The sequence below is a fragment of the Mytilus trossulus genome, chromosome 9 (genome assembly GCF_036588685.1).
Source record: "Mytilus trossulus isolate FHL-02 chromosome 9, PNRI_Mtr1.1.1.hap1, whole genome shotgun sequence".
Lineage (NCBI taxonomy): Eukaryota > Metazoa > Mollusca > Bivalvia > Mytilida > Mytilidae > Mytilus > Mytilus trossulus.
The window spans coordinates 52,593,073-52,665,161 of NC_086381.1; the positions used below are offsets into that span (position 1 = coordinate 52,593,073).

The window sequence follows — 72,089 nt, forward strand, 5'->3', positions numbered from 1 at the left end:
TGGATGTGAAATACCTGAACGTATAAAAGGTCTGCATGTTGAGCTATATTTACGAATGATGTCTTTATACCGATTATAAAATTTAGTAAAAGTTTTGACTAGTTTGTGATATCGAAAACCCTGGTGTAATAATTTTTCAGTAATACATAAATTTCTCTCGTTAAAATTTAAAACATTGTTACAAACACGAGCGAATCGTACAAGTTGAGATATATAAACACCGTAAGATGGTGACAAGGGAACGTCACCATCTAAAAACGAATAATTAACGATAGGAAATGAAAAATCATCCCTTTTATCATAAATTTTAGTATTCAGCTTTCCGTTAGTGATATAGATATCAAGATCGAGGAAAGGGCAGTGGTCATTATTAGTATTAGCTTTATTTAAAGTAAGTTCAGCAGGATAAATTTCATTAATATACATAATGAAGTCGTCATTATTGAGAGCCAAAATATCATCCAAATATCTAAAAGTATTATTAAATTTGTTTATCAGATGTTGTTTTGATGGGTCTTTGCTTATTTTTGTCATAAATTGTAACTCATAACAATACAAAAAGAGGTCCGTAATAAGTGGTGCACAGTTAGTCCCCATTGGAATTCCATTTTAAACATATATTGTTCCCATGTCTGTTTCATTCAATGTGTTCCTATAATTCCCTTTTTTTTTAAATGTGTACTATTGTTTACCTGGGTATGAATTATTCGGGTTGTAATAGAACGTTATGTAACTGTTTGGATTGGTGTCACTATTTTCAAACGTGTAGTCTACTCCAGCAGTACGGTATCCTTGTGTATTATTGTTTGTGGCTAAACTTATCGGTAAGAATCCAAGAAAAATGTATGGTGACATAATTTTTCTATTTTTACTAACTGGTCCCTGGTAATTCGCATGATTGTTATATCCAAAGTAAAGGGTAGATGAGTTTTGATATGATAACAAGTTTTCTACGGTACTCTCTTTCTGTATACCACTACTCCATCGGATACGAGTTTTGGCAAACTGTCTAGTCGAGTACAACTTTGACATGTTAACTGTGGGTCCATATGACGCCTTTGAAATATACGTATACCCCCAGCTTTCCTCAAACGAACAGTAAACTAAGATTGATTTATTACTATGATAAACAGTGTATTCTCCACTGGGATTCCGATTGTTCGCCTTGTATATGTCCTGGCATGAACCTAGAATATTTAAATATTTGAAGATTAGATACATTATCTACATAATACAGTTTACTTTGTTCCTATTAAATCATAATATCATTGCAGTAAAAATCATTTAAAGATAAGCATTTGATGTTTGATACCATCGAGACAAAATTGTATAAAAAAGGACTTGGTATAACTACGGATGTTAAAGAAAGGATATAACTGAAACATTTAGTAAGCTATCAAACGGATGGGATAACAAAGTTTGAAACAATTTTAAGAAAGCCATCGAACTGAGTTTTACGATTGAAGAGCTGATTTCGGCTTCCATTTCATAAAGTTGTAATTTCTTTAGGTAGCATCATGTGAGCAGCACCTGCATCGAAAGCATATTTTCTAAGTTGATATGATATACCAGAGTTTTCATTTCCTATCCAGATTTCTATTCAATTGAAAAATGTGAAAGTTAAGTACTTTAACAGTTAAAGGGAGCTAACAAACTAAGAGTTCCTTTTTTGTGATGATGACATCACATCTGAAAATTTAACTGTTTTTTTGTGTCGACGGATCTGTTCCAAAAAGAGAGGCGAACGATACCAACGGGACAACAAAACCATAATTTGAAAAAAATGACACCTAACTAAGATACGTAAAACAGATGGACAACAATACACAACATTATCGTAACCACATGCCTGTTCATGTTACCCGATCAAATGTGACCTACCGAAAAAGAATTATTAACAGGTTTGTATTAACAGGAGCTACCCGAAGAGTTCCACAGGTGAGGCAGGAATCTGCTCACCTTTTCTAAGAACCCGAGACCATCTTGATTTTGCGTGTGGTTCGTTTTGCTCAGTGCTAAGTTTTTCTACATTGATTTTTGTAGACTGTTGTTTATTGTTTGATCGTTTTTCGCTTCTGTCATGACATGGTCAGCTAGACTTCTGATATATTATGGTGTAATTTTAATGTTGTAAGATTACACTAATATTTCAGGTTAGGTTGAAGGTTGGCGCCTCTTAAAACGTTTGAACCTGCTGCGTTTGTGTGCACCTGTCCAGTGTCGGGGACCTGATGTTCGGTGATTGTCTTTTGTTAATGTGGTTCATAATTGATTCTCGTTTCTCGCTTCTATACTTCTAAATATAAAGATAGTTTTTTTATCATCCAATAAACTTATAATCGAAGAAAACTAAAAGTCATTTTTATATTAGGGTATATATACTTGATATGGTATATATTGAGAATTTTACCCTTTCTTTTACATTGATTACTGTTTCAAACATTAAGCAATTAGACAAATTAATAAGTTCCGGAACTATCCGATGCGATTTCCTTTAAGTCATGTCATTATATGTCGCATATTACCTATTACTTTATCTGTACGTTCTTCATCTGTCAGGCGCACCAATTTGTTAGCCGACATTACGTATAAAGGACGAACCGAAGAATGCAACTTTATGTATAACTAATATAGGGCAGTGCTGGCAGTGCTGTTGATTAAAATTTACTCCATTCCAAATAATTAATATTACCAATAATTGATAAGTTTGACGGGTTCAAACAGAATGATTTAAAAAGCAGAGACAACTGTGCTTCTTATAAGAGGAGGGAGGTGGCAAGAGGAGTCTCTTAACATGTTCACAACACCTCATCAATTTGGGAAATACAGTTAACAACAAATTCAAAACAGTAATACCACAGTTGGTTGAAAATAGTGAACAGTTAAAAACTATCTCAGATAACAGTTAAAAACGTTAACACCTTAAAAAAGTCTAAAAGAGGTTAACATACCCTCTCTTAATCAACATGATTTTTTTCAGATGACAGGCACACATTATTAGATACTTTAATTTAGTCACGGACCCGCGATATCGCGGGTGTGTGATTAAAAATTACTCCATTCCAAATACTTAATATTGCCAATCATTGATAGGTTCCTGGTCACCGGGTTCAAATAGAAAGATTTTGAAAGCAGATGAAACTGTGCATGGCAATACCAATACTGAAAATCCAGACTAAAATAAGGCTAACACATAATTAGATACTTTCATTCAGTCACGAACCCACGATATCGCGGGTATGTTCTAGTTTTATATAAATCAGACCGTTTGTTTTCTTGTTTGAATTGTTTTATTCCAGTCATAGGTTACTGTTCGGTGTGACCCAAGGTTCCGCGTTGAAGGCCCCGTATTGAAGGTCGTTCTTTGACCTACAATTGTTTACTTTTTATATATCGTGACTGGTATTGACAGTTGTTAAAATGCATAAAGATCCCCCTTTTTTTGAAATTCCAGAAGTTTAAAAAAAATAATACTCACTATATCCATCTGAATACTGAAGTAGAATAGTTGGTATCATGCATGCAATTAACAACACTTGCGGGGGAAACATTCTGGAGGCTTAATAGCTATACCTGAAAAGCAGGAGTGTCGGAAAGAAAATGATTTAAGAATCAGGGAAAACATAAGTTTAAATCAATAAATCTATAGCATAAAACATTATTAAATGAGTGCTGCTTGCATTATCTTACGTGACAAACACACAATACACGCCCATGACGACTTAAATTGTAAATGACGAAATACAATTTAAATAAACATTAGGCATGTTATGACAACAACACACATTACTTAATCTAACTGTACAGACTTTTATCTTTAAATATAAAAAAGGAGATTAACAAAAAATAAATGACAAAACACATAAGTAAAAACCTGTTTAACTATTATGATATAAAAATGATTTTCAAATAAACACACACATATTATCATGGTACACGCAAGTAGACAAATATGATGAGCTTTGCTATTTTCCTCGAAGCAACATCACACTTATCAAAGCTACAAGGCGTTTGATTTCGTGCGTCAGACGCACGTTTTATTTACAAAAGACTCATCAGTGAGGTAAGAATAGAAAAAAGTAAAACAGTCAAATACAGTACGAATTAAATAGAAAAGCATTATAGACCCGAAATTCCGAAAGGTTTTGCCAAAAACAAATTCAGTTCGTCTTTACCTAGGGTAGAAAATCTTAAGTTTTGTTGATATAATGTAAAATGCAGTTGAAAGTAACTTTGAACGAGGCAGGCCAAAAACGAAATTGATCATCTTTTCAGTTGTTATCCATTCGTTTAATGTGTTTAAGCTTTTGATTTTGCCGTTTGATTAAGGACTTTCCGTTTTAAATTTTCTTTGCAGTTCGGTAGTTTTTTTCTTTTTCTTTTTTTTTTCTGGTAGCCACACAAGTCTTAGCATTCGTCTTTCCTTTCGAAATAATGTTATTTATATCTAGAAGAAAAACATAAAAAAAAACGTATGGATAATTATGAGGGAGACTAATATTATATGGATTTCAGCAACATTTTTGGTGTAATATTTGTCCCTTTTTTAACACGTTCTAGACCTTACTATGAATTGGACTTCTTAGTTGACTTTAGTGTTACTTAAATCATTAAAATATATTTAAATCACCACAATGGACCAGAAACAGGTATAGTGTTTTAATGTTGTCTTCACAGTATTATTACAATAGCAAATATCATACTTATGATATACTTTGTCAATGCTTTATATAACTCAAAGCTACAAACTTGCATAAAAAGATGAACAGAACACAATCTAAGATAAAAAGAGTAGGAGAAACAGTTGTTTTAAATGAGAAAAAAATATTGGGTGGCATGTATGTGTGCTTTAAAGTGAAAAACCTTAATTTAAAAAAAAATTACAAACATAAATTTACAAAAAAAGAATAAATAATAAAATTGTTTTTAATGGTGATATATGCGTCATCTTAGGAGAAAAGAAAACACACACTATGTAAGAAATGAATCGTGCCATTCTACATGTGTTCAAAAGAACTTCAGATTATAGCAAAAGACATATAACAAGATATTAGACGATGTCAAAAAAATACTTTCAACAACAAAAAAACACAAATAAAATGAAACCAGAACCTACATAACTTTCGGTGTTATTTATCGTATGCTCAATTCTTTAGATGTGTTTGAATTTGATTTTGCCATTTTAGAAAGGAATTTCCATTTTGAATTTCTCTTGGAGTTCAGTATTTTAGTTATTTAACTTATATCTCGATACTGCTGATGGTGGAATGCATGTCCCAGAGATGTGAACAGCACAGACGTGATGTATAACATATCCTACGTTACAACTCCCTCAGAACATAATTACTTAAATTGAACTTTGCTGCTCGTTTTTTGTTTCATTTTCATAAAGTTTGTACGTACATTTGTATTTATATACTTATCAATGTTTTTGGGGGTTTACATCGTTTCCGAAGGAAAGCAGCTCTCTGTACGCAAACAATAATAAATAAAAAATCGTTGAAAACGTCAATTGCTTACCTTTTGTAAGAGTATATCATTTTTGTAAATAAACAATAATTGGTAAGAGCAAAACTAAAATGTTACAAATTCATTTGTACAACAAGATACATTAGTAAGGATGATTAGTTATTTGCTTAAAACCAACTTGAAAAAGTGTTCAAAGATTTAAAGCTTGTCGTTTTGCTCAGATAGGTACACATTGAAAATGATCAATGGAGCTTTATAACACATGCATTTTTAATTCGGAGAATGTAATTTTATTGAATATGGACAGGAAACAATAAAATCTGATAATTCATGCTGAGTTTAATTTAGCGGAAAAGGGGAATCATATATTTAGATATATATATATATATATAAGTTACTGTAACAGTAATGCAGTAAAAGAAATAAGAAAAATATATCTCAAACCAAAACCTCAATGAAAATGGTAAATGTCTTGATTGGTGTCACAAGAAGTTATCCTAGAACAAAAAAAAGTCGTGTTTGAAGCAGAAAGGATATTTTTTTGAATTAACACAAAATAAATTACGCAATGTTTTGAATTCTAGCATATTACAAATTAATTAATGAAACAACAGACAAACAGATTATTCGTTTAAAATATTCACAGTAAAACACAGTTTGAGTTAAAAATCATCAATGTATGTTTGCTTTTGTATCTTATCAAGGATACACTACATGTTTTTCTATCAATGACAGGAAGCTGCAATTGCTGTTAGATTAATATATCGGAAGGGACAATCCACACACGACCAGGCGATTTAGTATCAGCATACTCTAAATTGTACGTTTTGTGTCCAGTTCACTACATAATGTATTTGTAGAACTTGTTTGTTTAAACTATATGATGCAACTTCAAACTGAGCCGGCTTTGAATGTTTTATTTTGTCTTCTATGTGTCTTTTATATTGAGAAACGTGTATCATTTTTACTTGACGCTTAGTCACTTCGGGATGATTCTGCACTTTCTAAAGAACTCATACATTTTTGTAGTTCTGTTTTTGACTTAACATTTTTTTTCTTGTTTCCCTGCTATAGATTAATTATTTAAATATTTCAGACAACAGAGAGTTTTATACTTTTCATTTAGTACATCATTCTTCCGCATATAAACTCGAGAATAAAAGCAATCAGTATACTTTGAACTGCAATGGAGTAAGACTAGTCAGCATAAAATACCGAATCAATACATACATCAATCGTTATATATTGATGAGGTATTACCAATGTTATTTAAACTGATCGGGCGGAGCTTACGTTTTAATTTGCATAAGGACAGTCTATTTGAAGATGTGTTTGGCAAGGATGATTACCGTTATAATCATTACTGATTTCTAATCACCTATCAGTGTTATCAAAGTAATTTACAAATGAATAACTGGACACTTTATTAATGAGTTTATCCTAAAACACCTATTCATAGATGGAATGGTTTGTTATGAGCGAACTGGTGAAACTCCGCCCAGTCAAGTGAAATAAATCGAGTAATATATACCGATAATAGGCGTCAATCCTAAGGATTGAAATAATTGTTCATAGTGTTAAATGAGACTATAATGAACGCGTGTGATCAGTGAAAAAATTATCAAAAAAATTATGGAAAATCACTTTGCTTTTAAACTCCCACAAAAGTTCTTTGATCCTTTGAAAGGAAAATACATTATGCTTCAGGAACCCTTGGTTCACTGATAGGTTGATGTCATCAACTGCATGTGAAGTTTTGTGTTTGTTAGCAATTTGAAACTATCTATGCATAAGACCAAATCAAAGCCCTTACTGAGATATTTTGCCAGATATTCTATATGATTATTTTGCGCTGATCTATGTTGTTGAGTGTTCAATGAAGTGTTATTTCAATTTACCTTAGTATGCAGAACTGCAATACTGACATTATTTATTGCAAAAGAGAGACAAAGGATACAAAAGGGAATTTCAAACAAATTAGTCGAAAATAAACTGACAACAACAAAATGACTCAGAGAAGAAAACACTAAAGCAGTTTACCCAAACGTAGTCATGGGAAAAAATATAACAATAGGCTCAATGTAAAATTCTAGACAGCCCTCTGGGAGCTTTAATGACCTTCTTTCACATCCTCATTATCCGCTAGTGTTAAATTACATTAGAACTAATTTTTTGTCACTGCCTGTTTATTTTCTAAAATGTTTGAGAGATTATGCAATAGACAAGGGCTACATTTTTTCCAATATACAGACTGGTAAGTAGTATTTATAATTTAGCTCTTTTCTGTCTTTTTTAAACCATTTTTAGATAGGAACCATTACATGATATATAAAAAAGGAAACTCCTTCCAGCTCAGTTTTCATATATAGGAATCGCTGCTATCAACATCAGCAAGGTTTCTCATCACAAAAAGGTAACATCTAATTTTTTCAGTTTTTTTTTCAAAATCAGTCTGTACCTCTATGGCCATGCTAAAACCGGGATTCTTAAAATAATTCAACATAAACATATCCAAAAAACAATATATCATGGCCTTAAATTCAGATAACCCAAAACTATCAATTGGAACTACATATAACTTCAATTTAGTTTTGATTACACCGAGGACTACGCTAGAGCATGATTGAAACGCGAAGAAGTTTAATTTGAAACTCTCTCAGAATTCAACAAAACAATCAGGTCTCTGATAAAACGTGCGTATCAACTTCACATATAAAACATGATGGGTTTGCAGTATGTTTGACGTTGTTTGTTATCTTAAAAAGTTCTTTATTGGTTTTTTTTTATTTATCTTTGTTTATTTTTCATATTTACTATTGAGCCGCTTTTTGGTAATATAATTGTTTTATTCATAATCTCGCCACTGTTTTATTATCTAATGGTCGTATTATTGACTCTCATTTTTGCTAATAAATGTACATTGTCTAAATAGTTGAAAGCATTTTTTATCCTATCATGTTGTAAATTTTCATATTTTATGAACCATTGTTAAAGCATCTAGAAATCCATTTATCGTGTATTTGTGTAAGAGTAAAATGTACAACATCTGAAAAGAGTGTCTTTTAAAGTAAGCCAAATGAACTGGAAACCTTCTACACGCTGTATGTTATCGAACACGATTTTGTATCAAGAGTTGCTCAGTTTTTAGTGTTTTATGTTGTGTTGTGTATACTGTTGTCTGTAGTTTTGTTGTTTTAAGAATGAGTTTTTTTTTTGCAATGAATTTGTTAGTGTGTGTTCATTTAACGAGTTTGAAGGTTCCATTGGTATTTATCGATAATCTAATAAAGTTTTAAAATGTGATCAGTATTTAAGAACAGATCGATATTGAACTAATGTAATTTACACCTCATGTAACCGAAGAACCCTGTTCCAACAAAACTTACAGTTAAAACAATTAAAAATGGGAAATCACTTTGCTGTATTAATTTTAAATGAAACAGTTATATGATCTGGTTTAGTATATAACATTCGATATGTGACAAATTTTTAGAAAAAAAATATCCGTGCATCTGAGCGGCTAGCTCCAGCAAAAAAAACAAATGATTAACGACAGGACGAATAACAAATGAAAATGGTTTTCTTCGTTGAAACTCAAATCTACGAGGGACACTATAAGCAAGTGTCTTTTTGTTTTTGTCAAGGTTGTGATATTATTCTGCTGTGAGTGTGTCATTGTATTGATGACTCTATAATATAAAAAAGAGAAGATGTGGTATGATTTCCAATGAGACAAATCTCCACATGAGACCAAAATGACACAGAAAATAACAAATATAGGTCAACATACGGCCTTCAACAATAAGCAAACCCCATACTGCAAAGTCAGCTATATAATACCCTGAAATGACAATGTAAAACAATTCACACGAGAAAACTAACGGCCTTATTTTTATAAAAATTGAACGATAAACAAATATGTAACACATAAACAAACGTCAACCACGTAATTACAGGATCCTGACTTGGGACAGGCACATACATACATAAAGTGGCGGGGTAAAACATTGTAGCGGGATCCCAACCCTCCCTAAACCTGTAACGGTGGTATAACAGTACAACATAAGAACGAACTATAAAAATTGTTGAAAAAGGCTTAACTGATCAGATATACAAACATACAAGTGGACATGACCGCGTACTTGTACATCCCAACAACAAAGAGACACTAGAAACAGATCTGAAAGTACTCACAGTTAACTGATAGCTATTTCAAAGCCACTAACAACTAATAAATCAAAGCGCTGTAAGCACTGTATGCAGTTAACCAATTGCAAAAACCAAGGCAAACATAATTATGAAAATTGTGGCAATGTTACTTCAACATTTTTTTAAAGATTTAAAAGAACAAACATTAAACATTCATATATAATTGTACATTTATGTTCATTTAATGAATTAAACATTAAGGCAAATAATTCATATTTTATCAAGGTTTTCAATAGCAACGCACATGACCACGAATGGTCATGAGTCAGCAGTAGTACACATTTCCAATGATTGCCGTTTTTCTAGTTGATCGTAATTGTTCGTATTAGTTGACTGTTAGTAGTTCAAGTTGACTTTAGTACGAGCTTGTCAAAGTATGAATGGACTTGCTTCCCTGGAAAGAAAACTGAGTTTGTGTTGTACAGTACAAAAGTTATGAGACACAAATCAGACAGATGTTTACTTCTACAGGGATCAATGGTGAGGTCTGACTGAAAAATGTAAATGACTCCCACCTTCACCCCAAGTCCATGATGTCTACGTTTGTAATAAAATGACAGGTGTTAGGGTCTAGCAAAGTGATATGCAAATGTGTCGCCTATGAGATTGACCTTGTATGTCATTCAATTTTTTTGGAAATGACAAACAGGAATGAATATGGTTTAGGCGTTGGTATCCCAATCTTTTACAAGTTCTCAAAACACACACAAGAGGGTTTGGGGTGACCCTAGGGACTACCCCTATTTTTCATTTGATTTTTTATATTGTCCCATACATGAATATATATGGTTTATGGGTGGGGATCTCGACCGTTATCAAGTTTTCAAGCAGGAGGGGTGGGGGACCCAGGTGAATTCCCCTTTATTTCATTTGATTTGTTATATTGTCCAATACATGAAGATATATATGGTTTAGGGGTGGGGATCTCATCTGTTTCTAAGTTATCAAACAGGAGTGGGTAGGGTGACCCTAAGGACTCGCCCTATATTTCATTTGATTAGTTCTCATACATGAATATATATGGTTTAATTTAAAGGCGGGGATCTCGACTGTTTCCAATTTCTCAATCAGGTGACTGCAGGGACTCCCCCTATATTTTATTTAATTTAGAGTTGGGGATCCCAACTGTTTCAAAGTTCTTAAACATGAAGGTTAGGGTGACCACTGGGACTTCCCCTATATTTCATTTGATTTGTTATAAAGTCTTATCCGTGAGTATATATGGTTAAGAGGTGATGTTCTCAAATTTTCCAAGTTCTCAAACAGGAGGGTGTACAGTGACCATAGGGACCCCCTTATAATTCATTTGATTTGTAATAGTGTCCCATACATAAATATATATTGTATAAATTGTGGATCTCGATCGTTATAAATTCTCAAACAGAAAGGGGTAGAGTGGCCCCACGAACTCCACCTATATTTCATATGATTTGTTATATTGTCCCATACATGAATATATATGGTTAAGGGGTGGGGATCTTGACTGTTACCAAGTTTTGGTCATTTTGGTCTCTTGTTGATAGTTGTCTCATTTTTTTTATATAAGAAACTTCCAGCTATTTTAACTGACCTATCAAATTAAAATTCAGAAGAAAAAAATACCCCTTGAAATTACATTAATATGTTTAACTTGAAAAGCATTTAACATGCATTACCAACATTTATCACTGATTTAAACTGTTAGATAAACTGTTCCCAGCTGTCACACTGTATTGGATTTTGACATTAAAATTGGTGTACAAAATATTTTCTGCTTTTTCTTTCTTTTACATATATCTGAGACTACTATGTTATAGTAGTCTCAGCATATATCTTTTTGGTTTTCAATTCTAGTTTATATTTATTCACCATGCATAGATGTATTTTGTCACCTGTCTGGATTTTTTCAGTTAAAAGCCAACAACCGGGATTACCCTTATCCGCGTCTGGAATCGAATCCGATATTGTAATCTCGTGGCAGCCATATTATTTTCAATGTTGTTTTTGACAGATAGTGAGATACGATTTTACTCGGATTTACACATTATTTATCGGCGATTTTCTGTATAAAGCTAGCGGTTGAACAAATTGAACATCGCTGTCATGAATAGTAATGATAAAAATAAGTTTGAAATCGTTTATTGGTCTTTATAAGGAAACTTTGGTAAAAATGTTAACAAAGTTATTTTTTAATATTCTTTCAAGGTCCGTCGGGCATGTCGGGTGTAGCTAGTAACCACGTAGAAAGTCCGACTGCAAAATTGGAAGGTCGCAGACCTCGGACCACCATGTCGGGGGTAGCTAGTAACCACGTAGAAAGTCCGACTGCAAAATTGGAAGGTCGCAGACCTCGGACCACCGCTAATTTGAACCCCTGCGTCCAAATTGAAAGGATACGAAAATTTCGTCTTCTAATTCAAAATTGCCGCCAACAGCGTGATCAGTTGAACTTACTGACGTATAAATACGTAGTTGACTACGTATTGACGACAAACAATATTCCTACGACTTTTGCAATTTGGTAAATCTTAACTACTTGTCTTAGAGATTTTCGGCGATTAAATATTTCATACACTTGTTCTTTGACATCTTAGCCAAAAGATCAGGGAATGATAAACTACATAAGGATTCCTAGTGTGCTCTACTTCCTATGTGCAACTTCAAAACTTTTGGGAAAATCGACGATCATTTAAGGTTTTTCTGGTCATATTTTTTGTAATCCAGAATGAAAAGTATGAACAAACTGTCCAATAAGTTATACATAATATAGTAGCCAGCTAGATGATAACAATGGCACGTATTTCAGCATTTATTGGGTAGCACACAAATCCAGGGCGCTCGCATAAGGCAGCTTAACTGCCTAAAAATCATGCATCTAAGACTAAATCTATAAGTGAACATTACGCCGATACACTAACAGCAGAAATCGCAGGCAGGGCACATTGTTTTGCGGATTTATTTACGTAATACTCATCATAAGTTAATTCCAAAAAAGAGAATAATACAGAAAAACGAGAAAAACTGATAATAAACAACACCTCCTTATAAAACACCCCTTTTATTATATTCACTCTTACAATATGTATTCATCAATAGAATCTACCAAAACATCCGGTTTCTTAGGAAAGTATATATTATGAGCACTTTAAATTTGTTTGCTCTTGACCCATATAGTTACTTTTGATTTTTGTGTCTTATGTTTGATGGTTTTATTTCATATGATTTTTTTATATTTTGTTTTAAAACAAGGAGAAAACATGAACTACGATAAAAGATTTTTTTGGCTTTTAATCATGATGTGGATTATGTTTATGTATGGTGCTACAAATTTATCGTGCAATTACAGCTTAAACTTAAAGAATCAACTTGTGGCCCATTGTGATAACAGAGGTTTTATATCTGTACCAAGGAATCTGATCAAAAATATCCAAGTGCTGGATCTCTCATATAATTTGATCACTGTTATCGAAAACAACACATTTATAAACTATGCGAAAATGGACATTTTGATTTTAAACAGTAACAATATATCTAAAGTCCATGAACATGGTTTTGAAGGCTTACGTTATTTACGGATTTTGAGAATGGAAAATAATGCTATTAATATTTCTAAGCTTCCGCCAAGAGTGTTTCGTCCTCTTGAAAATTTGATGGTTCTTGAAATAGGTAGGAATGAAGAGCAATGGATGGAACATGAATCGTTTGTTTACCCAGACAAAGTATTCTCTAACTTGAAAAGTTTACAAAATTTATCTATTGACTTGTTTGATCGACCTGAGTTCGGTAATGGATTTAAATCACTCCACAATCTAGTCGTTTTAAATTTTAGGAGGTGTTACATGAGATTCGGCAAATTATCAAATGAAACTTTCAGAAATATTTCTCCGAAACTAAGGGAGTTATATATTACTCGTTGTCATCATTTTTTTCACATAGACAAAGGAATCCTTCAGTATTTTCCTGAATTGAACATTTTGGACTTGTCTCATTCATATATTCATTTGTATCAGGCACTGAGTATACTTTATCCTTATCAAAACAAAAACATGTCTGTAATAAACTTTCACCATATAAGCGACAAGAGTATTAATAACGACAAGTTTCCGTATTCTGTAATAATTACAAAAGAACTAATGAGATATCTGAGATCTATCTGCATAGAGGCTTTAGATTTGTCAGTGACAGGCATAGTAGATGATGAGTTTTATTCATTGTTTTCATTCCAACACCCTGAGTGCTTCAAAACATTTATCATATCTGCAAACAGATTACCGTCAACGACTTTAGAACACTATATGCAAACAGTTGTTTTCTTAACAAGAGCTACGAATCTTAAAACGTATGATATGTCTTATCTGCCTGCAAAATTTCTTAATCCGTTATATCTTGATGTGTATCATCCCGAAAAGTTCATTGGAAGTCATAATCAGGAAAAACAACCTATTTTTCATAAATCTTTTCATATAACTATTAACCTACCGCCCTTACTAGAATGTGTCCGCTTTACTCATATGACAGTAGTGTCTGCGTCTGTGTCATTCACATGCAATAAAGGATCTCTAAGATATTTTGATGTTTCATATAGTATTTTTGAACAATATCCAAATGTGTCAAATGAATGTGGAAAAGAACTTATATATATAGATGTTTCTGGGTTATCTTCAACAATAATGTTTCAGTCCATTTCCTTGCCGAAACTAACTACATTGAAAATGAACCATGCCAACATAGACAGGAGCATAATTGAAGGAAGACAATGGATGCTCGGGCACGCACCTAAACTCAAAAATGTAGATCTGTCTTTCAATAACCTATGGACTTTGTTAGATACGACATTGTTTAATGATAAGAATATAACCCATTTTAATTTGTCCAATAACTTTTTCAGGAGAGTTCATAGTATTGTGTCTAAACTCCGTCATTTAGAATCGTTAGATCTGTCAAATAATTTGATAACATCTATTGATTATACTATACGAAAATGGTTAGATGAGATTATCGTGTCATATCAGAACTTGAGTTTGAATTTGAATAACAATGCTTTAGTTTGTTCGTGCGATACTGTTGAGTTTCTGTTATGGTTTTCAAAAACAAAAGTATCATTTGTAAACGGAAACAAATACACTTGTACAATGTCAAACAATTCGCAAGTCAATCTTATTGAAGTAACCAAAGATATCAATAAATATTTTGCTGACTGCCAAGCTACTTTATGGCTTAGGATTGGAATTATATTAATATCGTGTACTTTTGGTGTTTCGGTACCATTTTCGATTTTATATTATTACAGATGGAAACTTATTCTGTTTTTGTTTAGAACATTTAGACGAGCCGTCGAGAGAGGTTTATATGTAAATTATGAATATGACGTATATATTTCCTACGAAGAAAAAAGCATAACATGGATAAAAGACCATCTGCTTCCAAAAGCTGAAAAAGAATGGGGATTGAAAACATTCGTACATGATCGTGACCTTATACCCGGAGAACTCACATCAGATTCTAAAGCACTTTCAATTCACCAAAGTAGACATGTTATTTTTATTATTACGGAACGATTTTGTGAATACGAATGGGGGTCCTTTGAAATCGAAAGAGCCAAATATGAGAAATACACACAAAATCTTATGAAAATTATAGTAATTTTACAAAATGTGCATGTCAATGATATTCCAGAACAACTCGTGAACATATCAAATGATGTTATCTTCATTAAATGGGATGAACCCGAAACTGAAATTCCAGAAAATCAATCTAGGTGGGTCAAACTAAAGACATTGCTTTTTCTTAATTAAAAAAATTATGCACAGCTTTTTAGAAAATCGGATGAATTATGTCAAATATATTTCATTTACCATTTAGATATATTTTTCTTTCTTTTGTACAGTCGGTTAAAGATATACACTGAAATAAGCGATGTATGTTTATATATTTTTTGGAACAGATTTTAAATAAATGGGTACCATCACAATTCAATGTGGTAACTATAAGTCGTACTTAATATCGGAGAAAATATGAATAATTGAATAATTAATAATTGAATGGGTTTTTTTTGTACGTTTTTGTGGCAAAAATAAAGAATGAAACATTGATATATTTTTAATACAAAAAATTGTGCGTAAAACCCTGTTAAGATGATATGGGTGTCTTCCTCCATCTTGGATTTTAAAAAACAGAGAACCAAAGGTCCATATTTTCTATAAAGTTAGCAAAATATGATGCAGGAATGCAGATATTTAATGTGAATTTTCATTTAAAAGAACAAATTTATAAGAATACAACTTACAAATTTTGATATTTTTGTTAATGTTAATTAGTTTTTGGTTTTTTTTTGTTTTTTTTTTAATTGGTATTTCAAGGGGAGGTAACTCTAAAACGTGCATTTTCCGAAGAATTCTACATGAAATTTTCCTATTTTGTATTTTAGCCGGAAAAAACATACGGTGACCCTATCTTTTCTTTTGATATTCTCAAAGCATTGTCTGAAAGCTATCTTTTCCTTAAGTAGTTAACAATTTTGTTGTAACATATCGCAGTAAGCACGTGTTGTCAGGAATGTTTTATTAGGTTATACAATCTAATTTTTAGAAATGGCTATGTATTGTTGTCTGCAATTAATTAGTACGGATTATTATGAAACATGCATGTAATGTAATGAATACTATTTATGCATTGATACAAAAAAATGAATGAAACGAAAAAATAGCACCAGGAGATTTATCTATCATAACTTAAGTGGACGTCTCGGTCAGTTTCTAATATTTATTTTTTTAAAGACATTTGTCCTTTTTCCCTTTTTTTTTTTTTGCTTTTAAGAAAAACATTAAACATCTCGTTAAGCTGCAGTCTTTACTTAATGTTGATATCTTAATGTGATTAAATTAAATGTATTCAAACTACTTTATTAGTGCTTAATACTATATTCGTTAATTTAGAAATGTATCTGTAATTCTGAAGTTTTTCTATTGTGTATTTTTATAAATAAGAAGACATATTGTAAGATATTAAATGTTTAAGATCTTGTATATAATTATTTTAGTTTTGTTAATATCGAATTCAATTACATTGTACATATATTGCAAACAAAAACAATGATCAAAATAATTTAGATGTTGGCGTCCACAGTTGCTTATATTTAAAAAAAAAAAAAAAAAAAGGTGATAAAGTAAATGAAAGTATGATTGCCAGTGAGACACTATCCATCAAAGTTAAAAGAAAAAAAAAGAAAAGAAATGGATGTAAGCACTAAAAGACAACTGTGCGATCTTCCAAAGTGAGAACATACCGTTGTGTTGGCTTATTAATTAACAACTATCTATCTCAAGTGCAAAATAATGCACTTTTACCTTTTAAAACAAAAGAATGGAACAGTGGCATATGTTCACCTTTTCTTTTGATGATCACGATCTTATATTATGATGCGTTTACAAAAAATGTCATGCTTTCTACACATACAAACATATTTAAATAGCAACATGAAGAAAACAAGTTTTACTACTGACTTGAAGGTAACAGAAAAAAAAATGAAAACTATAGAAAAATGAAAACAACTCTTTCTGAATTATATGCGTCCGTAATGTTTTTTTTTTAAATTTACTTTCAACAGGAATGTTTTTCGGAATATTTAAAAGCCATGGATGTTTAAAACCCGAAATGTTTGAAACAAAACCTTTGACCAATCATTGCATAAACTTAAAAGCCAAATATATAAGCGGTCAACTTTGCCAGAGAGAAAGTTGAGACCTTAGTTGTTGTTTTTTTAAATCCTGGGATCGAAGCGCTTTTTTGGATTTGCCTTTACAAGGAATGCTCAAAGTCAAATATTTAGAAGCTAATTAGAGGGATGTATAAGAGTTAGTACAGTTAAATTGCTGTATGACCAAAAGGTATGGTATAAAAGAAGGGCAAAAGATACTAGAGGCACAGTCAAGCTCATGTATCGAATAAAACTGAATAAGACATGGCTTAAAAAAAAAAGACAAACAGACCAAAAAAAGTATAAAAAAAAATAAAGACTAAGCAAAACGAACCCGACCAAAACATGGCGTCGATCTCAAGTGCTTCGGAAATGTAAGCAGATCCTACTCCACATGAAGCACTAGTCGTAATGCTTATGTTGTTACAACCCCGGTTTAAATGATTTCTATATCGACATGCGGATTAAGATGATGATACCTTTTGTTGCTTTATTCTGCACCAAAAGCGGTGATGACCAAGTGCTGTATAAAAAAAATTGTTTTGTGAATTATGAAATCTCATTTATAGTTATTGAACGTATGTTTGAGGTTTTTTTTCAATAACAATAGGGATGTCATATTATGGTTCAAAGTATTTCGATTTTCTTATAAGTCAAAAGTAAGAGAAGTTGCAATGTGTACAAGATTTCTTTTAAAGAGACCGAAATCCTTATTTTCTGAGAAAAATATAAATGTTTTTCATACTGTAAAATTCCTTTTTGTTTTCTTGTTTGAAAAAGCATATAAAATTGTAAAAGGATGTTGCATTTTATCGAATAAAATCCAAATAATATGGTGTTATAAAGAAATCGTGTGGTCGCTTCTTATGAAATGTTCTAGCTTCACAGTATGTGTGATTTGTGATCATCCTTGCTTGGACAGAACTCACTGTATAAAAATGTTGACCAAACATGAGAATGAGTCCATGCATTTGATTCATAGTTTAGTAATAAAATCGTAGTGCTAAATGACAGTTTAATGATCGATCTTTGATATTTTTGTGCTGTGATTTAGAAATGTGAAGGACATTTCGATCATTATTTTATTTCTTTAAAAGTAATATCTTGGAAACCAGCATTTAATAGAAAAGTGAGACAATAATTTAAATTTCCGACATATATCGTATCGTCTTCATACTTTTACACTGTTTAGTGTTTTTCTGATCAACAAATCAATTAAACATCCTGTTTCAAAGGGAAGGATATGTTTATGATACATGTACAAAGAATTATATTGTATCAATGTTTTAGTATATGTTCTCTTGAAAATGTAATTTACACGAAATGAAAATTTTACAGAAATATGAAAAAAACTGTTGATTAACGACGCAGTTTCAAATTGTCTTCATTCGTCAATCCCTTTCATTTTTCAAGTGTTTTACTCTTCACCGATAAATGTCAAATACCCGGTTTATAAGGAGGAATAGTAAGTGGCCCTTAAGATTAAATGTGTTATTGTTTTATGATGTTCTTGAATTTTATTCAATAATAGTTATCATATTTTCTTTTAAATAAAGATTTAACATAAAAGACAATTGCAGAATTGTTTTAATTCTTACCAATATATGTATAAATGAAACACATATATAATTAAAAACCAATTGTTCAGAGAACAATTGAAGGTCTTTCCACTAGTAAAGATCTATTTTGATATTGATATAGGAAAAATCAGTTAATAATGTTAGTTCCCATGGCTTTATGATGTACTTATATGAATTTAAAACGAAGGTCAAAATCTAGAACGTCCTATTAACCTATGACCTTGACCTCAATTTCAAGGTCATAAATCAAGGACCTCAAATCAAAAGACTATAGGTCTTATTTATAGTTGGTTAATGAGTTATTTCACCATACGCATATTTTAAAATACAAGAGGGGAGAAAACACCCTTTTACGTTCAACGTACCCTTGCAATCAAAATTTACGTGTAACGACATGTCGCAACAAACAATTTAGGTAAAATAATTTGTCGTTATCGTATACAGTTTCTGGAAATAAGAGAGAATAAGTCAAATTCAAAAATTAAAATATGACCTTGACCTTTGACCTTGACCTAATTTTCATTTTTTTGGACCAAGGACCTCAAATCAAAAGATCCTAGGTCTCTAGCACTTATGGTTTACAAGATAGAAATGCATATCACTTATAACAATGCATAAGGGGAAATAACTCTCATATGGATCGTTCATATCGCTTCGGTCAAAATAGGACAAATCATGCGAAGGATATAACAAGCAATTTTGTAAATTAAATTTGTCATAATATTTTACGGTTGCGAAAGAGTTGCGCTCACAAGGAAAAAAGTGTTTGGGGAGATAACTCCTACAAAGAAAAGTATTCGCTTACGCAGGGTTAATTTCAAAAGCGCATAAACTGTTCGATATCATATACCAAATATCTAAGCGACATATTGCGAAACAAATGTTTATCGCAAGAACAAAATTAGGCGGAAGAAAAAAAAAATAATAGTCAGAAGAAGAAAAACAATAGGTCTTTCCACAGAAAAGTGGAAAGACCTAATAATCAGAAGAAAAACAATAGGTCTTTTCATAGAAAAGTAGAAAGACCTAATTACAGAGAATATAATACTAAGTATTACAATAATAACAACTATGAATATAACATGTGTAAAATATAAAAGACTGTTAAACAAAAAGTAAATAGATATATAGTTGTTTTAATGAGAAGATTTGATAGATCAATTACAACACAGATTATATACTTGTTCGAATTAAGAACCATTCACATTATTATTACAGTATATGAACGATATGGTATATAACGAATTAAAATTCAGCATGTTCAGGATCCATCAATTTGTATTAATTAGAGATATAGGGGAGGGTTGAGATCTCACTTATCATGTTTAACTACGCCGCGTTTTTACGACTGTCCCAAGTCGGAAGCCTCTGGCCTTTCTTAGTCTTGTATGGGTTTTTTTAACTTTAGTTCATTTATATGTCAAGGAGTTCAGTTTGACGTCCAAGTAAGTGGGTAAGTTGAAATCTGCAGTAGGTTGCGGGATTTTCTCGCTGTGGGAAACCCATTTGTGGGTTTCGGATGTGTATTCAATCATTGGTCGGGTAGTTGTCTCTGTGACACATTCCCCATATTATCCACTATTTAGATTTATGATAGGATGATTTTTGATTTTTATAATGGTACTTAACTAAAGCCAATATAATCATATTGCATTGTACTACACAGGCAAACATGATTTTGCCTGAGATTAACCTCAAACAAGCTTATACATTAATACTAGGACAGTTGTAAAAGCATGATTTTATGTGGTGTTGTAATGCTTGTCTAAGCTGCGATACAAGTCGCAAAGCCTGTTGTAAGGATGATTATCCGTTAGCAATCCAGACGGAGTAATTTAGTTGTACAAAGCTTTACATTTCAGAAAGGAGAAAACTTAGGATCTTTGATTTTTTTCTTTTTCTTCTAAATTTTTAGGTTTCAGTCTAGCAAAAGCCGAGTTGCAGTAGCCAGTACTTTGGTACTGGCATAGTACTGGCATAAAAATACGGGTTTTTGTGTTATGAAAATTTGCTGTTACAAAATGTTAGAAATTATCATAGATAAAGGAATGTAGTCCCCTCATGCAAAGCTTTGATTCCTTTCACGGATTTTGGCTATTCTTTTTGGACCTTTTGAATTATAACTCTTCAAGCTTTGGATTTCAAATCCTTTTTCCTCGAGCATCACTGAAGAGACATGTATTGTCGAATTGCGCATCCGTCGCAGGAAAATTGGTACCGTTAATGTTATTGCATGCATATCTGTAACAGGAAACAATTTCTGCCAACGCACCCGGGCTCGCTCTATTGGATTTCTAGCAAGTTTTTTTTTATATCTTTACCCTGATTTATCTCCATCGTCAATTTTTAGAAACGTGAATATCGAAAAAAAACTACTTTTACCGTAATGTGTATTTGCATAAATTGTTTATGGTATAACAACTATTAAAAAACTTAAGGTTCTAAAGTATCGATTTTCTTATAAGTGAGGTTTATAATGAGTTATAGAACAACTTTATATATTGAAATATAGATAAACTCATCATAAATACCAAGATTACAATATTGTATTTGCACTATTACATATAGAACAATTTCAAGGTATTGAATACATCTCGTCAGAAAGGTTTTATCTTTACTCATCTTGTATTGACCTATTGTAATTGATCAGTGATCAACGTTCCTGGTTGTGTTCGTGTCATAGAAACCTTATTCAGTAGATCGACAATGTATGGAAATTTAGAAAAGAATACATGCCCGTTTTGAAGAATGTTATTGCCATTGACCTTAATTACATGTCAACGTTAAGCTATCACTGTATGGGCCATTTCCACAGATCCTTTAAACAATGTTTTTGTTGTATACAATGAAAGTAAGGTGCAATGTCGATCTGGCGAGATTCATCGACGCTTTCGAGGTTAGGTCCGTTTCTCTGATTCTATAAGCAGCCGGCTTACTATATTTAGTGTATGGAATAAATGTTATAATATATGTACGTATTCGTCTTGCGAGGTTAATCTGATATTACCCTTATTTTCGTTGGTCATGGTGTATGTCCAGTTTCTTTGATATTTGAAGTGAAACCTTGATCAGAAAGACTCAGCAAGCCATTCAATTATCATTAGTAAAGCAGGCGAAAAATCTCAACTGTGCACTGTTTAAAATTTGCGATCGTCAAAACCAAAATTTTTAATCCGAAAAGAACAACACAGTTATGGAAACTATACAGAGAATACCAAAGAAAATTAACAAGTTATCAAGTAAATTTTATAAAAGAACAATATGGCTTGAAAAAATTACAAACAAAAAGGAAAAGAACAGAAGATTGGGACAAATTACTCAAAGTAAAATCTTAAAATACTGAACACCGAAGAAAATAAAAAACGAAAAGTCAGTTATAAAATGGCAAAATCAAATACTCAAACATATCAAACGAATGGATAGAAAACAACTATGTACACAAAAAACATTCATTGATCGAAAATAAACAAAAGCATGCGAAAACTTTGAGCTCTGCAAATCCAATAGTGACACAAAATGCAGACAAAAATAAGCATTTCACCTTCTAAAACTGTTAGACTTAAAATTACAACTTTACGTCAGAAGAAATGACTTCAGTTCTACATTAGAAATCTTTCCATTTCTATGTAGCAACATTCCAGCCGTGTCAACTACGGAGTATTTATGTCCTAATATTTACGGACTTGAATTCCCTATAATGATTTCCTTGATAGAGGGCATTCACTCACAAGTAAGCTATACAACAAATGGTGGAGTTGAAATCATTCTTTCGAAAATTTAACAGACGCCATTACGTGTTGGTTGACTTACATGAAATATCTGTTTAACAGATGATAGCGGATATGTTCCTAATATCGTCATTACAATCTTGTCCCCTTCAAACGAATAAGAACTACCAAATTAAAGTTATTACCGAGTTTCCACTAACATTGTCAGCCTGACAGGTGCCATATGTGGATCAGGATACGCTTGTCCTTCCAAATCGTGTAGCTTATTCTTTAATATTCTATATTGTGTCTTTGTGCTATTTTTTGTCTATTGGCCTTTTTTTTCTTTTTTAGCTTAGGCGTTGACAGGTTGTTTTTTTACTTGAATGTCCCTCGTTCGCCTCTCATTTAAACAGAGGTTAAGTAATGTTGCCTTTATTTGTATATGTCTTGTGTATAAGAATAGATATCATTTACTGGTTAAAATGTATGGAAAGTATCAATGATGCCTCCTTGTTGTATTCTTTTCTTTTTCCCGACTTTATGCATTATTTTAATGCATTTTGAAAGTTATTGTTATAATGATATTTTTCATGAAAGTCACAACATATTTCAAAATATAATGAAAAAGACTGCGTTATATTAATCTTATTCTCTTTGATGTGTTATATTAACAGTAACAATATATTGCATTTGCTCAACAAGAAAAATAGACAGCATTCTTTTTATCAACACAAACACCACAGCTTGAGCTCATGAATACAATGTCAAAAAATTGTTCGATTTTGATATAAAAATTTCTCTTCAAAAACATGTATTGCATCATAGTCATCATGTATTGAACTGGTAAGATTTTCGATTGTATCGGTCTTCATCGCAAAATCTGAAAAAATGAAGAAATCTTTATGTTTTAGTTAGATTTTATAAAAAAAAAAAAAAAACAACACCAATGACCCCATAAATATATATATAGAGATGTCCTGATCAATGATAATATTTTTAATTAAGCAATGTAGATATCGTCCATTATCATTAAACTAGTATGCATATTTGTTAAAGGTCCAGCGGGAGTTTCTCGATCCATTGCAGACTCATTGGAGGCCTTAGACTGTTGTCTGCTCAATGGTTGGGTTGTTGTCGCTATGACACATTTCCCATTTGCATTGTCAATTTTATCTTGAACACTAAAACTGATACAGAGACGAACGTCACATGGTGAGATCTTATTCATCCTAGGCTTTCAAATGTTTTGTTTTGAGCGATCCAAATGAAGTTTAATTCAGTGAAGCGGTCGGACCCACATAATTTATACGTGTTATTTCATTGTAAAAAATATCTGTTCTTTGAACATTTGAATTGTTTATGCATTCAAATCAATAACGTTATTCGGTAACATTATAACCTGCTCAATAACTATCATATTTTTTTATTCAAATAAATCAAAACAAATATTAATAACAGATTCATCATAACTAACCATTTTATATATAAAAAAAACCACGACAATGAATAGATGTAAAGGATTGACGAAAATCGTCAAAGTGACAACCAAAAAGTCGAAAACAACCCGACAACGCCATCACTAAATTAAAATAATTCCACAGACGAAACAACAGTTTATAAAACACAATAAAGAAAAACCAAGGCTGAGCAACACGAACCCTACCAAAGATTTGGGGTGATCTTAGATTTTTTAGAACTGTCGGACGTTCCTGCTTTACATATGACACCCATCGTTGTTCAAATAAGACAGTGTTTAAAAAGTAGGATAAAATTCAGCACATATCTGTATCAAAATGTCATAATCTAACATTTTATCAAAAGTTATTCAATTCTTTTAAAAAAAAAAAGATAAGTCTTTTTTAAAGGAATTATTCCAAATAATACCAATTTAATGTGCTTAAAGAATAGAATAATAATCATTATTTACCCTGACTTTGATGCAACAAACAGTTTGTTAAAATATTTAATATAATTGATTGTTATCATGTGAGGTGGTTGATTGGAGTGTTACTCTACAATGTGCAATCCTTATTAGTCTTGTACGGTTTTGACAGACCACTCCCTTCCATTGTTAATTAAATTGAAATATCAGAAAACGGTGTTAATGCACATACACATGCCATAAAACAACGGAAATACTATTTGTAGCTATGGTACCCTTGTATGACGCACTGTTCATAATTCATTTGTGGGTACTGTTAAACAATCGTAAATGAATGGGAGGTGTCCGATGTTATTGTGTTCTTATTTTCTATTGTGTGAATAATTGATGTATGTCTGTGTCCTGAGTGTTCCAAGACAGGAAAATGGCAGCTAATATCAGATAGTCTGTTTTTGCGTATGTTGACGTTTGGTGGTATTTTAGCAGTTCGGTGTTTCTGTTGTTTCATTGGTTTTTTGTTTCTTTTATAGTTATTTTGTTATCATTGGTTTTGTTATGTGACCCAGCTTTGATTTCGCTTAATCGATTGCTGCCTTTTAGATAGCGGTATACTACTGTTGCCTTTATTTATCACCTCTTTGTAAGATTAATATAATAAATTACTTACCAAAGTGAATGGTCTTATTCATACACAGTAATAATTCCATTGATTTATATTTTTATGCAAATGCTTGTTAATTGGCAGTGATTATTAACGTTTATTATTAGTTTTGTGAGTTTTATTTCACGTTATGATTGAGCCTTAAAAGGATTTACACCATAAACCATTAGAACAGAATCCCTCTCTTTTGTTGTCGGTAAAATTCCTATTTTTTGTTACGGTACAACTGCTCAATTTTCCTGCAAATCTTAGCAGAATAACATATTACCGGACTGTATATAAGTCAGATAATATATAACTAAACGATTTTCCTTTCGTATAACAAACTTGGAGTGTCAAGATAGCCACAAACTAACCAGTTTAATAAAATGGGTTTAAAGCACACATGATTATAGTGCAACATTCAATTTGTTAACGCATGATACAACAGATTGAAATCATGTGAACTTGTAATATAGACTATTACTCTACAAATTTCAATCATTATTAGCATTTAAATGATTTGACAGAAACAGACCTTCCCGTAATTAATTAGATTGAAATATCAGAAAACGGTTTAATGCACATTTTCCCCTTTTATCTAAATAATACTCAGCTCTGTTTAAATTATTGTTGCATGCAAACAAAATTAAAAACATTTTTAAATCAAGCAAGATTTAATAACATTTATGTGTACAATTATTTAAAAGCTCAAGTGCAGAATCGATCGGTATAATTTGCTGCAATTTACTGTAATCTTAGCAGAAAATGATATAAACAAACGGTTTTAAAGTCAAATAATGCATACTTGAATGTTTTTCTTGTCGTATAACATGCAGTGTAAAAAAAGGTACATTTTTTTAATATATACATTTTATCTCCCTAGATGTGTTTTACGTCAAGAATTACCTTGAAAATATAACGTAATTTTCAAAAATGTAAATGGATAATAAATTATATGACATATACATGATATACACTCGAAATGGATACAATGTAATCCACCATATCAAGCTTTTGACGTGCATACAAACATTAGTGCCGCTTTTTTCAAAAGATTGGATAATAATTAGTCTATTGGACCTGATCAGGTAATCTGCTGTATATGTTGAGCAACAATTGATACTTACGAGGTACACCCCAACATTGATGGACAAGAACTCCTTACACATGACGCACATGTTGGAGTATCAAACGTTTTTGATTCCATTCTTCCTAAAAATTTCAGAAGGTCACTTCTATGTTCTTTTTTATATTCCTGATAACAACAACATAAAAAAAAGAATAAAGTAGAACAAAACATAATCAGTTTATACACATAAAGAGTTATTAAGGCAAATGAATATTATTATTTTTTAACGGAATCTAATAGATGCTAAACGTCTAGCTCTAACTCTTCAACACCTCTTTTGCTTTAAATATTAAAAAAAACGAAGGTTTCATTTCACTCAGGCAAAATGAAGATTTTATTTCACTCAGGCAAAATGAAGATTTTATTTCACTCAGGCAAAAAGAACTTGCTATTATTAAGGTTCCTTTTTTATGTGAAATTGATCTTTAACTGTTTAAGTTCTTATATACATATTCGGCTTCCAAGTATTTAATTGTACTTATTTTCGCGGTGTATTTATTTTCACGAATTTAGCGGTTGGTTTATTATCGGGAAAATAAATACACGCGAATCTAAATAAAACCTTTCAAATGAAAGGCAATAATTATAAAATCGCGAAAATAAATACCCTCGAACGTGTTTGAAATACACAATTCGCGAAAATAAGTACCCGCAAAAAAAGTGCAAGTACAGTATTCTTTTTTTAAAGTGTTTTCGATGACGGTGAATCCAGGAAAGTGTTACAGACATACTAAAGATCTGAATTTATGAATGAATTACGTTTTTGCTTTATATACTCACATTGTCGTGTTGATGTTCATATGCTGTGTTGAATATTGCTATAAATATGTTCAGAGTGATCAGAGTGAATAAAGCCAAGAAGGCAACAAGAAAGAATCCATTGAAAAACCGAATGATTTCTTTGTCTGAGTCAACAGCAGTGAAGGTTACATAAATTTCATCCCCGTTTACAAGAGCAAGCAAAGACTGGAAGGTTGATGTGAAAGAGGCAAACTGTAAATAAAAAAATAAAGTATTACTCAAGCAAACAAAAAGTAACGTATGATATAATAGAGAAGAACTTTGGCTAACTATACAACGCAGATTCGTATTTCAATGTTGTGATTCGTTTTGTTCCTTGTGATCTATATTTTATTCAATATATATTCAAAATTGACGTAATTACATCCAGATATCAACAAACTACCCACATTACCAGTTTTGCCGTTTAATCGGAAAGGAAATCTTTTCATGAGTTTTTTAATGACGCTTTCCTTTCTTAATAAGTCGTGTTTTATCAATTAAAGCCACAAAGACTACAAAGAGTACTTTCAATACCATTCGCCATCAGAGGCATCATCGTGTTAACATGTATTGTAATTAAGGTTTTCCTGACCATGTGTTCGTAGTTTGTTTTCGCGGAATTATAGGAGTTTGTTTTCCTTCGAAGTCACGTGTTTGTGATCGGATTAGTCTGTTGTACTGTGGATTTTTTTCGATTTCAGGTTTTTTTCAATCTATTATCTTATTCAAAACTATAGTTTCTAAGTGCTTTCTGAGGTTTACTTTTTAAGCATTTATCATATATATCGTTGGAATTATCTGTTGACCCCATTAACAGTTATGTACACAGGATAATTACAGTAATGTGTACCTTTATATGATATGGTCCAAGCACAGCCCATGCACATAATACAAACCCACCAAATAATATGGAAACACAAGTCAGAAACTTGATAACAACAAATGCGGATCTCTCCATCACACTAAATAAAAGCTGAAATATAATTGCATATCATACAGTATGCTTAATTATTACGAATTAATAAAGCATGTGTCTAAACCATCAGCCGTATGAATGATATAATGTTAGAACTGGTACATGTTTACTGACTACGTAGCTGATGATTTCCTCGAGGACGATACATCTACATATATAGTGGCACAGGCTTAGTAATTGCCACAAAAATCAACAAAGATATCAGATTAATAATAAAAAATACATCAGTGGTGTTCGAGTAAGGCCACTAAGAAGTCAATGACAAATACACCATTTGAATAGTAATAAAAACCCCAAAATCATCAACAGTTTCCATATTGAACTTAAGGGCTCGACGCTCAAAAGATAATGCTAATGTAATAGGTCATTGTAGACCGACCCAATTAGAAATATATGAAGACTGCCTATGACTGGAGTAACTTTAACGTTTTTCTTTCCAGTAATTCGTTGGAAATGACCCTATTAATAATGTTTTGTCTGCTCAGCAGTTAACTCAGCTGTTGATACCCTGAGAAACTTAACTTCATACTGCAGTGGTATCGATGTAGGGTTGTAAAACTTCATTTAAGACACTCTGCTCATAGTTTGATACGCTGAACACGTGTTTCGTCCACATTAGACTCATCTGGACACATAGTTCGTGTAGAAAAACCTGGCTTATAATTGTATACTACATGGATGATTTAATTGAATTAAACGACTTAAAAGATCAAAATCAGTAACACGGTGGAGTTCCTATGAACAAAAAAACAAAAAAAAACATGCTTTCTATAATTTCATATATTTAAATTTGTTTTTTTGTTCGGTCTCATACGAGGGCGAAGAATGTTCACTAAATTATGAATCTGAATTATGTTAATTGCGAAACATTTCCATAAATCATTGGCGAAAAAGAAATTTCCCTGTATCTATTTTAAAATTCTATTAAAAATAGAATATTTTTGTATCTAAATTAAAAACAAAAAGGATGAACGTAATTTAAGACACGGAAATGTTTGAAAAACATATTTATAAAAAAAGACATATTTGAATTGTTTACTCGTACTTACACCGAATACATGATCATACGCTACATAATGCAATACACTGATCCAAGTAAACAAACAGCCAATACCTAGTAGGATTCCAGTTGCGTCATACATTGATATAATATAGTTTGTCTGTAGCTGAAGTAGAACATATGAAAGAATATTATAAAAGTGAAAATGTCCTCTACTTCGAATCGGGCATCATTTGTCACGAAGAAAGATCTTCTATAAGAAAAGTACATCTTCTATGAAGCCCCTTAATTTGAATTTGAAACGTAAAACTGTTTTATATATTAAATACACAACACTCTTCGAATTTTCACAAGAGAAACCTTTAATAATAAGATAGAAGCAAAATGATTATGTACCAGAACATGTCTTATGTAAGGTTCTCTATTTAAGATAAACTTTTTTTGTAGGGCTTTTGTTAGTAAATAATTTTAATTAACCAAAATGTAAGCTTGTCTTTTAGTGCCGAAACGTAAATGTGGGTCTGTTTATGAAATCATTGTAACATTAAATCTTACTTTTAAAGACTTAAGTTTCCATATCATTCTGCGTATGATTTATCCATACACAATTATTTACAAATTATAGACTTGAGGAAGTTTTATATTTGTGCAATTTCCGTGGCCGAAAGATCGATTGGATTATAGCCTTCTTGATATTTCATAAACTAAAAAATACAAAACAGAAGAAAACAAGAATGTGTCCATAGTACATGGATGCCCCACTCGCACTATCATTTTCTGTATTCAGTGGACCGTGAAAATTGGGATCAGAACTTTAATTTGGAATTAAAATTAGAAAAATCATGTCATAGGGAACAATGTGTACTAAGTTTCAAATTGATGTAACTTTAACTTCATCAAAAACTACCTTGACCAAAAAATTTAACCTGAACTTCGCACTATCATTTTCTATGTTCAGTGGACCATGTAATTGGGGTCTAAACTAAAATTTGGCATTAAAATTAGAAAGATCATATCATGGGAAACATGTGTACTAAGTTTCAAATTGATTGGACTTCAACTTCATCAAAAACTACCTCGACCAAAAACTTTAACCTGAAGCGGGACGAACGGACGCACAGACGGACGCACAGACGGACGAGGGAATGCAGGCACAGACCAAGAAACATAATTCCCCTCTACTATTGTAGATGTGGCATAAACAGGGCGCAAGATACCAGTTGGACATTCAAATTCATAGATCGAAATAAACTGACAATGCCATGGCTAAAAAAAAAGAAAGAGACAAATAGACAAGTAATAGAACACAGACACAACATAGAACACTGAAGACCTAGCAACACGAACCCCATCAGAAACTTGGGGTGATTTCATGTGCTCTGGAAGGGTAAGCAGAACCTTCTCCACATGTTGCACCCGTCGTGTTGCTCATGTTATTGATAAGTTTCTTTAAACGAGATAAAAAAATCTTACCCCATGATCAATGCTTATTTTTATCACCGATCCAATTATTGTAACACAATGTGAAAGGAACAAAATTAAATCGTTTAGTTTAAATATTTCCCAGCATGCCCTTGTTGATAATATCTTTCCTGTCAAATCGTTGTAGTAGTCTCTTGTTTTCTGAAATAAACATTAAGAAATGATTTCGACAATTATCAGGTTTTTCTGTACGGATTACATAAGCTTTTAAGATATGTTTTTTTTATCATAAGACATGCTTTAAGTCATTTGGCTCTATAAGAATGAAAATTGCCTATCGAGTATACACATTCAATGGTAAATATGTTACTTCAATGTAGTTACATTCAATTAAAATTATTTCAATGAAATATGTTTTCATAGTTATACCAAATAACTTTTGACACTTCTTCAATATTGATGCTTAACTAGATAAATTATTGTCTAAAATAATTTTATTTACTAGTATATGATATATAGAGTAAATTTCTTTTGATTATGACATTGAAGAATTGTCAATTTCAACGAACAATGTAATAAAATCTATTGCATTACCTTGAACAGTATGGCAGAAGTAATCCAACCTTGCAAACAAAACAGCCCATGCAGTAAACAGAACAACAACGCAAGCGCAGAAATCACAATGTCTTGTGTTTTTGCTGAAATCATTAAGGAAATAGTCTTTATGCAATGATTCTCTATCAAAAAGGCTAATCCCAAGTCAGGAGCCTGTTATTCAGTGGTTGTCGTTTGTTTATGTGTTACATATTTGTTTTCGTTCATTTTTTTACATAAATAAGGCCGTTAGTTTTCTCGTTTGAATTGTTTTACATTGTCTTATCGGGGCCTTTTATACCTGACTTTATGCGGTATGGGCTTTGCTCATTGTTGAAGGCCGTACGGTGACCTATTATGGTTAATGTTTGTGTCATTTTGGTCTTTTGTGGATAGTTGTCTCATTGACAATCATACCACATCTACTTTTTTATAATTATTTAACCATATGAAATTTGCGCTTTGAAAGGTATAATGTAGAAGCGAGGCAAAAAATACCAAAGGGACATTACAAGTCATACATCGAAAAAAAACTGACAACACGATGACAAAATTCGATAAAACTACATCGTTCTTATGTGCTCCGGAAGGGTAAGCAGATCCTGCTTTACGTCTGTCGTCCGCCCTGTTGGCCGTGTAAGTGAAACACGGTGATCAGTCTGATTCAAGGTAATATGTCTGAAACTGAAAGGTTTCACAAAAGGTCAAAATCTAGATCATCAAATTTGCATTTGATCTTGACATCAATTTAAAGGTCATACAGTAAAGGCCACAAATAAAAAGAGCATAGCTCTTTTCTATAAAAATGAACCAAAATTATTACTCAGTATGTGACCTTGACCTGTTTTTCATTTTTGTTGACCACGGACCTAAAATTAAGAGACCCTACGTATCTTTGAGTTTTGGTTTATGAGTGACTATGAAATTGCACTTACGTTTGTGTAAGGTAAAGAAGGGGAACTAACTGTCAGAACGCTTCGATGACAATTAAATGTAATATGTGTGAGGATAAAACGAGCAATTTGGAAATATAAATATGTCGCTCTCTTTTTCGGTTGCAACTGAGAAGTCATCAAAAAAGTGTAGTTTTAAAAGAGATATCTATTATAAAGAAAACTGGTTGTCAAACATGGTCAGTTTTAGATGCGTATAAACTAAACGATACTATATACAAATATATAAGCGACATCGTTTGAAACATCAATACATGTGGAAATAAAGATTAGTTGGAAGAAAAAATAAGCAAAAGAAAAAAAAACTATCTAAATAAAAAGTAAAGGGTCTTTCCAGAAAGTGGAAAAGCCTTATCATAAATAGCTCAAATATTTTTGTCAAAGGAACAGAAATTGGCGATGTCAAGACTTTATTGGTGGTTTTGTTAATTGATAAGTAATTCAAGCGTGTGCTTGGTGTTTTAAACAAACATTCATCTTAAAATTATGATGATTAACATTATGTTTTCAAATATTATTTTCATATAATAAAAGATTTATATCACGAGTTCAATTGACTTGCTGAATCATTATACACTGTCCAATTAAACCATGCTAAATTTACTACTGTACGTTTTAATAGAAACAATAGAACACCATTGTTTAACCGTATGGCACCTACCATTTCTAGCACTATCTGAATTGCATTTTACTTCTTCAACATTTGTTCTGAGCTTAACTGTTATTTGTCCATCTATTTTTCGATTGTCAAAGAAAACCTGCACCAGTTAACAATGAAAAGAACAAACATTGATATTTTTAAACTATAAACAGCACATGAGGTTGAGGTATTTGTATGATTATTATTTTTCTGACTAATTGTTACTAATCTTCTTGTTGTTGTCTATTGTTTGTCTTATTTTTTGTTTTTCACTCGTCTGGATGATCATCAATATTTAATATAATAATAAGTCACATTCGGTGATGTCGACGAGTTACATTGAAATAAAAAGTCATCCTTTGTCACGATAATCATTAAACCAAACCCGACAAATCACTGGAATGTACTTATACTTATAGATAATTTGATTGATGTCAAAGACTATATGTTTAGGCAAGCTAGACAGATCATTTACGAATACACATACATGTTTTGTTGCAAATATGTAGTTTTCGAACAGACAAAACAGCAACATAGAATTAAATAGCAGTGGATCTGACTTATTTATCTTATTATTCAACATAAACACGATGGAAACCTAACAAAGAACTACTTACAGTTCCGTGAATACCAAAACACTGCACAGCTTTCCCAGTTTCAGCATTCAAATGGATTGAACTTAGTTTGAATTCAATTTTAACCGACAACAACCTAAAACAAATAAAAATGAGTAGAGAAATAATTGGTTTACACATGAGAAATAAATGATCATCAACATTTTCACAATTTTTGTGCTCATAATTAACATTTTAAACAAAATCAGCAGACATAATCTAATATCAGAAAACTGATTAAAAAAACCATAAACAAACATATGAAATTGAAAATTTGATGCACTGGCAAGATAAAACTAATGCTTTTATCCAATCCACTATTATTCCGAATAGTGTCAAAACTATGAAAATATTTTTTAAAGTACCTACAGTTGCCTTAAACAACTAGAACTATACACTGTCTACTGTAATGTCTTATTGTTTTGGCTTCATTTGAAATTGTGCTTTCTTTTGTTTTGTTTTGGGGGAAGGGGTAGAGAAATAGAGGAATGACACCCACAAGAGGGACAGTCAAAACTCCCAGATCGAAAATAAACAACACCATGGCTCCATACAAAAAAAAACTAATAGACAAACAATAGCACAGAAGACACAACATAGAAAACTAAAGACACAACATAGAAAACTAAAGACTAAGCAACACAAACACCAACAAAAACTAGGGGTGATCTCAGGTACTCTAGAAGGTTAAGCAGATCCTGCTCCACATGTGACAGCCGTCGTGTTGGGTGTGTTATGACAAATCCGGTAAATATTTTAATTCGGTAGGTCACATTCATGAAAAGGTACAGCTTGTACCAGTAAATCTTAATAAACATACAAAACTGTAGTACGTCAGGAGAAACATTTGTCATGTTATGACATATTGGGAAAACCCTAAATATAAATACTTTGAACAGAAACTCAATCTTCTGTGTTTGATCGTGAAATAGTTAGTTGTCTGAAGTAACACACAACTACGTTTACAAACATATCTGTAATCATTTACATCTTAATGATCAGAGACCTTGGTTGACCAATTTTATGGAGACTTTTCAATCTTACAGGTAGGAGGTTTACCCTGCTGTAAAACCTGGTTTCACCCACTATTTCCTGAATATGGCCTATTTTTTCCAACATTGATATCGTTTATTTTGAAAGTTTTTGTAGAATTCCCCTTATTGAATTTGTGTTGAATTTCACAAGTTTTGTTCTACTTTTTTCTGCATCAAAGAATTATCAGAAATTACAGTTTTGTCAAAAAATTTCCTATAAAAGCGTGATTCCAACTTCAGGGAATAGGAGGAAATATAGTCAATATCAACGTACTAGCATTACGATATACTATTAAAAATATAAGAAAGGTGCAAACTTGTTTGCGTAGTTTATTAATCAACACCCAAATATATTACCTCACTAGTTTCCCATCAGTGCTTCTCATCAGGTCTGCTATGCTTGGTTGAAATCCATACCCTGGTGGACTTTGTTTATCAATGTCTCTACAGTCTAGAAATATATAGAAAACTTTACATCATCAACGTGCTCGAAGTATTTTTGAAAGGATATTTAATGTTTGACAGACGGGTTTTCTATCAGGAAGTATGCACAGGAAGCTGTTTTTTTTCTTTTAAATTGTAGGAAGCAAATTTCTTTGAACAAAAAAAAATATTAATCATTAACCAGTTATGACGATTTCTTCCCTTTATTGTCTAATAAAGTTTAATAAGCACTTTTAACTCATTTGTTCCATCTAATTGAATTAACAGATACTAGAGAAATGATATATGTGTTCCTTATTTTGACATTCATCTAGAAAATAGACATACATTGCCTGTGAAGAATTAAAAGTTTGTCAAGAAACTGCCGATTTTACAATTCAACAATTTTCTTACTTCAATCGACATTACTTGGTGCACCGGTACCAAATATTTTTGAATTTAGTTAACGCAAGCAGAGTCACGACACTGGTTGTTTATCAATGATTTACTAGTTGTATTTTGTGGACAGAACGCTCGTATGACGTATAAAATGTGAAGCCTGGTATCTTATGGGATTTTATTTGTATGTGTTTTATCTATTTTTTTTACGTAAAAGAAATAAAATTATGCCAACAATGGCAGAGTACAGTACTGGCGCTTGAGGACTATTGTTTGTCTTTTTGTAGTTCTGTCTCGATAAAATAATAGACAAAAATCATATAATTGAGATTGGAAATCGGGAATATGTCAAAGAGACAAAAAAAATTACTAAAGAGCAGACAACAGCTGAAGGCCAACAATGGGTCTTCCCGCACCCGGAAGTGGTGCTCAGCTCAGCATATAAAAAATATGTACTAGTTCACACATATTTAGGTATCATTGACTAGATTAACACATACCTAAGGTAAGAGGTAAACTGTGTATTTTTGTTCAACGAAAAAATTAAATTTAGGTTCAGCAAAAATTTATTGTGCATGAGGCAGCCGAATCAAAACAGTTCAAAATTTACCACAGACAACGGTAACAGATATCGAACACAAATCTAAATGATCAAAAAAGGTGGCCAAATTATTTGTTAACATGACACTAGGAAGAAGATTTTGTCAATTTATTTATAAGCTATCAGTTACACTTAAGTCTTTATATGTTGTTGATAGTTTATGATATCAAGCTGTCTATGGTACGGTTGTGTTACCTGTTTTACGAGTTGTGTCAATTGTCGCTATTTTTTCTTCGGCTTCATTATATATTCCTGTTTTGAAGTAATTGAGACATAGTGTTACTGGTTTTTCCTTTCCACCTGTTCCGTTTGTCCGTCGTATAAAGAAAGACCCGACAGATGTTGTGGGTATGTTGTAAACCTACGGATCAAAAAATAATATACAATCGAGGCTAGTAAGAAATTGCATAATATTATGAAATATCAATAATTATGAAATTTCAAAGATATCAGTTAATCGGATAGTTTTGTAACAATACTATGGGTTTTGTTATATTTAAAATTATGGAAATGGATATATATTACTAGAGGATTTTAGACAAATCAACATGTTTTTTCTTCGTTGTTTTGTTCACTATATATAGATAAATAATTGATACAATTTAATTTTCGTATTTGTTAAGAGTAGTGAAACATACACAAATATCATATAACATTCGGGGTTTCAATTCTTAAGTCAATTGTACTCAAACACCCTCTTTCGATCTAACAAACGGACGGATATTGGTTTGTAATTAAGCCACTTTGCTTTAAACTCGTCCAATACAAATTGAGCAGGTTTTAGACAAATAAACAGTGATACATAATTTCACAATGTTGTACGAGTTTTGTTAGGTCCAACTGCACTCATTTAGACCTTAGATTCAACCAATTATGTGTTAATACTCACGTTTGTAACAGTATAATTGATATGCTCTAACAGGTTATCTATGGTGTAAATGGCATAGATACCAGTCGATGGCGGGTATGGCATAGTTTCATAATCCTGGGACCAGTCTTTTAACAATAAATGTTTCATTGCTATATTATTTCGCTCCAAAAAGTCAGCAAACTGTGCCCGATCAGTTCCAAAAAGTACTAACTATAATGAAAAAAAAAATTCGACTAACTCTCATATTGTTAATTATTGTTGATGAATATATTTCTCAAAAACCGCAAATTTCCTTCGATCTCTGGATCTCATATTGTTAATTATTGTTGATGAATATATTTCTCAAAAACCGCAAATTTCCTTCGATCTCTGGAAACAATTATACTCGCAATGTTCACTCGACAAGGGTCTACCAATTCAAACTGACTGATAAAACTTTTTTTTTTGTAAGGAAAGTTACTAGTGTTAAAAAAGGAAAGTCCATGTGTAAGATATGTAATCAATTCTACTTAAGAAATAGAGCATAACAAAAATAAATTATATGTAATATCATTTAACACATGAGGCAAATGATATGTCCTGGTTACTCAAATTTTTTGCGTTATTTAAAATGCGAAATTATCTGTTATCATCAGATACACTTAAATATATAATGTTTTGTCATATCAACTTTTACATGAACTGGCTTACTTGGTCCCTCAAAAGTTTTATGCCAAATATAAAAAAAATGATATGGTAGGACATTAATTTAATAGATTATTTTTTTCACTGTCCCAGGTAAGGGAGAAGGTTTGGATCCCGCATACATATTTTACTCCACCACATTCTGTATGTATGTGATATTTTTAGTAAATGAATTAGGCCGGGTTATTTTCTGTTTGGATTGTTTTACATTGTCATGTGGGGTCGTTTATAGCTGACTTTGCGGTATGGGCTTGCTCATTATTGAAGGCCGTACGATGAACTATATAGTTGTTAATGTATGTGTCATTTGGTCTCTTGTGAAAAATTGTCTCATTGGCAATCATAATAATAAATTTGGATTCATCCAATAGCCATCAAATGTATTTAAAAATGAAATTATTTTCCTTCCTTGTTGTGTGCCAGAAACTGATTGAAATTGTTATTAATTATGACTTTATAAATCAATAAGAGACATCAGGAAGTGCTTAATCTGCAATACAAAAAAATATCACTAAGACCAAATGACCATGTGACCACAGAGATAATTATTTCAAACATCTAAATAAATATTCTTGTTCATAGATATGTGTTTTCATTATCTAACAGATTATTTTTGTATTGATTTTGCCATTCAATGATATTTACCTAAGATAATGAACAAGGTAAGATGTGGGTGTCACGATTCGGTCACAATTCAAAACACACTCATAACACAATTTTGATTCGAGTTATGAATTGATACAAAAAATGTTCAAATTGTAAAAAAGAATAGTTCACATAATAAGGGTAGCTTTTGATTATGTTTCTGAACAGAACATGACAGTACAACATATGATATGCCATTCCATAATTCGCACATATATAAAGAATCTATAAAAAAAAAAGGAAACGTGAAAATAAAAATAAAGTTACCTGATATGTGCAGAAAAACCATACTAAAGGCATCAGAATGAGTTTTTCTGGTATCCTACCAATACCACGATCTCTACATATCCGTGTGTATGGATCTTTGAAATGATTATCAAGTTTTTTAAGAAGTGCTTCCTCATCTCTCCCTTTGATAGCAGATTTGTGCTGAAAATGATCTGCGTAAAAAAAAAAGTTCTCTAATTTTATTTTACTTTTATTTTTAATGAAATAAGTGTAATGCTGTTGCAATATTTAAGCTTTATTCTGTATGGAAATTCAAATAATTGCATGATACATGAGGTAAGGTATCAAAATAAAGAAATAGATGGACATTTTTTTTTTCGATTGATATGTTAATATAATAATCTTTTATTCGAAAGCAATACAGCTTATAGAATATAAATATTACAAGTATTCAATTACATCAATGAAATATATTTACATTTAAACAATTAGACAAATAATCATATATATAAGTAAGTATACCCATATAACAGTACAGCAGAGTATGATAAAACAGAACACATACTGAGCATTTATAATGATTAAATTAATTACGTGCCTTCTGAGCCAGAAATAAAAACTTCCCTAAATTGTTAAGTTCCTTTACTTAATGTTAATTGATTTCATGTTTTACTTTTTCAACTTTTTAAAGTTTAAATGACAATATCTCATATTTACCTTCAATGTTTTGGTCCGTAGTCTTCATTTCAAAACCAACACGTGCACGAGTTTTTGGCAATTCTCCATTGTCAGACATGTCTGCTGCGGGTGTTGCCATACCTTTGATCAACTATTTGTTGTTGTTTTTTTACAATTCACCTGACGTAAATATAACTTCATACCACATTTCCTGTATCAGTTAATTGCGGAAATTTTAGAAATATAACCACATCCTGCATTTTATATGATATTTTATACATGTTAATCATATATGAGCAAGAGAGAAATAGATTTTAATTTTATGTTAATGAAAAGGAAGTGTAAATCACTTGAGTAAAGCGGGGCTATGACATTATCCAATCTTCGTTTGTTATAAGAGATTTCTTGCGTCTAATCCTCAATAACGTTTGTGCGACTATTATACAAATGGGAGGTTTAGCTAGCTATTAAACCAGATTTCTGCATAAGACAATGCCTGTACTAAGTCAGGCGTATGACAGTTGTTATTCGCTCATTTGATATGTTTTGGGATATTTTTTGCCATTTGATCAAGAACTTTTCTTTTTGAATTTTTCTCTGTAAGCATCATTTTTGTTATTGAACCTTTTTTTAAACAATACATTCAAATGTACAAATAGGAGATCATCCAATAGTTAAAGAATTTGTATATCAAATGAAAACGTTGTTGTACAATCCTCACTTAACACTGTAAAAATGCATCCGATGTATCAAGCAATTCCTTCTCTATATGAATGAATGCATGAATAAATAATTTATTAAAGTGTAGAATAGCTACATTTGATTTGGTAAAACATATTAAGTTTTACAGTTTTTACGTCGTGTAGTTTTATTAAAGTAAAAATGTTTGTATAACATCTTGTCTTTAACAGTCTATGATAAAGTTTGCTACCGTTTTCGGGTTGCTGGTTAACAGTTCTTTTAGTGTTTCTTCTGGGGAGTCAAAGTTAACAGAGGTGAGTTTTCGTCTGAGTTCGTTCCTTCTAGCAGAGTAACGGTCACACAAAAACAAACCATGGATTTCATCTTCAGTCGCATTGGAGTTGCACACTTTACAGATTATCCGGTCGGCTGGAATATTTCGATATCGACTTCTTAAGGTAGTGTACCGTTTCGAATTCTATCTATAATTGATCGCTGTTTTCTGGAAAAGATCTTTTTAACATAGGGTTCAGTACAAAATTTGGTCTTAAGTAACTTGTATGTTCTTAGTTTTGGCATGTTCTGAATATTAAAAGTTCATTAACTTTTGAAAGTATCTACCAGTTTAGTCTAACGGATTCAATTACGTATTTTGTTGGGATTGTATCGTGGTTGTTTGAACAATCAATTAAGGCTGATATACCACTTATGTTCAGTATTACTTAAATACTGTTGAACAAAGTGTTCTTGTAGCGTGTGGAAAGATCTGTATCCCAAAGGAATACTTTATGACTTGTTTTATCCCCACACCCCTGACACAAGGTCCATTACAAGGAGAACCGTATTTTCGAATTTCTTTGTATATGTAGCAAAGTCCATATTACCCATATTAAGGTATTTTGATGTAAGTGATCCAAGCGCTCTACTAACTGCTATTGAGAACTCTTTCACGGAAACAGCGTAGTCCATATCGTCAGATATCACTAAGCCTAGATAGGGGTATTTATTTGCGAAATCAATCCGGGTATTTCCAAGCATGAATTCTAAGTCACATCTATATATAGCTAGCGGCGGAAGCTTTCCGAATATGCATGATCTTCGTTTTATCAATATTGACCTGTAAACAGTTTAACTTTGTCCATTCATGTAGAGTTTCTAGCTGGGTTTGTAAACCATGAGCACTTTCAGATTTAAACACAATATAGTTTCCAATTGGAACTCCATTAGATAGACTGTTAATCTCTGGCACTAGGTTGTCTATGAATAAACAAAAAGTGTCGGAGCGAGGTTATCCCCTTGACATATACTAAAACCTATTGAGAACTATTCCGTGAGTATACCAGGTAATAATCGGACAGCAACTTTTATTTTTGAATAAAGAATCTGATCGTTTTGAACATATTCCAAGATATTCATGAACTTAAAAGTTTATTTCCACAAGTTAGTGTGGTTGACCGAGTCAAACGCTTTGCTAATGTCGACAAAACATAAGAATGTATCCAAACTCATCAGCTTTCTATTTCGCAGAATTGTGCACAAAGATTAAATATGATCAAGACATGACCTTAGACGCCTAGATCAATTTTGTTCTAAGCTCAGGAAATTGTTGTTCTCGAGATATCTTACAAGTCTTTCGTTCATTATTTGACTAAAAACTTTAGCCACAGTTGACATTAGACTTATGCCTCTATATCCCAACGGGTCACGATATATCTTTCCTTTTTTTTAATATCGGATAAATAATTCTTTGACACCACATATCAGGTACTACACCATGTAAAAAGTAAACGTTATATAACTCATGAAGAATGGAAGTCAAACTGTTACTTTTTAAAATTTCATTGGGGATGTTGTCGATTCCAACTGCTTTGCCATTCTTTAACCTTTGCAATGCACGTTTTGTTTCTTTAAGTGAGTTGTAAATCCGTATCAATTGTTTCGGTTGAAGGATTGAGAGTTTCATATTCATGTTCTAATTGTTCGTTTGATAGCTGTAATTGCTCAATAAATGCAGAGTCGGATTGCTGGAAAAGAGTCTTGAATATTCCGACTTCGACCTAGACAAAATATCATTTGGGTTACTAGAGACATATAGATTATTACATTGATACAAGTGGATTATCGGACTTATCCAATCCAGATAGTTAAATTATCAATTTTAAATTTATAATTTAACTATCGAGATTGGATAAATCCGATAATGGATATCTATACTTAAATATAATATGACGTCATTCCGTAATTGTGTAATTGTGCTATATTCAATTTTTGTTTTCTTTGTCTTAAATTTTGCTTATGTGTTTTGTCATTTTGTGTATCCTTTTGAACAATTTTTGTTTGTATAGTGATGAAGATTAAACACCGTGTTGACATATGTAGCCCATTGCCGACAGGATTACATATTGATCTCTTGATTTTGACTGGTTCTCTGTCCTTTATCTGTTTGGCTTTGACACCCGTATGTTGCAAGAGAGAGGACCCACCTAGCTCTTGATTTTGACATTTGATTACGGACTTACTGTTTTATAATGTTATTCAGAATTCGGGGTAATTTTGTGATTTTACTTTTTTCTTTATAAAGAGTTTTAGAAGTTGGTATCCAATAAAATGACGACAGATTTTCTTCGTTTCCTTTGATATAAGAGTAAGTAGGACAGATTTGTTATTTTGTAACCTTTCATCCTTTGTTAGCGATGTTAAAGAATATGTAAGATTATCAGTTTTATTCCAAGCTTTTTTGTGAGACATTCCAAGTAATAGTTTTTGCATATGAAGACAAAATTGTGAGAGGCTTTCTCTGCTAGAGTGACAACATATCTTTCATGCAAAGAGGGTTAAGCATTCACACCTTCTGAGTTCTTGGATAAGTTCAAAACCTTAGTGCTCATACATCGTAGTTTCGGGATGCATGATCGAATAGCTTTGGTCCCTTCAGACAAAGTGAACAGTTTTATTTCACCGTGGTCGCATTTTACCAATTTTCTTGCTTAACCTTTTACTTCATCTATCAGTAACCGAAAGTTCTTTTTCCGTTTGATGGACTGGGATAGTCTATGTGTTGGTCCCTTGGCTAACAAGTCTCTTTGTTGTTTATTGCCTACGATGTTAATGTCTCCAATAATTAATACGACCACTGGACTTCAATTATATTTTAACGATGCACATAAGTAATCCGGACATTTAGAGTTCATATCTTTCATCTTAAAGGTCTTAAAAACTCTCTTGTTATTTAAAATATTGGATACAATAGGCTGGGTGTAAATATATAAAAATTAAATATATATCTTTCTTTTTTCTTGTGTCCGTCTTATTTGTGTACAGGATGATTTCACTATGTTGACTGCAATTTTTAGCATATGAACTGGTTCATTACCTCATACATTGCTGTCAATAATACAGAGTTATCTGCCCAATACAGGTAAATGCGAGATTCAGCTAGCACAAAACCAGGTTTTATCCACCATTTTCCCAAACAAGGAAATATCTATGTACCATGTCAGAAATATAACAGTTGTTTTTTTTCCGTTTGATGTGTTTGATCTCATGATTTTGCCATTTACAAAGGGACTTACTGTATTGAATTTTCTTTGTAGTTCGTTTTGTTTTATGTATTTTATTTTCTTCTTTCTACATAAAGCCAATATATGGGAAATGTGTGACAGTTCATACTAGAATACTAACGGCCTACTTTATTGAAAAAGATACATTTAAAGCAAAATAAATAAGAACAGCCAAAGACAACCACTGGGTCACAGTCACCTGTTTCTGGACATGTCACATACATAATGTTGATAGGATAATAAATCCCTTTACTAGGCTTAGCGTGTAACAGCAAAACATAAAATCAAACAAACAGCAACGTCAACATAGAAAAACACGAAACAGCTGACTATACGTATGAGTTATTTTCCTGGTTGAAGGTAGAACGATAAAATGTAATTGTTTATATCTCTGTCATTTCATTAGCAATCGTAACACATACCTTATTTTATATACTACAAATAACAGGGATAAAATAACGAGACACATTTCAAAGAAATAGTACCAACTACACAATTATAAACACTCAGAGCTATCAAATAATAAACCACAGTAAAAGTTAAATTTGGTCCATGCAAACACTTAAGTGACGTCATACGCTTATACCTGTTGTCTGCTGAAATTGTCATGTCTTCAAGTTGGCAGTGTAATAATGTTTGAATATCTGTTAGATGAAAGATGTGGTTGACTCGTCATATTTCATGGCATTATGCATGTCTTTTTTATATTCTTTAATATCTAATGACGTTGTGATTCGTTGTATTTTTCTTGTTTAAGTAATGTGGTATAGATCTCTTATCATTATTTATATAAAACATTTGATTGAATAATCAACAAAAGTGTTTGTTTCATAATAGAACATTTTTTCAGATTTATGGAAATATAGACTGCATTTTTTAATCTCACTACTTTTGATGTATGCAGCTACATATTAAAACATAATATTTTTTATATACAACACGGACATTATTCAACACTTTTAACAAATATGAAAACTGTTAACATTGATAAAATAGTTTATTGCCAATTATCTTCCTCGATCTTGACATCAAATTACATCGTCAAGACAATTACTGCAGCATAGAGTCCTGCATTTGATTGGTAGTATTTTTGATTGTATGTGTCTCATCACAAACCCTGAAATATACAGACGTATCTTAATTAGTTCACGTAAAATGATAACAAAGATGACCCTGCAAGAAATAGAAAGAACTTTGAAAGACGTTGCTACTTTTTGTACTATCAAACAGGTCAGGTACACTGTCCTATGCGAATATGCATACATTAGCATACTAATGTTCCCATTAATATGATTGATTGTTTACATAATTTTCAATCCACTAAACGAATTTTAATACAAGAATATTAACACAATGTGTTCAATTTACTGTGAACACGTGATTTGAATGACATACAGCGCGATATCTTTTCAGATATTTCATCTTAATTTACTCTTTTTGTGATAACATTTACAGACCATGATCGAAATTATTAGATCTATGCTCAGATTGTCGGAAAATTACTGTTTTCAGAAAAGAGTTTTAATTAAATACTTTAGATTTCAGATATTCGCTCTCGAGACAGCAGTGACAAAAAATCCGAATGTTGATCTCAAATTGCATTTAAATTTCGAAAAAGGGAGGCTCCATAACATTTCAGTTATGTAGTAAAATAGAGAAAGTGAGTGGTAATCGTACGCAAACTGCACTCACAAACCTGTTTTGCTTTGAAAGAGAATAGTTTTTTATATATTCAACTTACTTTTGCCATGCAAGTATCATAAACAATAAATAAAAGGACCATTATAAAACAAAAACAAAAGTCAAATTATGCACACCAACACATATTATCAAAAACATGTTTGTCTTGTGTTACCAAATCAAATGTTACCTTGTGTTACCACGTGTAATATTGATTAAAGGGTCCAAGTTTGGCTGTGAGGGAAATTTCCAAGATCACTGGACTAGTTCCTTTTTTATATACTCAGTAAGAGGTAAATTGTATAGGTAATAAATTAATGATAATCCTACTGTAACAGCCATCCATGATAAAATCTATATCAGTCACCGTCACCGTCACTGTCACGGTTGTAAAGGCTTTAATTAACCCTTACCTTTATGACGTCACGTAATCGATATAAGTCACGGTTATAAAAACTTTATCAATTCCCTAATATGTACTACATCAAGTCTCTTGAAAAATTACATAAGAGAGATTAATTGTACTTGAGAAACATGTATAATAATAAAACGTGTCAATAGCATACACCGTATCAAACCTAATTCCAGAGCTTTCTTGATTAAAGTGGTGTCTCAAGTTGATATAGTTAAATAAGCTCATCATAGATACTAGGACTAAATTTAGTATATACGCCAGACGCGCGTTTCGTCTACAAAAGACTCATCAGTGACGCTCGAATCCAAAAAAAGTTAAATATGCCAAATAAGGTACGAAGTTGAAAAGCATTGAGGACCAAAATTCCTTAAAGTTTTGCAAAATACAGCTGAGATAATCTATGTCTGAGGTAGAAAAGCCTTAGTATTTCAAAATTAAAAAAAAAATGAAAACAGTTTAGACGTGATATTGGAAAAAATCATAAAATATGATCTATTCATTTCATCTTTTCATCTTTTGTATGTAGATATTTTCCATTCCCCCACATGTTTACTTTTTTAAAACATTTTACTATTTTATCTAGCTTTTGGTATATGTAAATGAGATAGAAACTAATAAAACATCCAAAAAATAAAAGACAACTACATGGAAGAACAATGTATTCAACCATGGACAGGAACCCCAATATTTCTCCATATCAAATTATTTAAACTATTGAATGAGACTTGTTGTAAGGAAAATACTTTGATAGCAAATATAGTCAAAAAATGTACGCAACCAATGTAGATAAAATGTACGTCGGTCTTGGTGCTTTGCCACCTATAATGCTTGATATTTCAGGATTAATTTTCATCAGGAACCCTGAAAGCCAAATACCGGAAACCCGCGGATGATTAGGAGCCGAAATAGCTGACGAGCATTACGTCTTATGACCTAAAAAGGCCAAATTCATTTCTTGTCGATTGTACCTGATGGAGTTCATTTCTTAATTTCATATATTTAAGAAATAATTCATGGGGGCTTGAATATATCGTGATTTTACCACGGGTTGGCCCTTTATGCAAAATATTTTACCCCTGAGCGATAGCGAGGGGTAAAATATCAGCATAAAGGGACAACCCGTGGTAAAATCACGATATATTCAAGCCCCCATGAATTATTTCGTTTCCAATAGGATAAATACGGCAATTCTTTTGGAACGAAGCGACCTAAGTCATTATTTGCCGTTCCCATAAATAAACGCACTCTTAAATTGACGTTATAGAGCAGAGCAAACTTAATAAATGACATGCTTAAACTATTTACAATAACTCATTTAGATAGTTTTTGGTGATGTAAATTATAAATTTACTTTTTTGTTTTATATGGATACAAACAATTGCTTATATAGCACATTTTTTTAATTGTTTGTTTACGTTTCCTTGTTGTGATGTTTTTCGCTTTCACAAGCGTGTACTTTCCCGTAAAATGCTTGCATTCTGACGTTTTCGTTCTATGACGTCGGTAAGCTCATTCATAAATAAAAATATGACGTGGGAGTACGATCGGAACAGCCCATGCAATATATTCATATTATACCACGGGTGTGTACTCAAAGCGTTTGAAGGACGTCATGTTAGAATTTGTATTAACAGACAACTTAAGAAAGGTATGTTCAATCTGAGCTTTGAAAACGAAGACTATGATGCAAGCCTTACATGTATAACATTTGGTTCATACGCGGAACTCAAAACTAAGATTTTGACATATCCGAGGTGTCTCAATACATAGCACACTTTCCAATAAAATTCTATGTGCTATTAAGTGATAGTGATTTCCTAGTAGCCCACTAATGACTTTTTGTATCGATTGTCAAATTTCTATGAGGTATGTTTTTCTTTTGTGTGTTACTATGCAAATGTAATATGACGTAGAAGTGGGTTAGACCTGTCGATCTACGCAGACTCTTTCAATTTCGGTGAAGGAACCGATTGCCCTTGACCTACCTTCCACTACATAGTTTGGTTATAGAATGGTGACCTTATACTCAACTTGTTAAGATAAACGACAAAAATATTTGTCAGAGTTCAAATAAGAATAAATATGGCTTATGTGATGAATATCAAATTCAAAAGACAGCCGCTCATTTTCGAAAATAATGAAGTAGAATATATAGTATATCTCGCAGACAATAAAGATGATAAATGCTGTAAGTACCAAGCTAAGGGAAGTCTTAGAAGTATTAGTTATCATAAATTGTGCAATATTTATACTTACGACATGCATCCCAACATTGATGGGCAACAATGTTTTACACATGACACACATGCAGCGGTGTCAAACGCTTTGGTTTCCATTCTTCCTATAAATTTTAGAAGGTCACTTCTGTGGTCTTTTTTATATGTCTAAAAAAATAATATTTGTATATTAATATAACGCAAGAAAAAAAGGTTAATTTTTCGATGGACTGCATTAGAATAATTGGAAGGTTACTGTCGAAAAAAATAAGTATCTTCAATTCGCTTACAAAAGAGTTAACTAATTGATACGATATTCCCGTGTTTGCGTTTCCTGTCATGATTTCTTGATAGAGGATTGTTGCTCACAAGAAAGATATTAAATCAAGAGTTCCAAATGCTGAAATTGAAATCATCACTTCGTAAATTTTACGGACGCCATCACGAGTTGGTTGACCGTTATGGAATAACCTTTTAACAAATGATATCGGATATGTTCCTTACATCGTAACTACAATCCCCTTCCTCGTCATGAATGTGACCTACCGCATAAGACTATTTACCGGAATTTTTATCTCATAAGCAACACGATAGTTGCCACATGTGGAGCAGGAGCTGCTTACCTATCCGGAGCACCTGAGATCACCCTTAGTTTTTGGTGGGGTTCGTGTTGTTTACTCTTTAGTTTTCTATGTTATGTCATAGGTACTATTGTCTGTCTGTTTGTCCTTTTTAATTTTTAGCCATGGCGTTGTCGGTTTATTTTCGATTTATGAGTTTGACTGTCCCTCTGGTATCTTTCGTCCCTCGCTTTTAACTCCATCAGGGAGGAGTAAGTTGTTTTTAACGTATCAACATCTCTGCTTTTCGTATCAATTACAGCTAAAGATTATAAATTGATTACTGATTACTGAATAAGATATGTTTTACAAAATATACTTACATTGTCATGTTGACGTTCATATGCTGTGTTGAATATTGCTATAAATATGTTTAAAGTGACTAAAGTGAATAAAGCCAAAAATATCACCAGAAAAATTACATTGATATACGAAATAATCTCTTTCTCAGAATCAATGGCAGTAAAAGTGACATAAACTTCGTCTCCGTGCATGATAGCCAACAAAGACTGGAAGGTGGATGTCCAGGAAGCAAACTGTTAATAAAAAAAAATTACCTGTTTAGAAAAAAAAAATTCTTGTTCAGCATAATTTGGTAAACAAAACATATGTTTACAGTACATTGCGGTATATATATATATTCTCAATGCTATGATTGTCTGTCATTCATTTAAGAGAAAAAATTTATGTAATTAAAACTCCCACGGCATCAATTGGTAATTTGATTGACGCCAGTTATGATTTTCTGTCGTTCCCTAAAGAGATACCTGTATTGTATTTAATGCTCCGACGGCATTAATTAGTGTGTTGGCGTTTGCAAGATACGGTAACTGGCGACGGGGATACGTTTCCGTATCATCAATTATGAATTGGTGCCATGACAATTTGTGACGTTATCAAATCAAAATGAACACCAACGATGTTGCATTAGAATTATTCGTTTCTGAACCAATCTGAGGTAGCAGGCTGCTGCTGTACAAGTTATATCCACCAATGGAATCCGAAATATCATAAAAGGGGACATAACAATCGATCTTAATCCTGGAATCTTTCTACTGATATTGAGACCGAGTTACGTCAATCGACCAGTCAGCTAATTTATTATGGTGATCAATTAAGTTTTGACGTTGAAATCAGACACCGTTGAATTTCAAATTGTCGTTTTCTTAAGATTTCTATTTGATTTATAATTCAAGAGTTATGAAAAACAATTAAATGAACATATGAATAACCATAGGGACAGTCACATACATGGCTTTCGTGATTAAATTAACACTTTTAACCAGTAAGTTTGCCCGGTCAACAACTTGATATTATAGTTAGGAACTGTTATGATCATCATATGATGGGTTTTCACCTTTAATCTTAAGATATAAGAAATATGTAATCGGAATTACAATGCTTGTCCTAGAAAATCACGATAAAGATTCATCTATTTTGCAAGTCATTCACCCTCATGACTTATATGGGATATTAACTTATAACACATTGTCATATAAATAAAGGAATGTGAGAAATACGTTAATGAAACAGCAACCACCTACAAATATAATCCAAGACAATAAACAACTCAATCAATCATCTACAGGGCAAACATTCATTATTTTTTATCGTTATTTAATGGTATTGTAGATCCAGTAGAATTTCTATGAAAATTCTCCAAAGTGTAAAACGATTCTTATCTGACATTTTTATCACACTTCACACTACAATAAAAGTCGTATGTTCATGGCGCATTTTTGAAATACCATTACCTATATAACACTGGTGTTTGGCATAATCAAAGATGTCTCAAATTGTTTCATTAGGCACGGAATATATTTTGTCCTATGAAGGAATATGTTGCCACACTTGCAAATCCTGTTTAACCTGATTTTGTGAGGCTTTTTCTTTTGGCATAACTGTTGATTAAATTTTTATATATAAATGTTATTCAATTTTTTTTATCTTTGCTACCTTTCTCTATACATAATTTGCCTTAAATCAAATTATTATGAAATAACTCTTTATAAATTCCATGCGTTCGAAACGACGTACAGTGGTAAACAATCACTAGGAACTTTCAAATCCAAACACTCAAAAGCAAATAATTATTAATATGATAAATATTAAGAGCTATTTGACCAGAAGGGACCTTAAACATTTGTAAAACATAGCCTAATTGATCTATAGTCAATTTAGCCGAAGGAAGTGAGGTTTTTTTTCAGTTAAAACGTAGCGTTCTTGATTGTTCATGCTATGGTGAATGCATAAGCAAAGGTAGGCTTTTTTTTCTAAAACAGCTACAAAAGAGGTATGAGGGCTGTTATTGACTCTTTTTATCCTTTAGTTTGATGTATTTTAGCTTGTGATTTTGCCATTTGATTAGGGAATTTTCTTTTTGATGTTCCACGAAGTTCTATTTGTGATTCTCACTTTTTTTCATAAGTCAAACAGTTCTCCTTCTGATTTTTGTAATTCTTGAAAAGCTCTTTGGGCGCATGACAATGATGATTTGAATTTTTACCAAAACGGACAGATCTGGCAATACACTATAATAATGAATATGTCGGTGTCTCAAATTATAGGCGACATATTTTCACGATCTTTATATAAAAGTATAAAAATCATATTCGTCATTTGACAAGTGTGTCCTATCCCGATGTTGAGACTTTGACTGCGTTTGGAATTTTATTTTCGAATGGCTTGTGATGAATGCAAAGCAAGAGATGTTTACCCTGTCGACATAATCGGTTTATTCCGTATGAGATTGCATGCTATATCCTCAAGTTTTTAGCCTTGATTTGTCGATACCTAATCGATTTACGAAATGTAAACATCGATAAACTTAATTCGCCTAAATTATTACCAATGTTATTTCAACTGATCGGGCGGAGCTTACGTTTTAATTTGCATAAGGACAGTCTATGTGAAGATGTGTGTGATAAGGATGATTACCGTTATAATTATTACTGATTTCTAATCACCTATCAGTGTCATCAAAAGAATTTACAAAACAATGACTGGACACTTTTTTTTTAGTTTATCCTTAAACCCCTAACTATAGATGGACTGGTTTATTATGAGCGAACCGGTTAAACTCCGCCCAGTCAAGTGAAACAAATTGAGTAATACCTGCTCCTATTATGACATTTGAAATGAGAGCGTACTCATCTGGAGATTAATTCAGGCACTGTCAATACACCCTATCTTGATCATTATGGCGTTCATGCGATCTCCATTAAGCTTTCATTGTAACCTTAATTTGCATCTCCTTGATGATCTTTCTATATCAAACATTGGTACACTACTGATATTTTCTATTTAAACATTACTCATACTATATGTAACACTAGTTATACCCCTAGGATATAAGTCTGAGAACATGAATCTATTGTCTAATCTAGTTTCACATAACTGCTATGAAAACTATACTTAGAAGACGTCAAATGAGTAATGTGGTAAACATTTACGAATCTCTTATTTTTACTATTCTTCAAATTCTTTAAATAAAAGAGGAGACCTTATAAAATAAAATAAAATACCTTTATATGATAGGGTCCAAGGACAACCCATGCAAATAACACAAACCCAGTAAACAATATTGAAATGCAGGCCAGGAACTTTAAAACAATAAATGCTGATCTCTCCATCACAGAAAATAAAAGCTGTAATGTAATTGAAAACAAACAAGATTCATTCACAATTTGTATGTTTTCTTATAAATATAAATGTTAAATGTCAAAATATTAGACTTAACAGTAGTGTGTTATTGATGAGATGTCTTAAGCAGTTAAACATCCTTTTCATACAAAAGACTCATCGGTGGTGTTCGCATAAATTCTACGCCTCCGAAGCGCTTTTCTTTTCACGCGATATAAATCTATGTAGCAGACGTGTGTGACATTACATTCCATTTAAAAGTAGTACGGGTCTGTCTGCGATGGTTCAAATCGGGAAGTTTGTACTGATGATTTAAACATAATTTTAATTTATCAATGAGCTTTTTATCATATAATTGTAGGATGTGTACTAAAATGGTGTGTCAAAATATATCTTAACGCAAAGAAATGTGAAATGTAAAAAAGATGAATACATGAATAAACTCATCATAGATACCTGGACTAAATCTTATATATACGCCAGACGCGCGTTTCGTCTACAAAAGACTCATCAGTGACGCTCGAATCAAAAAAAGTTTTTAAAAAAGCCAAATAAAGTACCAACAACTAAAATATCGACAACTGAAATAGTTCTAATCCGGGTTTATTAAACAATATATATTTCGTACTCCATATGCTTTTTACTTACGCCAAAAACGTGATCATACGCTAAATAATGCAAAACACTCATCCATGTAAACAAACATCCAAATCCAAGGAGAATACCAGTTGTATCGTACATTGATATGATATAGTTTGTTTGTATCTGAAGTAGAATATACATATATAAAGGATGATAAATAAACAAAACTCTATTTGAAAGCCTACGTTAATATGAATTAGGCTGATGTCGTCAGTTTTCCTTAGTTAAAATAAGAAAAAAAGTGTATCTTCTGTATTTGCTTTTAGCTATTCGACCTTAACTCTATTCACTTTTAAGACATCTTGACACGTAAAAACTTCGATTCTGTAGATTTTTTATAAGTAACATCTGCGCATATTCTTTGCTATTAAGATGATTCTCTAAAACCTTCTCCGTCTGATTTAACCTCCCTAATAAATTGAATTTTGAATCGGCCATCGACTTTTTCTGTTTGATACAATATACTTTCAAAAAATATAAAATCAGAAAAAAAAGAGAACTCCGAGGAAAATTCCAAAAGGAACGTCCCTAATCAGTTGGCAGAAATCTAAAGCTTAATCACATTAATAAAGGCAACAGTAGTATACCGCTGTTCAAAACAGTTGCATAACAACTATCATATTCTTGACTTGTTACAGGCATTTCTTTATGTTGCATTAAACTTGTTTGTATAGCTAGCTCAACGTTTCACTTGTATGAGATCTAGAGCCTCATCAAATTCCAACAATTTCAATTCAAATGTGTCTACTATTATTTTAAACAGAATTTTACTCACCCCATGGTCAATACTTAATTTCATTACTGATCCCACTATTGTTATGATATTCGAAAAACATAATATCAAATCATTCAGCTTGAAGATTTCCCAACACGCTCTATTAGACAGTATCTTTCCTTTTTCCTTCTTCTTGTAAAGGGCTTTTGTTCTCTGAATCAGTATAAAAAATTATTTGCATTTTTTCTTGAAGAATGACTTTAATCATATTGAAATCATTTTTTTTTATTATTATACAAATTATACAATCGTTTGCCACTATAAAAAAAGACACTGTGTTCTGAGCCAAAGCCTTTATCTTGTTATAGCATTACTTACCAAATACAACCTTTAACATATTTTTTTTCGATGCAATAGCCGATTACAAATGTTTTCCAGGAAAACATTTAAAGGTGCATTCATAATAAATCTGAAATTGCTAAGTCAATCAGTAAACATAAAACTCGATATGACCCATGTTTACTGGTCTAAAAACAAGCTGTGAATTACCTTACAAAATACTTTGATATTATGACATCACAAACAAACTACTAGTCTTTATAATGAATTTCATAATCTTTGGAGTTTGCATAAATGGAAACATCTCATTGGAAGTTAATTTTTATGAAAAGATTTTTCGAAATTTATTCGAAGTGGGTGACATGTTGGTTTTTTTTTTTGTCTTGTGTTGATGTCAATATAGTTGTAGGAATCGGAACTGCGACGGTCACGCTGAAATTCTATGGTCCAAGCCGAAGTGCATTGATTAACACTCTGAAGTACAAAGGTTAACATTAGGGTTACGATTGAGCGTGATATTGTATACCAGCTAGCCGCTATGGTCTGAAGTAATAATCCATTTAATGATGCAGTGAAGTAGTAAGCAGACTAGCTTCGCATTTGTAAGATCCGGTCTAATTTTTGGTCCGGACAAACAAAAGTTAATTTGGTAATCATCCGTTAAGCCCGCAGAAGTGAATACTTAGTTTGAAACATAGACTAGAGGCTTCCGATTCAGTACAATGGATTAGAGAAAAAAAAATACGTTATTAGGAGCTTGAGTGTACAGGTTCTTACAAAGCAGGATTTGTCTCAAGAATAAAACGAAAAACTTTTATTTCATTATATTTTTTTAAAATATAATTAAATATAATTAAGTGAAACATGTACTGGAAGAAAAAGTCATCACTAAGATTAAGATCAAGACATATAATTAGTCATACAAAATATTTGCAGCATACTTCTTCATTTGCAGATAATCGTTTAACTGCTTTGTTCCTTATGATCTGTTGCTTGTCTTAGTTTTACAAATTTTTGTAACATCCACCTTCATGACCTTCAATGCTCAAAACTGTTCTGGATTTAATTTGTTTTAGTTATTTTAGTTTTTCTTTTTCCGCTGTTCGCATTTTGAAAAACTTTATCTACAAAATTTTATTCTCCTGATTGTGTTTTAAAAGAAACGTCACAATACCGGTAACTATACGTCATTACAAATCATCGCACTTCAGCGAAAATACCATTGTACTTCGTCGAGTACCATCGAACTTCAGCGTTCCAATCGTATTTCCGCGTTCTAATCGCATATCCGAGTCCTACATATTTACCTTGCACAGAAGGATAGAAGATATGCAACTGTACAAACAGAACAGTCCGTGTAGACCACAGAACAATAAAACAAGTGCTGAAATCACAATTTCCTCAACTTTTGCTGAAATGATCAAATGATAAATAATTAATTCACAACGTTAAACATCTTTCACAGCATATGCACTATGATGAACACCGTGTAGACATGGAAATATCAAAATGATGTCAAATTGTACCTGTCAGGTAACAAACGTTTCATGAAATTATTTTTAAAGAGTCATTATATATCATGTTGCTGATGAAATCCATTTATTGACCGTTTTAGAAAAGTAGAAATAAAAATATATATCATCCACAAAATTTGACAAAACAAATTACATAGTAACATGAATAAAGATAATAATTATAGTAGTGGTATTTTATTAACGTCATTATTATTATTATCATTTTTTGTATTATCATATTTATCGTTATAATTATTATTATTAATAAAAGTAGTAGCAGTAGTAGTAGTAGTAGTAGTATTTTTATTATAATAAAGATAACGATAATAGTATAGCAATAAAGGCCTATAATGGTTTACTTTTATAACATGTTCTTGGATGGAGAGTTGTCTCATTTGCATTCATACCACATCTTCCAATGTCTATTTTAACATTTAAGGCCAATGAAGAGTAATGCCATTCAATTATTCATGCTTGTTTATAAAATTCGTCTAACAATTAAAAGAAATGTATATCTATCTTAATGATTATAAAAAAGAAGATGTGGTATTATTGCCAAACAGGACAACTTGCCACAAGAGACCAGAATGACACATAAATTAACAACTATAGATCACCGTACGGCCTTTAACAATGAGTAAAGCCCATACCGCATAGTCAGGTATATCAGGCCCGAAATTACACTGTGAAACAATTTTTGCTGTTTACAGTTTATCTCTATCCATAATAATATTCAAGATTATATCCAAAAACAGCAAAATTTCCTTAAAATTACCAATTCAGGGGCAGCAACCAAACAACGGGTTGTTCCATTCATCTTAAAATAACAGGGCAGATAGATCTTGACCAGATAAACAATTCTACCCATGTCAGATTTGCTCTAAATGCTTTGGTTTTTGAGTAATAACCAAAAACTGTATTTAACCTCCATGTTCTATTTTTAGCCGTGGCGGCATCTTGGTTGATTGGCCGGGTCAAAAAACACAATTTTAAACTAGATACATCAATGATGATTGTGGCCAAGTTTGGATTAATTTGGCCCGGTAGTTTCGGAGGAGAAGATTTTTGTAAAAGATCATGGAGATTTACGAAAAAAGGTTAAATATTGACTAGAAAAGGGCAATAACTCCTAAAGGGGTCAACTGACCATTTTGGTCATGTTGAATTATTTGTAAATCTTACTTTGCTGAACATTATTGCTGTTTACAGTGTATCTCCATCTATAATAATATTCAAGATAATAACCAAATAAAGATAAATTTCCTTAAAATTACCAATTTAGGGGCAGCAACCCAACAATGGGTTGTCTGATTCATCTAAAAAATTCAAGGCAGAAAGATCTTGACCAGATAAACAATTTTACTAATTGTCAGATTTGCTCTAAATCCTTTGGTTTTTTAGTAATAACCAAAAACTGTATTTATTGGCAGATATATCTTGACCTGATAAACAATTTCACCCCATGTCAGATTTGCTCCAAATGCTTTGGTTTTTGAGTTATAAGCCAAAAACTGAATTTTACCCCTATGTTCTATTTTTAGCCATGGCGGCATCTTGGTTGATTGGCCGGGTCAAAAAACACAATTTTAAACTAGATACATCAATGATGATTGTGGCCAAGTTTGGATTAATTTGGCCCGGTAGTTTCAGAGGAGAAGATTTTTGTAAAAGATCATGGAGATTTACGAAAAAAGGTTAAATATTGACTAGAAAAGGGCAATAACTCCTAAAGGGGTCAACTGACCATTTTGGTCATGTTGAATTATTTGTAAATCTTACTTTGCTGAACATTATTGCTGTTTACAGTTTATCTCCATCTATAATAATATTCAAGATAATAACCAAATAAAGATAAATTTCCTTAAAATTACCAATTTAGGGGCAGCAACCCAACAATGGGTTGTCTGATTCATCTAAAAAATTCAAGGCAGAAAGATCTTGACCAGATAAACAATTTTACTAATTGTCAGATTTGCTCTAAATCCTTTGGTTTTTTAGTAATAACCAAAAACTGTATTTAATGGCAGATAGATCTTGACCTGATAAACAATTTCACCCCATGTCAGATTTGCTCCAAATGCTTTGGTTTTTGAGTTATAAGCCAAAAACTGAATTTTACCCCTATGTTCTATTTTTAGCCATGGCGGCCATATTGGTTGGTTGGCCGGGTCAAAAAGCACACTTTTTAAACTAGATACATCAATGATGATTGTGGCCAAGTTTGGTTTAATTATGCCCAGTAGTTTCAGAGGAGAAGATTTTTGTAAAAGTTAACGACGACGGACGCAGGACGACGACAACAGACGCAGGACGCCAATTGATGAGAAAAGCTCACTTGGCCTTTTAGGCCAGGTGAGCTAAAAATGAACGAAAAGCGATATTCATCAAATAATACTTAACCGACTAAATTAGATATTTAAAGTAATTTATCCTTCACCTACCATCAACCGTACTATCTGCACTGCATTTTACTTCTTCTACACTTGTTTTAAGTTTAACTATTATTTGTCCGTTTATTTGTCGATTATCAAAGAAAACCTGTATAATTGAAAATTGAAAAACTAGCTTTATAGCAATTGTGTCCTTGCAAATAATATAAACAAACATTTGTTTTGTCTAACGCTTAAATAAAGAAAATAAAAGTATGGAGCATTCAAATATGAGAGAAGCGTACAATTACATAACCAATGAAAATAATTCTTTCAGATCAATTTAATCGGATTGATATGAGCATACCTAATGTTTTAATTGATAGATAAAGCGATGTCAATTGCAAACCATTACTTCTTGATCGATGTGAGGCGAACTTTATTTACCAGAGTTTTGTAAGGACTCTGTAAGTAGAGTTGAGAAAAAAATGTATGATTTAAATGGTTCATAAATATATAAAATACTAAAAGGTGTGAGCCACAAACCAAAGCTAAAACCGGCAAAAATGCACTAGGTTTTTATGATAAAAACTGATAATACATTGCATGCGTTGTTGTCAGCATGAGGTAAAAAGGATGGGATTTTGGCTTATATGATATTAACATATATGACTCACAGAGTATCCATTACTGTCAAGCCATCCATGAGTGTGTACCTAAACTTTTTAAAGAGATACACTTACCTTTCATTAAAACAATAAGGATTTGAAAAAAATGCTCTTAGATATCAGGTCAACTAGGAGATATATCTTCAAATATTTTCAAATATCCGAGTCGTAAAGTTTCAATGCATGCAAATTTGTCATAACTATTCGACACAAAATAAATGTTGCAAGAAAATTGATGCATTGTGGTCTACCTTATTAGATGTCATTGACTTAAGTCTTCCATGAACTTATCAAAATAAATGTGGATGTTTTGTTGCATCCATAGTATCTTTACTTAGGCGAAACATGACAAAATACTTGTAATTTCAGATCTCAGTGTAGCCAACGTATTCTCCGGAATACAAAAAAAATATGCTATGGTTCTCAAGAAAAGTTTAATAAAAATTGCTTACAGTGCCGTGAATACCGTAACACTGTATAGCCTTTTTAGTTTCAGCATTCAAATGGACTGAACTTAATTTGAAATCAATGCTAACTGACAGTAACCTAAAATGAAATATGAATATGTAGAGAAAACAAGTCGTTCATCGATAACACATCAACAACATAACCGTGAAATCGCCATTTGACGAACTAATTCGCTAATATTTTTATTGTTTCTGTCAAGTTTGAGTTAGAGAAATTGGAATATAATTGGTAAAAACTCACAACATAATATCTTCCAATTGCTCAAATAAATATGACATTTACAACTAGGATGATGAGACAAAAAGATAAAGTGTGCTTATTTTTAACCTACTATCTTTTTCATCATTTTTATTACCTTTTACTTAAGATAGGGATAAGTAAAGTCGTCAACAGTAAAGGAGCAAGCTTATTTTTTATATGTTCTACCCAAATATGGAACAAACACTGTAAGGAATGTAAAGCTCTTAAATCGTTCCATGAACTGCCATTTTGAAATAAAACGCATACGAACCAACCACATCTCTTTATTTTTACACTGAAAAGGAATGTTAATAAACGTACTATAAAAACCTATCCAAATCAGCAGTGTTTGGTTGTGAAATAATTAATTGACTGTCAAACAATAGGTAAAAACTTATAAAACAAAATACCTGTTACAATTCTATTTTAAAATAATGTAAGGTTAAATCTTATTTTTATTTTTATTTTAGCAGACATTTGTTCATGTTAAACTAAAGCTTGGTTTTACATGTTGACTTCCATACTGTCTTTGGCAAAACTTTTAGGAATTTTGGTCCTCAATGCTCTTCAACTTCGTACTTTAATTGGCCTTTTTAACTTTTTTGGATTCGAGCGTCACTGATGAGTCTTTGTAGACGAAACGCGCGTAAGGCGTATATGCTTAATTTGGTCCTGGTATCGGTAATGAGTTTATTTATGATTTAGGTTAATGTCTGATTTCAGGGTATATCAAATTTATATAAACATACAAGCATTAAAATTAAAAAAGTTAAATTTGTACACAAAATTAAATTACCTCACTAATTTTCCATCAGTACTTCTCATCAGGTCTGATATGCTGGGTTGGAAGCCATATTCAGGAGGACTTAGTTCATCAATGTCACTACAGACTGTTGGTAAATACAACGACTTACATTATCAATATGCTAAAGAGTTTCAATGACAGGATATTTTGTATGTTTGTTTTTTAAAAGGAAATCAGCATTTCCAGTACATATTGATAAGTTCCATTAATTGTAAACAGATACCTTCTTTCAATATTTTCAAGTAATTTTTTTTATGAAACTGGTCCTATTATTTACAAATTCAATCTACTATAAAAATTATTTCCTTTAACTGAATCATTTAAAGTTTGATAAGCAGTTGAAACGAATCTATCTCAACAAGCTTAAAATATAAGATAAAGAAATGTGATGAGGTCTTTCTCATACCTTGACCTTTATCAAAAAAAATATTACAGACATAGCCTTTGGAGAAAAAATCGTTAGTCAAGAAAATCTCAAATAGCCATTTTTATTTGAGTTATTGCTGTGTTATTTCTTTCTATCTTTTTCGTTTTTTGTTTGTTAAAGATTATATTTGCGATTGAAGTATTTCCCATGGATTTATCTTGATATTTGTTTATACTCTCATGTAATATTTTGCTTTCTGTAAAGTATGTAGGTATGTGATATGCTGTCGAAAATTTACATGTTATAATGCACTAGTATTTTATTCATTTATGTATTTCTCTGCCCTAATTTTTCTTGCGTTTATTTGTACTGTATTGTTGTCTCATAATGTTAGCATAATTTAGCGGTGTTTTTAACATTTAAATGTAAGCAGGAGTTTTGGCTAGCCAAAAAAACAGTTTCAAGGAACCATTTTTTCCTTAAAATTTCATAACCATGTCATAAAAGTGGCAGTTGTTATATTCCTTTTCTTGATCTGTATATATAGAGAATGATACATGGCAAAATCCGTATCATATGTCGTAGCATCCCGAGACACCAATATCAGCCCAAGGACCCTTATCATAGCTCTTGGGATTATATTGGTGTCTCGGGTTGATACGGATGCGATATTGAAAACGCCATATGATATTCTCTATATATAAGGAAATATTTCACATTTTATATCCTAGCTTATGATCATAGAATTTAACTGATTTTTTACGTTTACTGACATAGAGTTGTGTATTAAATAGTAAAATACCTGTCTTATGGGTTGTATCTATTGCTACAATTTTTTCTTCGTCTTCATTATATATTCCTGTCTCGTAATAATAAAGACACAGTGTAACTGGCTTCTCGCGTCCACCTGTTCCGTTTATCCGTCTGATGAAGAAAGACCCGACAGATGTTGTTGGTATATTGTAAACCTTTAGACAAATAATTTACATATAATTATGAATATAAGAAATATGATTATAACCTAATGACCTGTATAGTTTGATGCCCTTTTTCACGATTACCAATCTTTGCAATGCTCCGGGACTGAAGGATTTAAAACTTTCTTTGTATAAATTTTCCATTTATAAATTAAGAAATGACAATGAAATAAAGATTCCAACTCATTCAATGTAAGCTTGAGTTATGAATATCTTTTTTCGGGTCTTATTGTGATGATTTAGATCCTAAAATATTTCAAAAGGGTTATATAATTAGTTACCGTTTTCATTTTTATTTTAATTAATATTAGTTTACAGATGGAAATTACTCGACATATATACCTGGAGGAGAGGTTAATTAAACAAACTTGCGTTAATGAGTCCTTTTTTTTAAATCAGCTCTTGCCTTTTTGTAATTCTCTTTTGTAGTTGAACAATAATATCTCAATATATAAATATATGCATTTCAACTAATGCAATTGATAGTCAGTGAATTCGTTTTTGTTTTTAAAGAATCTTTAATCTAAATGATTCAGATTTGTTAATACTTTGTGTAGACAATTATTTTCAATAAGCGGAAATGGTTTCGACTACGAAGGAAAATGTGTGCAGACATCAACATTGAAAATATCGTTGGATAACTGTTGAAAAAATGCTTGGCGGCAATAGGTTTGTCGAATCACTGTTGAAAATGCGTTTAGATAGATTCATTCTTTATTTGGAACGTACAGTTTAATATATGTTTTCTAAAGGTGTGATAGGACGAACAATTTGTTCTTACCTGGTATGAGACAAAGAGACCAATTTACATATTATGTTAATAAATAGTGATGATGGTTTTTTTCTAAATATCATTCACCACAGAATAGGCATATTACCCAAAAGTTCGAAGAGTTTTGCATGGCCCAATTGCACTCATTTAGACCTTAGAATCAACCAATTATGTGCAATACTTACGTTTGTAACAGTATGATTGATATGCTTTAACAGGTTATCTATGGTGTAAATGGCACATATACCAGTCGATGGAGGATATGGCATAGTTTCATAATCCGGTGACCAGTCTTTCAACAATAAATGTTTCATTGCTATATTATTTCGTTCCAAAAAGTCAGCAAACTGTGCCCGATCATTTCCAAAAAGTACTAACTATAATGAGAAAATATGACCGTCATGTTGTAAAATATTGTTCATCGTTATTTTCACAAAAACGGCAAATTTTTATGAGTCCCGGAAATTTTATATGATATTTATAATTACTCAAAGGATGAGTGCCTACCTATCGAAATTTCATATTCATATTCTTTTTTTTTATCTAGGATAATTCATGATTGATAAATACAACAAACGAAATAGAGCTTTACAATGATCTCCACAGGTTATCCAATTCATTTATCACACTACATGAAGTTTTTGGTATTTCTTTTTCACGTGTAGTATTAAGATGTTATCTTTTGTCACATCATTTTTTTTTGTAATATATTAAGCAAAAAGTTTATTAAGCATTTCAAATGTTCTTGCAAAATACAAAACAAAATATTTTCAGACAATAATAGAATAAGAATTTCTCAGGATTTATTCCCTCAAATTTTGAAAGGAGAAAAAAAGCAAAAACAGTATGACACTAAATAACGTTTCAATACAAAAATAAACAATTGAAACATGTAGGAAACATAATGAAAAGACAGATATTTTTCTGTCATGCATAATGAGAGGACGAATGTGATGACTAAAGCACAATTTGAATTTAAAATCCAGTCATTGAGAAACTTTTGTAAATAATACATACAAGGTAAAATAATACAACGTACGAATCAAGTATCAACATCATTTAAGTACAATGCATTTTGAACTCATTTCGACTATTTAAAAATGTTAAATGTTGCACCCAAATTGTTAACATTTTTACCTTTTATGTCTGTTAGTTTTGCTTACTCATTGTTGGCTATATAAAGGAATTTTATGCAACTGTGCACTATTTTTTTTCTACGATTGTTACATCTTAACTTATTCGTTTGGAAATTATTTCTTTTAAAAAAAAAGATACAATTACCAATACAAATAAGTTTGATATACCATAGAGAGAAATTAAAAAACCTATATTTTATACTATGCGACAGTATATACGTATGCATTTGAATGATAAAAAAAGTAATATGATAATAAAGAATCAGGGAATATGTAAATATAAAATAAAAGATCAAAGACAGAAAATCTCATATTTTTTGTATGAGGCTTTGTTGCAACATAAAGGAGAGATTAGCCTAGCACTCGAACAGTTTCGATGTGAATACACTCGTTGATATTTTCTTACCATGATATACTATTCTTTTTATATCGAAGCTAAAAAGTCTACAAATATTGATTTTGAATCCCTAATCGTACCCTATGTTTGAAATAGCAAGAGTAAGCACGTTTACTGATAGATTAAGAAATGATCTAGTTGCATTATCAAAAAAAGTAAACTCCCCAAAAATACTTTACTCCGAGGAAATTCAAAACGGAAAGTTCCTAATCAAAGGGTAAATCAAATGATAAAACACATCAAACGACTGGATAACAACTGTCATATTCCTAACTTGGTACATGCATTTTCAAATGTAGAAAACGGTGGATTGAACCTGGTTTTATAGCGCTAAACCTCTTACTTGTATGACAGAAGCTTCAAATTCAATGTTTCCCTCATCAGTTTTAGTTTGTGACCCGAATTTTTTTTTGTGTCGATCTATGACTTTTGAACAGCAGTACTCTGTTGCCTCCATTTACCGGGATACTAAAGATAAATAAAATTTGAATTAAACAAATACCTGATATGTGCATAAAACCCATACAAACAGCAGGAGGATAAGTTTTTCTGGTACCCTGCCAAGTCCACGACCCTTACACATTCGTGTGTATGGATCGTTAAAATGATTATTAAGTGTATGTAATAGTTCTTCTTCTTCTTTATCTTTACTAGATGGATGATGCTTGCCAGGATCTTTACAAAAAAAGAAAATAAATGAAACACAATGGTATATAAATAAAGGCAACAGTAGTATACCGCTGTTCAAAACTCATAAATCCATGGACAAAAAACAAAATCGGGGTAACAAACCAAAACCGAGCGAAACGCATTAAATATAAGAGGAGAACAACGACACAACACCGAATCATACAATTGAAGTAAATAATGCGTTGAAGATCATAATACAAGACAATTACTGAGAGAAGATGTCAAATAAAACGAAGGTACAAGAAAATTATCGATTGATTAATTAGTTGATATCATATTTTATATTAAAGACAGTTAAGTTGTAGAATTAAAATAGTTCATATTTACCTTCAAAATTGTCTTCTGCAGATTTTCTTTCCTTTTGTATGTCTCCATTGTCAGACATATCTACTTCAGGTGTTGCCATACTAAAATAAACCTTGTTGAGTTTTTGATTATTCACTTATTGATGTTATTGTAACTTGACATCACATTTTCAGTATTAGTTTTTGACGGAAATTTAAAAATTAAACAACCACATCCTGTATATATGTTATTTTATTTATAAACTGTAAACAATATTTAGTAGAGGCTTTGCTTTGATGAATATGGAAACAAAGCGAAAACACCTTTATATCGGATGATAATATTGTGTAACACGACCCTCGCTGAAAACCTAGACGTATTAAAAGAGCATACGCAGTCAAATTTGTGATCACCGAATTGACCCAAATTAGGATATTTTATTCTAAACATATTTCAACGTTTACATGGTTTATGCAATTTACAATATAGTCCCAAAGAAACATTTGACAACACAAATATGAAAGTTATTGTATAAAAAGATAGATTGTTCGATTATTGAAGAATATGATAGCCTTCAGAGCGGTTTACTATGACATCAAGATTGTGTTTGCATGTTTTATAGGCTATGTTATAAAATTGAGAAAGGAAATGGTGAATATGTCAAAGCGACAACCACCCGACCATAGAGCAGATAACAGCCGAAGGCAACCAATGGGTCTTCAATGTAGCGAGAATTCCCGCACCCGTAGGTGTCCTTCAGCTGGCCCCTAAATCTATGCATAATAGTACAGTGATAATGGACGTCATACTAAACTCCGAATTATACACAAGAAACTAAAATTTAAAATCACTTCTGTCCCGAAAACAGGAAAAAATTATGTTTGACAGTTCATATTTTCACATCGGTACAATCCATACAAAAAATTTAGTCGTTTATATATATCCTCTTGTCCTCTACTTCGTGTTATACCGTGGTAACACTTTGTTTTTCTCAAAAGAAAATACATTTATAAAACATGAGTTAAGTCATTTAAACGATGTTTAATTACAAACATTATTTCTCTTATAAAATGCATGTACACAAACCTTTTGTAACCACTTGATCACTCTGGTGGGTTTAAATGTCGGACCTTCAAAGTAAGGAAATTCCTAACATAATTTTATGAAACTATAAATAGATAATTAGTTTGCAGACACCATATAATCAACATTTAAAGGACATTATTAATAATCATGTGATCAATTAAACACTCGGAAAATGTTTAAACATTTTAAAAGACTTTATTTGGTCCACCTGTCTGTATTTTAAATATCTGGTATGAACAGAATGTAACATCAGTAGATTAGGAACTACTACTTAATTATCTTTACAATGTATCAAAGTACATTGAAGACATTTGTCTCGGTTATTGAATAGAAAGGTATATACTATGAAAATTAGAGCGCGGGGCTTTGCTCCAAGCTCTTATTTTCATAGTATATACCTTTCTATACAATATCCAATTTAGCACATATTCCCAACTTGAGTAATCCTGTAATTAGTCTATTGATATGCTTTGGCTGACTTTCTGTAGCTCATTATATATACATAGTTTTGTAAATCTACCCACTATCATCACTGTAAGATATTGACTTCAGAATGAAAGATTGTAGTTGCTGGTGTAAGTATGTTTATTGGTATATTTGTATTAAGCTGTGTTTTACTATACATGATACATCCCAAAACATATAGATAGTTTGTAGTGGCAGATCCCAAAAGAGGGTGGTGGTAAAGGCTTATTTGGGGGATGATCAATGCTTTGAATAAGAACATACAGTTGAACCCCTGCCCCTTTATTTTGGGTTGGAACCCCTTTAAAAATGAATGGATCTGCCCCTGGTATGAACCCATAGGAAGTCTAGTGAATAGTTTACATGCATGAAATATCTGTCACTGGACATTAAGCAACCAATAATCAATCCATTCATGACGAAATATATCAAATTGCTTTTATTTCCCTTTACAAGGTTTCATGGTTCACTCTATTTTTGTGTACAAAGTAATTACATGGAAGATAAAATAAATGATTACAATTTTGGATGGCATTCTACTCTAATCAAGTTATAATAAACTACAATGTATATTTGTACTCTTTATTTAATTGAAAGAAACTTTTAATTGTCAAAAACATTTTTTGATCCAAAGATTTTTTTTATCCTGGTAATTTTGATAACTATTTACACCACTGGGTCGATGCCACTGCTGGTGGACGATTCGTCCCCGAGGGGATCACCAGCCCAGTAGTCAGCACTTCGGTGTTGACATGAATATCAATTATATGGTCATTTATATAAATTTTCTGTTTACAAAACTTTAAAATTTTCGATAAACTAAGGATTTTCTTACCCCAGGAGTAGATTATCTTAGCCGTATTTGGCACAACTTTTTGAAACTTTGGGTCCTCAATGCTCTTCAACTTTGTATTTGTTTGGCTTTTTAACTATATTGATCTGAGCGTCACTGATGAGTCTTATGAAGACGAAACGCGCGTCTGGCGTATAAAATTATAGTACTGGTACTTTTGATAACTATTTACACCACTGGGTCGATGCCACTGCTGGTGGACGATTCGTCCCCGATGGGTATCACCAGCCCAGTAGTCAGCACTTCGGTGTTGACATGAATATCAATTATATGGTCATTTATATAAATTTTCTGTTTACAAAACTTTGAAATTTTCGAAAAACTAAGGATTTTCTTACCCCAGGAGTAGATTATCTTAGCCGTATTTGGCACAACTTTTTGAAACTTTGGGTCCTCAATGCTCTTCAACTTTGTATTTGTTTGGCTTTTTAACTATATTGATCTGAGCGTCACTGATGAGTCTTATGTAGACGAAACGCGCGTCTGGCGTATAAAATTATAATCCTGGTACTTTTGATAACTATTTACACCACTGGGTCGATGCCACTGCTGGTGGACGATTCGTCCCCGATGGGTATCACCAGCCCAGTAGTCAGCACTTCGGTGTTGACATGAATATCAATTATATGGTCATTTATATAAATTTTCTGTTTACAAAACTTTGAAATTTTCGATAAACTAATGATTTTCTTACCCCAGGAGTAGATTATCTTAGCCGTATTTGGCACAACTTTTTGAAACTTTGGGTCCTCAATGCTCTTCAACTTTGTATTTGTTTGGCTTTTTAACTATATTGATCTGAGCGTCACTGATGAGTCTTATGTAGACGAAACGCGCGTCTGGCATATAAAATTATAATCCTGGTACTTTTGATAACTATTTACACCACTGGGTCGATGCCACTGCTGGTGGACGATTCGTCCCCGATGGGTATCACCAGCCCAGTAGTCAGCACTTCGGTGTTGACATGAATATCAATTATATGGTCATTTATATAAATTTTCTGTTTACAAAACTTTGAAATTTTCGATAAACTAATGATTTTCTTACCCCAGGAGTAGATTATCTTAGCCGTATTTGGCACAACTTTTTGAAACTTTGGGTCCTCAATGCTCTTCAACTTTGTATTTGTTTGGCTTTTTAACTATATTGATCTGAGCGTCACTGATGAGTCTTATGTAGACGAAACGCGCGTCTGGCGTATAAAATTATAATCCTGGTACTTTTGATAACTATTTACACCACTGGGTCGATGCCACTGCTGGTGGACGATTCGTCCCCGAGGGTATCACCAGCCCAGTAGTCAGCACTTCGGTGTTGACATGAATATCAATTATATGGTCATTTATATAAATTTTCTGTTTACAAAACTTTGAAATTTTCGATAAACTAAGGATTTTCTTATCCCAGGAGTAGATTATCTTAGCCGTATTTGGCACAACTTTTTGAAACTTTGGGTCCTCAATGCTCTTCAACTTTGTATTTGTTTGGCTTTTTAACTATATTGATCTGAGCGTCACTGATGAGTCTTATGAAGACGAAACGCGCGTCTGGCGTATAAAATTATAGTACTGGTACTTTTGATAAATATTTACACCACTGGGTCGATGCCACTGCTGGTGGACGATTCGTCCCCGATGGGTATCACCAGCCCAGTAGTCAGCACTTCGGTGTTGACATGAATATCAATTATATGGTCATTTATATAAATTTTCTGTTTACAAAACTTTGAAATTTTCGAAAAACTAAGGATTTTCTTACCCCAGGAGTAGATTATCTTAGCCGTATTTGGCACAACTTTTTGAAACTTTGGGTCCTCAATGCTCTTCAACTTTGTATTTGTTTGGCTTTTTAACTATATTGATCTGAGCGTCACTGATGAGTCTTATGTAGACGAAACGCGCGTCTGGCGTATAAAATTATAATCCTGGTACTTTTGATAACTATTTACACCACTGGGTCGATGCCACTGCTGGTGGACGATTCGTCCCCGATGGGTATCACCAGCCCAGTAGTCAGCACTTCGGTGTTGACATGAATATCAATTATATGGTCATTTATATAAATTTTCTGTTTACAAAACTTTGAAATTTTCGAAAAACTAAGGATTTTCTTACCCCAGGAGTAGATTATCTTAGCCGTATTTGGCACAAATTTTTGAAACTTTGGGTCCTCAATGCTCTTCAACTTTGTATTTGTTTGGCTTTTTAACTATATTGATCTGAGCGTCACTGATGAGTCTTATGTAGACGAAACGCGCGTCTGGCGTATAAAATTATAATCCTGGTACTTTTGATAACTATTTACATCACTGGGTCGATGCCACTGCTGGTGGACGATTCGTCCCCCAGGGTATCACCAGCCCAGTAGTCAGCACTTCGGTGTTGACATGAATATCAATTATATGGTCATTTATATAAATTTTTTGTTTACAAAACTTTGAAATTTTCGAAAAACTAAGGATTTCTTACCCCAGGTTTAGATTATCTTAGCTGTATTTGGCACAACTTTTTGAAACTTTTGGTCCTCAATGCTCTTCAACTTTGTATTTGTTTGGCTTTTTAACCATATTGATCTGAGCGTCACTGATGAGTCTTATGAAGACGACACGCGCGTCTGGCGTATAAAATTATAATCCTGGTACTTTTGATAACTATTTACACCACTGGGTAGATGCCACTGCTGGTGGACGATTCGTCCCCGATGGGTATCACCAGCCCAGTAGTCAGCACTTCGGTGTTGACATGAATATCAATTATATGGTCATTTATATAAATTTTCTGTTTACAAAACTTTGAAATTTTTGAAAAACTAAGGATTTTCTTTCCCCAGGAGTAGATTATCTTAGCCGTATTTGGCACAACTTTTTGAAACTTTGGGTCCTCAATGCTCTTCAACTTTGTATTTGTTTGGCTTTTTAACTATATTGATCTGAGCGTCACTGATGAGTCTTATGTAGACGAAACGCGCGTCTGGCGTATAAAATTATAATCCTGGTACTTTTGATAACTATTTACACCACTGGGTCGATGCCACTGCTGGTGGACGATTCGTCCCCGAGGGTATCACCAGCCCAGTAGTCAGCACTTCGGTGTTGACATGAATATCAATTATATGGTCATTTATATAAATTTTCTGTTTACAAAACTTTGAAATTTTCGAAAAACTAAGGATTTTCTTACCCCAGGAGTAGATTATCTTAGCCGTATTTGGCACAACTTTTTGAAACTTTGAGTCCTCAATGCTCTTCAACTTTGTATTTGTTTGGCTTTTTAACTATATTGATCTGAGCGTCACTGATGAGTCTTATGTAGACGAAACGCGCGTCTGGCGTATAAAATTATAATCCTGGTACTTTTGATAACTATTTACTCCACTGGGTCGATGCCACTGCTGGTGGACAATTCCTCCCCGATAGGTATCACCAGCCCAGTAGTCAGCACTTCGGTGTTGACATGAATATCAATTATATGGTCATTTATATAAATTTTCTGTTTACAAAACTTTGAAATTTTCGATAAACTAAGGATTTTCTTACCCCAGGAGTAGATTATCTTAGCCGTATTTGGCACAACTTTTTGAAACTTCGGGTCCTCAATGCTCTTGAACTTTGTATTTGTTTGGCTTTTTAACTATATTGATCTGAGCGTCACTGATGAGTCTTATGTAGACGAAACGCGCGTCTGGCGTATAAAATTATAATCCTGGTACTTTTGATAACTATTTACACCACTGGGTCGATGCCACTGCTGGTGGACGATTAGTCCCCCAGGGTATCACCAGCCCAGTAGTCAGCACTTCGGTGTTGACATGAATATCAATTATATGAACATTTATATAAATTTTTTGTTTACAAAACTTTGAAATTTTCGAAAAACTAAGGATTTCATACCCCAGGAGTAGATTATCTTAGCCGTATTTGGCACAACTTTTTGAAACTTTGGGTCCTCAATGCTCTTCAACTTTGTATTTGTTTGGCTTTTTAACAATATTGATCTGAGCGTCACTGATGAGTCTTATGTAGACGAAACGCGCGTCTGGCGTATAAAATTATAATCCTGGTACTTTTGATAACTAATTAAATAGTGAGATGTTTGAAAATTAATTTGAAAACTAATTACAAACTATTTAGTTTTATTTGGAACACAACATTTTTTGAAATTACTATGAAACTAAGGTTTCAACTCCCTCAGGCAAAGTTGGCTCTAGACGAATTTGGCTATTTATTTTAGGTATTTTTGACATATAGCTCTTCAACGATTTTCGGTACTTATACATCTTACGATTTCAAATGTTTGGCTCTGAGCGTTCCTGATGAAGGTAAATCCAAAAAAGCGCTTCGGACGAAATCAATTATAAACGTGTTGTTTTCCATTTTTTACATCACTGGGTCGATATCTCTGCTGGTGGATTATCAGTCCCTGAGGGTATCATCAGCTCAGTAGTCAGTGCTTCGGTACTGACATGATTTAACAAACTTTACTCAAATTGTCTGTTTATAAATTTTTTAAATTACTACGAAACTAAGGTCTCAACTCCCTCAGGCAAAGTTGGCTTTAGACGAATTTGGCTATTTATTTTATGTATTTTTGACATATAGCTCTTCAACGATTTTCGGTACTTATACATCTTCCGATTTCAAATGTTTGGCTTTGAGCGTTCCTGATGAAGGTAAATCCAGAAAAGTGCTTCGGACGCAATAAATTAAAAAACGTGTTGTTTTTCATTTTTTACATCACTGGGTCGATACCTCTGCTGGTGGACTATCAGTTCCAAAGGGTATCATCAGCTCAGTAGTCAGTGCTTCGGTACTGACATGATTTAACAAACTTTACTTAAATTGTCTGATTATAAATTTTTGAAATTACTATGAAACTAAGGTTTCAACTTCCTCAGGCAAAGTTGGCTTTAGACGAATTTGGCTATTTATTTTAGGTATTTTTGACATATAGCTCTTCAACTATTTTCGGTACTTATACATCTTCCGATTTCAAGTGTTTGGCTTTGATCGTTCCGGATGAAGGTAAATCCAGAAAAGCGCTTCGGACGCAATCAATTATAAAACGTGTTGTTTTCCATTTTTTACATCACTGGGTCGATACCTCTGCTGTTGGACTATCAGTCCCCGAGGGTATCATCAGCTCAGTAGTCAGTGCTTCGGTATTGACATGATTTAACAAACTTTACTGAAATTGTCTGTTTATAAATTTTTGAAATTACTATGAAACTAAGGTTTCAACTTCCTCAGGCAAAGTTGGCTTTAGACGAATTTGGCTATTTATTTTAGGTATTTTTGACATATAGCTCTTCAACTATTTTCGGTACTTATACATCTTCCGATTTCAAGTGTTTGGCTTTGATCGTTCCGGATGAAGGTAAATCCAGAAAAGCGCTTCGGACGCAATAAATTATAAAACGTGTTGTTTTCCATTTTTTACATCACTGGGTCGATACCTCTGCTGTTGGACTATCAGTCCCCGAGGGTATCATCAGCTCAGTAGTCAGTGCTTCGGTATTGACATGATTTAACAAACTTTACTGAAATTGTCTGTTTATAAATTTTTGAAATTACTATGAAATTAAGGTTTCAACTCCCTCAGGCAAAGTTGGCTTTAGACGAATTTAGCTATTTATTTTCGGTATTT

At 32.3% G+C, this 72,089-nt stretch overlaps 4 protein-coding genes across 4 annotated transcripts in view; 1 reads left to right on the plus strand and 3 right to left on the minus strand.

The window, feature by feature from the left end:
* Positions 1-1,032, minus strand: part of LOC134684748 (uncharacterized) — a 10,259-nt gene extending 9,227 nt beyond the window's left edge. Inside the window, exon 1 of the mRNA XM_063544055.1 lies at positions 693-1,032. Within this exon, the coding sequence (XP_063400125.1) occupies positions 693-1,032 (340 nt within the window). The remainder of the gene's footprint in view (positions 1-692) is intronic.
* An 11,853-nt stretch (positions 1,033-12,885) lies between these two features.
* Positions 12,886-16,678, plus strand: LOC134683099 (toll-like receptor 4). Its single transcript, XM_063542182.1, has one exon. The coding sequence runs from the start codon at positions 12,915-12,917 to the stop codon at positions 15,450-15,452; it is 2,538 nt and encodes an 845-aa protein (XP_063398252.1). The 5' UTR covers positions 12,886-12,914; the 3' UTR covers positions 15,453-16,678.
* Positions 16,679-23,273: 6,595 nt separating this feature from the next.
* Positions 23,274-39,047, minus strand: LOC134683100 (mucolipin-2-like). The gene is made up of 14 exons (XM_063542184.1): positions 38,882-39,047; positions 38,204-38,376; positions 36,626-36,817; positions 35,932-36,097; positions 34,671-34,764; positions 33,283-33,376; positions 32,687-32,783; positions 31,073-31,176; positions 30,530-30,679; positions 29,106-29,222; positions 27,931-28,053; positions 27,078-27,290; positions 26,296-26,423; positions 23,274-23,523 (listed from the first exon to the last, which is right to left on the minus strand). Exons 1-14 carry the CDS (start codon positions 38,979-38,981, stop codon positions 23,472-23,474), a joined length of 1,803 nt encoding a protein of 600 aa, XP_063398254.1. The 5' UTR covers positions 38,982-39,047; the 3' UTR covers positions 23,274-23,471.
* Positions 39,048-44,063: 5,016 nt separating this feature from the next.
* On the minus strand, positions 44,064-65,145 carry LOC134683101 (mucolipin-1-like). Its single transcript, XM_063542185.1, has 15 exons — positions 65,127-65,145; positions 64,083-64,162; positions 63,568-63,740; positions 61,718-61,909; positions 60,586-60,751; positions 59,408-59,501; positions 58,356-58,449; positions 57,308-57,404; positions 54,660-54,763; positions 53,074-53,226; positions 52,305-52,421; positions 51,539-51,661; positions 48,338-48,550; positions 47,435-47,562; positions 44,064-44,200 (listed from the first exon to the last, which is right to left on the minus strand). Exons 2-15 carry the CDS (start codon positions 64,159-64,161, stop codon positions 44,134-44,136), a joined length of 1,800 nt encoding a protein of 599 aa, XP_063398255.1. The 5' UTR covers position 64,162; positions 65,127-65,145; the 3' UTR covers positions 44,064-44,133.
* Positions 65,146-72,089: the final 6,944 nt, after the last annotated feature.

Excerpts from the sequence above, each read along its gene's own strand:
- LOC134683100 (XM_063542184.1), bottom strand. The coding sequence starts at position 38,981 with ATGGCAACACCCGCAGCAGACATGTCTGACAATGGAGAATTGCCAAAA. Across the intron at positions 34,765-35,931 it reads TGACACAACTCGTAAAACAG|ACTGTAGAGACATTGATAAA; the intron begins GTAACACAACCG and ends ATATATTTCTAG. Across the intron at positions 28,054-29,105 it reads CGTATGATCATGTATTCGGT|CTTTTATTTAGTGTGATGGA; the intron begins GTAAGTACGAGT and ends ATTATATTTCAG.
- LOC134683101 (XM_063542185.1), bottom strand. The coding sequence starts at position 64,161 with ATGGCAACACCTGAAGTAGATATGTCTGACAATGGAGACATACAAAAG. Across the intron at positions 60,752-61,717 it reads TCAATCATACTGTTACAAAC|GTTTACAATATACCAACAAC; the intron begins GTAAGTATTGCA and ends ATTTGTCTAAAG. Across the intron at positions 59,502-60,585 it reads AGATACAACCCATAAGACAG|TCTGTAGTGACATTGATGAA; the intron begins GTATTTTACTAT and ends ATTTACCAACAG.
- LOC134683099 (XM_063542182.1), top strand. The coding sequence starts at position 12,915 with ATGAACTACGATAAAAGATTTTTTTGGCTTTTAATCATGATGTGGATT.